Source organism: Triticum urartu, chromosome 1A (assembly GCF_056163025.1).
Source record: "Triticum urartu cultivar PI428250 chromosome 1A, HENAU_Tu73, whole genome shotgun sequence".
Classification (NCBI taxonomy): domain Eukaryota; kingdom Viridiplantae; phylum Streptophyta; class Magnoliopsida; order Poales; family Poaceae; genus Triticum; species Triticum urartu.
In genome coordinates, this window is record NC_141873.1 from 15,380,780 (window position 1) to 15,452,338 (window position 71,559).

General features: G+C 45.1%; 5 protein-coding genes, 1 long non-coding RNA gene and 1 pseudogene across 8 annotated transcripts in view; 5 read left to right on the plus strand and 2 right to left on the minus strand.

The window, feature by feature from the left end:
- Positions 1 to 12,354: 12,354 nt before the first annotated feature.
- LOC125542597 (G-type lectin S-receptor-like serine/threonine-protein kinase SD2-5 pseudogene) lies at positions 12,355 to 16,746 on the minus strand (annotated as a pseudogene).
- A 3,083-nt stretch (positions 16,747 to 19,829) lies between these two features.
- On the minus strand, positions 19,830 to 25,179 carry LOC125542675 (G-type lectin S-receptor-like serine/threonine-protein kinase SD2-5). Its single transcript, XM_087544192.1, has one exon. The coding sequence runs from the start codon at positions 21,723 to 21,725 to the stop codon at positions 19,830 to 19,832; it is 1,896 nt and encodes a 631-aa protein (XP_087400318.1). The 5' UTR covers positions 21,726 to 25,179.
- A 924-nt stretch (positions 25,180 to 26,103) lies between these two features.
- Positions 26,104 to 26,949, plus strand: LOC125542685 (putative glutathione S-transferase GSTU6). Its single transcript, XM_048705824.2, has 2 exons — positions 26,104 to 26,442; positions 26,527 to 26,949. The coding sequence occupies exons 1-2, from the start codon at positions 26,119 to 26,121 to the stop codon at positions 26,899 to 26,901; spliced, it is 699 nt and encodes a 232-aa protein (XP_048561781.2). The 5' UTR covers positions 26,104 to 26,118; the 3' UTR covers positions 26,902 to 26,949.
- A 5,753-nt stretch (positions 26,950 to 32,702) lies between these two features.
- On the plus strand, positions 32,703 to 35,083 carry LOC125542690 (acetylserotonin O-methyltransferase 1-like). Of its 2 annotated transcripts, XR_015616821.1 has the most exons (4): positions 32,703 to 33,518; positions 33,596 to 33,949; positions 34,743 to 34,903; positions 34,983 to 35,083. XR_015616821.1 is itself a non-coding variant. In XM_087544195.1 (2 exons), exons 1-2 carry the CDS (start codon positions 32,709 to 32,711, stop codon positions 33,899 to 33,901), a joined length of 1,116 nt encoding a protein of 371 aa, XP_087400321.1. In that variant the 5' UTR covers positions 32,703 to 32,708; the 3' UTR covers positions 33,902 to 34,079. The 2 variants fall into 2 exon arrangements, 1 of the variants encoding a protein (XP_087400321.1); XM_087544195.1 differs by lacking the exons at positions 34,743 to 34,903; positions 34,983 to 35,083 and having other exon boundaries at positions 33,596 to 34,079.
- A 1,960-nt stretch (positions 35,084 to 37,043) lies between these two features.
- LOC125532532 (uncharacterized) lies at positions 37,044 to 44,230 on the plus strand. Of its 2 annotated transcripts, XR_015616831.1 has the most exons (4): positions 37,044 to 37,355; positions 37,500 to 38,430; positions 42,615 to 42,865; positions 43,456 to 44,230. It is a non-coding gene; the product is annotated as an uncharacterized LOC125532532 (long non-coding RNA). The 2 variants fall into 2 exon arrangements; XR_015616830.1 differs by having other exon boundaries at positions 37,051 to 38,430.
- Positions 44,231 to 60,846: 16,616 nt separating this feature from the next.
- Positions 60,847 to 61,870, plus strand: LOC125536564 (putative glutathione S-transferase GSTU6). Its single transcript, XM_048699839.2, has 2 exons — positions 60,847 to 61,239; positions 61,324 to 61,870. The coding sequence occupies exons 1-2, from the start codon at positions 60,916 to 60,918 to the stop codon at positions 61,696 to 61,698; spliced, it is 699 nt and encodes a 232-aa protein (XP_048555796.2). The 5' UTR covers positions 60,847 to 60,915; the 3' UTR covers positions 61,699 to 61,870.
- Positions 61,871 to 71,538: 9,668 nt separating this feature from the next.
- The window catches only part of LOC147988419 (UPF0481 protein At3g47200-like), a 1,794-nt gene continuing 1,773 nt past the window's right edge, over positions 71,539 to 71,559 (plus strand). Inside the window, exon 1 of the mRNA XM_087539686.1 lies at positions 71,539 to 71,559. This exon is cut by the window's right edge and continues 1,773 nt beyond it. The gene's annotated coding sequence lies outside the window, so the exon portion shown is untranslated.

A 71,559-nucleotide genomic window follows, 5' to 3' on the forward strand; every position in this document is an offset into this window, starting at 1 on the left:
GGTTGATGTATACTTTGGCTTTGTCAACTTAGTCCACAAACGATTTTAGCAGCAGTGACCGTTGGATGTTAATCGAACGACCGTGCTACTTCTTCAATATCTGATCTTCTTGCTCCAGCCGCCCAAACCAGCTCCGGTGGGACTGCCTGCTCCCGCCTCCTGTGGCCGGCTGTGCTGCCGCACAGGCCGCACCGCCCCACCCTACTTCATTGCTGGCCAGGCCATTCCTCTACTCACCCACACCTCCTGTTATTTTCCGACAACGGCAGCCAGACCAGTAAACCCTCGTACTCCCCACAGCATGGGCAACCATTGCCGAGTCTTCCCCGACTCCGTGTCGTTCCCTTCCTAGGCCTCGCCGTCGTCCCCCGCCATGGTGCTCTCAGCGCGGCCTGGTCAACTTGGTCAACGAACGACATCCATCGGCCGTGTACTGTACATGCAAAATAATGATTCCTCCACCTGACAGCTGGGACCCACCGGAAGGGCCTCTGTATTTCGCGAAAAAACATCCCCCCCGCTGACATGTCGGACCCACCAGCTATATCTTCGCACGCAAGGAAGTGCCTCCTTATTACTCACAAAAAAATGAATACCCCCCTGCTAGCTGGGACCCACCATAGTGGGAGGATGACTTGTGGGCCAACAAAGTTGACGGGGACGGAGGGCTTTGTCAACTTAGTCAATATGAACGATTCTAGCTCCAGTGACTGTACGATGTCCATCCAACGGCCGTAGTGCTTCTTCAACCTCTGGTCTTCTTGTTCCAGCCGCCCAAAGCAGCGCCGGTCGTGCCGCATGCTCCTGCCTCCCGTGGCCGGCTATGCTGCCGCGGAGGCCTCACCGCCCCCTACTATTCCCACCGCTGGCCAGGCCCTGCGGCGACGGCAGGCTCACACCACAGCCGAACCAGTGAACCCTCGTACTCCTCTCCGTGTGGGCTTCCACTGCCGCGTCTTCCCCAGCTCTGCGTCGTCCCCTTCCTAGGCCTCGCCGTCGTCCACCGCCGTGGTGCTCTCCGCGCGGCGTGGTCAACGTGGTTAAGGAACGACTTCCATCGGAAGAGTACTGTACGTGGAGAGGCTGATAGCTGGGTCCACGGCCACAGCCCAGTTTTTTTGTGATTTGCCAAGTAAGTCGCTTTGTCAGGCCTGTTGGGCTGCAAATCTTTCAAGACGAGGAGAGCTTTCATTCGGCTGGCCGAGAAAATGGCCCAATAGTAATGAGAAATGGGCTGTACATTTTTAAAACACATCAAACCGGCAATTAGTTTCAAATATCTTTTTTTTTCATTTCAAGATTTTAAATTACATTAATTTTTATGCGTGGAGAATTTGTTGGATTTTATATTGATATACATTTATTTTAAAATCAGTTTGAATGTGAGTCAATTTCAGGATTAAAAATAGTTTGGACCGCACCGAAATATGCAAAATTTCGTATAATTTTTTAATCGTGGCCACAATTTGGGCTGTAATGCTAACAAAAAGAATATGGGCTCCAGAAAAAACTTTAAGAATTAGCAAATGGGCTGAAAATTATTAGAAATAATGGCAGATGGGCTGTATGCTGTTTTCCACAGATTTGAGGCTTTCCTAAAAAAAGATTGACGCACAAGCAGTGACTGTTGGATGTCCATCCAATGGCCGTCGTGCTTCTTCAATCTCTGCTCCTCCTGCTCCAGCCGCTCAAACAAGCGCCGGTGGGACTGCCTGCTCCCTCCTCCCCGTGGCCGGCTGTGCATCCGCGCAGGCCTCACCGCCCCACCGTACTCCCATCGCTGGCCTAGCCATCCCTCTACTCACCCACACCTGCTGTTATTCTCTGGTGACGGCAGACGAACTAGTAAACTCTCGTACAGTCGTACTCCCCTCCGCGTGGGAAACAATTGCCGAGTCTTCCCTTCCTCCGTGTCGTTCCCTTCCTAGGCCTCGCCGTCGTCCACCGCCCTGGTGCTCTCGGCGCGGCCTGGTCAACGTGGTCAACGACTGACATGCATCTAAAGTGGACTGTACGTGGAGAGGCCGACAGCTGGGTCCACGGCCGCACGCAAGGAAATGCCTCCTTATTATGCGCAAAATAATGATTCCTCCACCTGATATCAGGGACCCACCGAAAGGGCCTCTGTATTTCGTGAAAAAAACGTTACCGCCGCTGACAGCTCGGACCCACCAACTATATCTTTGCACGAAAGGAAGTGCCTCCTTATTACGCACAAAAAAATGAATACTCCCCCTGTTAGCTAGGACCCAGTATAGTGGCAGGCTGACTTATGGGCCTACTAAGTTGACGGGGACGGAGGGCTTTGTCAACTTACTCAATATGCATGATTCTAACTCCAGTGACCGTACGATGTCCATCAAACGGCCGTAATGCTTCTTCAACCTCTGGTCTTCTTGCTCCAGCCGCACAAACCGGCGCCGGTCGTGCCTCATGCTCCTGCCTCCCGTGGCCGGCTGCGATGCGGCGGAGGCCTCATCGCCCCCTACTACTCCACCGCTGGCCAGACCATCCCTCTACTCACCCACACCCCCTGTTACTCTGCGGCGACGGCAGCCTCACACCGCAGTGAACCAGTGCCCTCGTACTCCTCTACGCGTGGGCATCGACTGCCGCGTCTTCCCCGGCTCCGCGTCGTCCCCTTCCTAGGCCTCGCCGTCGTCCGCCGCCCTGGTGCTCTCGGTGCGGCGTGGTCAACGTGGTCAAGGAACGGCTTCCATCAGACGTGGACTGTACGTGGAGAGCCTGACAGCTGGGTCCACGGCCACAGCAAGGAAGTGCCTCCTTATTATGTGCAAAATAATTATTCCTCCACCTGACAGCGGGCACCCACCGGACGGGCCACCGTATTTCGCCCCCCTGACTGCTGGGACCCACCAGCTACATCTTCGCACGCAAGGAAGTGCCTGACAGTCAGGACCCACCTGGTCGAAGCGTACATAGCATTGTCATTCTGGTCGCGAACGTGTACGTACATATATACTGGTCGATGTAGAGGCGCGCACGTAGCATGTACACGTACGTACATCGGCCAGGGTGCAAGAAAGAAAATACGGCCACGTATGTGTACATACGGGCGGGGTCTCGAACGCCTACTCGCGCATACGTACGGCCAGGGCTCGTGTACATGGCTGGGTCGGAACGAAGAAACAGCGTCGTCGTCGTGTTCATGGGGAGGCAACGGAATGCGTCGTGTTCATGGGGAGGCAACGGAATGCATCGTGTTCATGGGGAGGCAACGGAATGCGTCGTGTTCATGGGGAGGCAACGGAATGCATCGTGTTCATCGGGAGGCAACGGAACGCGTGGGAGCCAACCGGCTGGGTCAGAACGGAATGCGTGGTCGTGTTCATCGGGAGGGCTTGGATGGAACAGGCGATGGAAACGAGGCATGGCGTACCGCACAACGGAGGAAACGGCCTTGTGTTCGACCGACCACGTTCGAAACGGGATCCTGTTCATCGGGAGGGGTGTGGCGTACCGCAAAACGGAGGAAACGGTCCTCCTACGGTCGAAACGGGGGTCTTGTTGATCGGGAGGGGTGTGACGTACCGCAAAACGGACGAAACGGACTTGTGTTGGAGCGCTACGGTCGAAACGGGGTCCTGTTCATCGGGAGGGGTGTGGCGTACCGCAAAACGGGACTCCACGGGATACTGTTCATCTCCACCGTCGACCTCCTCTAGCCTCCACGGGCTCCTGTTCATCCAGCCTCCACCGCGCGCTACTCCACCGGCTACTGTTCAACCACCCCTCCACCGTCTACTGTTCATCCAGCCCTCCACACCACAGGGTCCTTTTCAACCACCCCTTCACGGGCACCCCTCCACCGTCTACTGTTCATCCAGCCCTCCACACCACGGGGTCCTGTTCAACCACCCCTCCACCATCTACTGTTCATCCAGCCCTCCACACCACGGGGTCCTGTTCATCCACCCCTCCACGGGCACCCCTCCACCATCTACTGTTCATCTAGCCCTCCACCACACCACGGCGTCCTGTTCATCCAGAGGCAACGCCACCGCTCACTGTACATCCAACCCCCCCCCCCCCGCAACGCTCACTGTTCATCAAATCGATCGGCTTCAGTCAGCAGCAGTAGCAAAGGAATCGCTCGATCGGGTTCAGTTAACAGCCATCGATCGATCGCTCGGGTTCAGTAACGCGTAGCCTGCAATGCAATCGCTCGGGTTCAGTTAGAGCCCAACGCCTCGCTTGGGTTCAGTTAGAGCCAACGCCTCGCACACACGCGCGTACGTGTACGAGAGAAGCATGCATCGCTCGGCCCCCGACCTCCCACCGTAACCGGGAACTCCCCGAAATTTTCCTCACCCTCGCTTCTACCATGGTTTTTTCCGTCATGGACGGCCCAAAGAATGTCATGCAGCTGCGTCTCCGGCCCGCCCAGGACGAAAAGCCCATTTTCTATCATGATTTTTTGTCATAGAAGTAGGAGCCCACCACATCTATGATGATACCGGGTTTTGTCACAATTATCGTCATAGAAGTGTCATATGTATGACATAATTTTTTTTCGTTCGGCCCAAAATGTCACGGATGTGTCTTTTTTTGTAGTGTAGTTCTACGTTTGCCACTAATATATCCATCTGTCATGTTTGAATAATAATTGCCATGTTGCAAATATTTGTAGAAACTATGGACACCCCCCGAGACGAAGCACAAGAAGCGATGTTGGGGGACATAATCGCACAAGGAAGTGATGCCGTCTGCTCGTTGTTTCTCAACGACACCGATGGTCTAGAAGGACATGGTGAAGAAGCAGGATATGATTATGATGGCTCCTTTGACCCAATGCCGGTGCAAGAAGGAGACCGTCATGACGGCTCCGGTGACCCAATGACGGTGCAAGAAGGAGACCGTGATGATGGCTCCGGTGACCGAACCGAGTCCGGCCAGGTATATATATTAGTTAGGCCTGTGCTGACTAGCTAATTGATGCATTCATTGTTTTGGTATGTACACATATGAATTAACTCTCGTCTTTCTTCTTTTTCTAGCCCTCCGGATCGAGCACAACTTCGGTAAAGAGACGAGGCCGAAGAAAAAGTTGAGCTCGGATGAAAGGTTTGAGATCACAGCAATCGCGCGCGACGGCCAACCGATTGAACCCTTCCGGACAAAAGATGCATTTTCTGCTCAGTGCGGGGTTCTTGTTAGGGACAAGATCCCAATCAGCATCCACCAATAGTATAAGCCTAAGAACGAAGACCCTGAGGTGTCTTATGTCAATGATATGCAGAAAAATGATCTTTGGACTGAGCTGAAGTCAAATTTCACCCTACCGCCAGAGGAGGATCCGGAGAAGCCAGTTAAAGAGCAATTAATCAAGTCTCTTACTCTTAAGAAGATGGCAGACCTATTCAGGAGGTGGAAGAATGAGCTGAAAAGGTTTGTCGACAAAGAAGAGACACCAGAATTCATCGGCAAATATGAGAAGATCAGAGATCACTGGCCCGCATTTGTGGCCCACAAGACATCGGAAAATAGTAAGAAGATGTCGGCGACAAACAAGCAAAATGCTGCGAAGAAGAAGCTTCACCATCGCACGGGGTCAGGTGGCTACCTTAAAGCCCGGCCTAAGTGGGCCAAGGCTAAGAATGATCTGCTTGATAAAGGGATCGAAGCAGAGACAATGAACTGGCCAGACTGTTGCCGTACTTGGTTCTTTGGGGCTGGCGGAACCTTGGACCCTGTATCAGGGAAGTGCCTTTGGACGGACGAGCAAATAAAAATACCAGTCAAGAGGCTTCAGCACTATATCGATGCAGCACAGCAAGGGACGTTCGTTCCAGACAGAGAGAACGACGAGCTCACAATGGCCCTCGGGAATCTTGAGCACCCTGGGCGGACACGAGGCACGCCAGGCTCCGTTCCGTGGAAGGCTGGGTTTTCGGATGCAGGCGGTTACAAATGCCAGGAGAGGAGGAAGAAAGTGCAGCAGACCCAACTGCAGGCGCTGCACGCAAGGGTACAAGCGATAGAGGAACGAGAAGCAAATCGCAGCAAACGAACTGCCGAAGCTTCCACCGAAGCTACCCCGCCATCTCAGCGGAGAAGCAGCGTGGATTCCACCGAGCTGCTTCAGCAGGAGCATGTCTTGACGGCTCCTGCCAGCTACCCCGTGGATGCTATCACGGAGTCTCAAAATTGCCACCTTATGACGCAATGGCAGAACTTCAAAGTCAAGGCGGCTGTCGGCTCTGTTCGACCTCCTGAACCCGGCGCAACTTTTTACTGTCATCCGATTCCAGAAGGATATGCTAGGGTGACGGTGGACGAAATAACGGAGGGATTTGAGGACCTCCAGCTTGACCACCCTAACGGTGAAGGGGAGACTCGGTTGGGTTCTGCTCTGAAGACTCCTTGCCTATGGCGGAAGGAGCTCATCAACCTTCCGAACTGGACGCCTCCGCCTCCTCCTCCTCCAGCGAGTCAGGGCACTCCGCCTCCTCCACCGCCTCCTCGTCCGGCGAGTGACGATCAGGGCACTCGGCCTCCTTCTCCGGCGCGTGGCGGCACTCCGCCTCCTTCTCCGCCTGCGCCGGCGCGCCCGAGCAGCCACCAGCCTCCTCCTTCTCCGCCTCTCCAGCAAGGGCGGAAGAGACCCGCCGCCGCCCCGGCTGCTCCGGCGCGTCGTAGTCCTTCTCCTCCGCCTCGTAAGCAAGCATGAAAGAAGACAGCCGCAGCCGCTCCATCTGCTTCGGCGTCTAGTAGTACAGCCAGAGGCGGGAGGCAATATAGATACGGTCCACCTCTCAAGCCTCTAGAGAAGTTACCGTATGAGATGACCGTGGAAGAAAACAAGAAGATCGTGCAAAAAGAAGTGAAGGACTTCTTTGAAGGGGCAAAAGTAGAGAGACATCCACCTCCGGAGGAGAAGGTAGATCCGGTGAAAGCGAAGCGCACTCTGGCTGCCCTGACAAAAGCACCAAAGTCTCCGCCGAAAGGCAACTATGAGTGCATTATTGGAAAGACATTTGTCGAAGCGGAGTGGTCGGGAAGTACTGTCAGTGATCAAAGGATAAAAGAACGACGAGCTGGGAAACAAATTGCCCAGCTCGGCGAACAAGCGAACCAATCGTGCCCCCCCCCCTCAAGGTGTCTAGCGACATCGTCGCTAATGATCCGAGGATGGTGCCTGGTTATAGCAATCTTGGAGATTACCAGCCCGACGATGTACATTATGATTTCTTGGAGGTGTAGGCGGTACACAGATACGAGTACGGGAAGCCTCTCGTCAATGATGAAAGATCTCTAACAACGATGATGCGAAGATTGCATGATTGATACATGAAAACCTGCAGAGAGTCTGGGGGGAGGAGTACTTTGACGCTGAGAGTTAGAGAGGAGCATGACCTCGTTGGAATTGAACTGTTGAATGTTCCATTTGAGGAGTTCTTCCAGTTTTTCAATCAAAGGGCCCTCGATAAAGCAACGGTCACCCGCTACTGTCTGTAAGTACTACTACTTCTGTCATTAAGTCTCTCTATATAGGTCAGCTCTTTCATTGCATGTATTTATAATTATCCTCACTATATTATGCAGATTGAAGATCGCTGAATTGAAGAAAAGACAAGTCGGTGATATTGGGTTCATTAACACAAATCTCATAGATGCAACTGAGGCTAAATTTCATGTCGAAGATACCGAGGCCAACTTGCTACGATCGTTGGTAATAAATGAAAACAAAGATATAATACTCTTTCATTACAACTTCAAGTGAGTGTTACTGTCTTGTGCATATTCGGTTTCCCTTATATATTAGTCCAGGTTATGTAATGTAATTGATGAGTTATGCATGCGAGCGCAGTTTCCACTATATTCTCCTAGAGATTAAACATGAGCAGGGACTAGTAACCGTCTTAGACTCGAGATGAAAAGATCCCCAGGAGTATGCGGACATGACTCAAATCCTCGAGAAGTAAGTTAAATCGATCATTATCCACCATATCAGCAACTTTGTTCATTTCCTGATATCAAGTAATTGTTTTCTTTGTCTGGCAGGGTTTGGAGAAAATTCACCAAAAAAGCTGGGACTGCCGAAGAAGCTGCAATTTAGACACCCGAAAATAATTACTATAGTAGCATGTTCCGCGCGTCTCCTAGTGATTCAAGCGCTAGTTTCATCAATAGCATTTGCATTCTTGCTTATCAGTTTGATTGACCTCTATTTCTTGTAAAGTGGTTGTGGCAGGATCAAGGGAATGATTTTTGTGAACGGGGGTACTCTAACGAACAATATGAAGTGCGTAAGCAATAATATTCACAATTTTATTTTATTACCATCATTTGTGTTGAGTTTCATTTATTAATATATATATATATATATATGTATTGACCCCCTTCTTCAAATTAGATCTTTCGGATGCGGGATGAACTCCTACCACCAGATCGTATCCGAGCAATTTAAGAGGAATTGGCGGCATTCTTCCTTGATCACGTGATCGCTGAAGACGGAGAATACCATGTGGAGCTTGACTTCGTATATAATTACGAGATTATATTGTAAGAGATAATTATTGTATATATGTAGCCGGTAGTGTCGGATAGATATACGAGAACTTGTTGTTCGACCAATCTCTCAGAGAAGGAGAGGTGCTCGATATCACTTTTATCTGTATGCATATATGTTCATGACGATCTTCTATTTCCTTCGTTTGCTTACTAGCTAGCTAGCGTGTCTAGTCCTCTCTATACGTATATAGTACGTAGCGTCGACCAAGCACGGACATAAGAGAGGATACTTCTCTCTATTAATTAGCTAGCTAACACAATATATGAAACACCTAAATTAACCCCCCCAAAACCCCCAACCCTCCTTTAAAAAAACAAAAACCCAGCCCCTGAAATGCTGACGAGTGGATGCCTATTGGTCCCGGTTGGTGCCACCAACCGGGACCAAAGGCCCTCCTGCCTGGACTCGGCGCACCGGCCATGTGGAGGTCCATCTGTCCCAGTTCTGGACTGAACCTGGACTAAAGGGCTAGGGCATTAGTAACGACCCTTTAGTCTCGGTTCAGAAACCGGGACAAAAGACCCTTACCAACCGGGACGAATGTGGTTTTTTCTACTAGTGGCGCCGAAGGCCGGCAGCGGAGGCGAGTCTACTGGCGGCAGAAGCTAGATCGCCTTTTCTTTCTTCAGGAGAAAGAAATGCGAAAGCGCTGGTACTAGCATTTGTCCTATGTGGCACTCCTAAAATAGCGCCATTGTACATGTTCTTACATTGTGTTCATATAATCTAGGGGAGGTTCTTACGTGTTGTGATTTAGGAGATATCCTATACATCTTCTCCTAAAACCTGTTTTTTTCTTGGAATCCAATAACTCCCGAACGTTTGGATTTTGAGCATTTCGTCCCGAACGTTTTTACATGGTAACTCTAGTTCATAGGGGATGGCAACTTTAGTTGATAGAGGATGGCAACTTTGTCCTTTTTTGTTTTTTTGTCAGAAAATTGCCATGTTTCCCTAACCTCACACAAACTAAACTTGCCATCTAAACCCGTTCGGGTTGCCATGCTTAACTCCCGAATGTTCAGATTTTGAGCATTTCGTCCCGAACGTTTTTACATGGCAACTTTAGTTCATAGTGGATGGCAACTTTAGTTCATAGTGGATGGCAACTTTAGTTGATAGGGGATGGCAACTTTGTCCTTTTTCATTTTTTTGTCAGAAAATTGCCATGTTTTCCTAATCTCACGCAAACTAAACTTGCCATCTAAACCCATTCGGGTTGCCATGCTTAACTCCCGAACGTTCGGGAGTTATCATTACCGTTTCGTTCATATCTCTTCGAACTAGCATAGAAAGTAAATAGGGAATTGCATTTGGGTCCCTTGAAAAAGGGAAAACACCCTCAAAACCGAAACCACGATTGCAATCAAATCCTCGGGCACAGTTGGGTGCCCCTTGAGCCATCATTGCCCAACAGATGAAGGCGCTCCAGTGCGCCTCTGGCCAGACGGTCGATCCGCGGGGTGAGGCGGTCGGTCGGTCATGGCATGGGTCACTGGCAGGACGTGTTGGAGTAGTTTTCTTTAGCCCAACTCCCCCTAAAAAATTTTTCTTACGTGAAAAAAGGGACTTATTGGAGGACGCAAATTTGGTGAACATGGTTCTACGTGCACTCCTTCTCAACAATAAATAAAAAAATAAAATAAAATAAATCTGAATTTTCTTTGTAATATACATAGTCAACCCGTATACTCGCGTATGAAATTTCACGAAGAAATCACATCCATGGTAATCTGGGAAAATGACAAAATCGAAGCTATATTAAAAAAACACGGTTTGATGAATAGCATGGTCTCAATTGTATCTCCTTCACTAAGAATATGAACTCAACAACCAGTACAATTTCTTTAAAAAAGGAAATGTAGATTATACTCAATAGTCATAGTAGTAAAACATTCAATGCAACATTCTACGTACAACAGCCGGTCCGACGGACGTGCGGTCAGCTAATAGTTCAACAAAGATTATGTATAAATAGGAGAAAACCTAGGCATCTTGTATCAAGGCTTGGCAAGCTTAATTGGTTTTGTAGGATTCTGAGTATGTGACTTCTGCAGCGGGCATGCGCCTAGGCCCAGTAAGTGTGGACGACGCGGCCCGAAACACAATTTATTAATAGAGTGTTGGATAATTATAAAAAACGCAGGGACATTTCTACAAATATTGATGACGGACTATAAAACGCAGGGACTTTTCTACAATATCGATGACGGACTAAGAATATCTATTTCTTTTATTAGTAGGTATAGATATAAATGTCGTGGGTGTTAATACATCACGAAACTTCGCACGTGACTAGAATGATCGACTAAATTTCATACCCTGAAATTTCAGAATTTTTTAATTTTCTCTAGTATTTTATTGAATTTATTATTCATGTGGGTGCGCGTGGAACCATGTCCATCTTTGTATTTTTGCTTTTTTTAAGATGCTCTTATTACAACACAATTGTGCAAGATAATAAATTTAACCATCCATCAATTTTCGTCCGTCGGATCGGCATCACACGCATGCGCGAGGCCGGCTGTGGCACTTTTACAGAAACACACCTGCCAGTGCCACTCCGCTCCATGTTTTGACACAAAACCCCTTCGTCTCTCCCGTGCAGCCCCAACCTCGCCCAGGCAGCCATGGCAGGCGTGGCGGTGGCCGCCGCCGGCGTCGTCCGCCGCCAACGCCTCGCGGTCGCGGGTCTCCTCTCCACCGCGGCAGCCCACCGCCCATCACCTCCTCCGGGCCATCTCCTTCGCCCCTTCCCCGTCTCCTCGGACGCCGCCCTGCTTCCGCAAGTGCGCTGCCGACGCCGTCCGTTCCTCCTCTGCCACCGCCCACCTCCTCCTTGTAGTCTTCCCCTCCCCTCCCCGTCACGTAAACAATAGTTCAGTACAAATTGCTTTGCTTGTCCGTCGTGGTTTGCTGCACACACGCTAGGTGATCGACGAAATGCCAGGGTATGTACATCGTCCTACTTATACGCCTATAAGTACCAGCCATTCAGTTGGTACAATCTCTATTATCACATTCATAGAGTGGAGATGAAATAAGGTTGCATTTGAACACTGCAATGTTAATTAACCCTATTGTTCTGAACGGCAGCTCTGACTGTGCCCAAAGCCTCAACAACTGTCTATCCATATGCTTTGAATGTGCCAGGAAGCCGCCGGACAGCTCGGGGATGCCGACCTCCAATCTGGAAACTATTTTGATGTAAATGATAAAGACTAATCAGTTTGGTGATGAAACTTGCGAGCAGAGCTGTGCTCCTTTATCAGAAAAAAAAAACATGTCTTATTTGTCACATCGGAAGCAAAATTCATTGCCTTTAATTTTTTCGTATCATAGTTGAACCCCCTGCCATCGATTGAAACTCTAATTTTTTCGTATACGTTATCGTATTTGAATATGTATCAGATGTACAGGCTGTCTGTCACAAACTCTGTTCACCGTAACAGTGTATCACTGACCAAGTTATGGTCGTGCTTTAAGATTATCATCTCATATTATGATGATATCTGATTTAAGTGGCCTTGACATTCCTAACCTGTCAACCTTTTTATCTGTTTAAACTTTGGATTGATAAGTATAATTCTGGTTTTAGAATTTCACAGTGTAATAAGTATATAATGAACTATTGCTCATAGTTGTAACTCGTCTGTAACAAACTCGTTATTTTAATCTCTTATTGACATTAGTGCAGCGTCATCCTGAAGCAGAAGACAGTGTCATTGATGCCTTAACCCTGATATGCAGTGGCGTCGATTAAACATCTTCAACTCTACCAGCTCCCACGTTGAGGCCACCTGTCACATCGCGCTTGAAGCAAAGGTGCACATCTTGACATTGTTTCAGTTATAGATGTCAGCAAATGCAAGAAATTATCATCTAAGTACAACTCTGTAGTCTGTACCATTAGCTGCTGACCAGTTTTATTAGGAAAAACTAGTTTACTTACTTTCATCTTCTCTCTGATTGATGTGCGTTAGTCTAAAAAAGTGCAGTGAAGTATGGGATGAATTGCCGCCGACAGTTTTTACTCATCTCTAATTGATTCATCTGTTTTTATTCAATCTCTAATTTACATGAGCGCAACATAGCAAATTAATGGATTTATCCCTAAGCCCGGCCAACGGTCCAGCGCCTCCCTCCTTGTGGCGGCCCGTACAGTGTTGGCCCCATCCCAACATGACCGAGACACCGTGTTTAATTGCCTACCCAGTGAAGGCAGATATTCAACCTTGTATTGTTAGATTTAACATACAAGATTGATATAGTGACATGTTGATTTTTCTGGCCCGATCAAGTAATTTACAGTTCAACGCATCAGCTTTATTAGCATCATTTAGCCCTATTGAAGATTGAAAACATTAGAAAATCACTGGTTTTTAGCCCTCATCTAAAGTTTGTCATCCTGGGCTACTGTCCCATCTTTCTCCAAAGACCCCTCCGTCTTGTGCCATCTCCATACGGTGCTTACCCCGTCAGGTTAAATTTCCTAGTTCAGCATGCACATCGTTCATAAATATAATTTTGGCTACCAGCAGAGGTGGACTGGTACTGTGAAGATGAAAAGGTACGTGGTACAGACTCACCGATCAAGCAATGGAACATATATATTGGCCTGTAATATTTCTTTCCAAGCTATTGAAAACATACTTACAATGTACAAATAAAATATAAGAGTTAAAAACAGTTACAAAAACCAAGATTGTAATTAAGTTGGATGTCTTCTTCTCATTAGCCACTTATTTCACCTTGGTCCAGATAAAATTGATGCTTGAGTTTGAACTGAATATGCGTTCGGATTATCTTCCAGGGGCAAGACTGTATTTGTATTGAGAAATCTGTGAAGAATAGTGGTTTCTATGCTCATCCCACCCTCTAATACCTTTATCACCGTTGACATGGAAGGCCTTTGACTGCCATCATTTAGCAGGCACCACATTGCAAGCTTCATCATTTGAATCACTTGCTCCTGGTGCGAGGCCATGTCGTCACTATGCTTGTCAATCAGATCACTCATTTGATTATCTCGAGCCTTTCCTCGTAACAAATTGATGAGGTGAGAACTCTCCTCAGGAAGAGAATTATCAATATTTTTTCTCCCACTTATTAGCTCCATGACAACTACTCCAAAGCTGTAGACATCAACCTTTTCAGTGATTTGTGAGGTTAACCATTCAGGTGCCATATACCCAGGCGTGCCTCTCATCATCGTCATTACCTTGCTTTGATCCCTGTCTATTAGCTTAGATAGTCCGAAATCAGCGACTTTCGCATTAAAGTTCTCATCTAAGAGAATATTTTGTGGTTTGATGTCCAAATGAGCTATCTTTCGCCTGCACTCCTCGTGAAGATAGCACAGGCCTTTGGCAATATCCAGAATGATTCCACACCTCGTGTGCCAATCGAGTGGGGCATTGTCGTGGCGGTAATAGATCCATCTATCAAGTGACCCTCCTGACATATATTCGTATACAAGAAGCCTTTGGAATTTCTCTGTACAAAAGCCAATCAGCCTGACAAGATTGATGTGTTCGATGCTTCCAATAGTTTCAACCTCTGCCAAAAACTCTTTCTTTCCTTGTCTAGCACCTTCTAAACGTTTGACTGCAACTCTTTCTTCGCCTAATTTCCCTGCAAAAACCGACCCAAATCCACCTTCTCCAAGCTTTTTACTGAACCCTTCAGTGCATTCTCTCAACTTGTCAAAAGGAAACCTTGTTGGCATCCCTGGTAATTGATCAAACTGGAGGTCTTCATCATTGTCTTCATACTTTTTCCTCCTTAGCAGACAAACAGTGATAACAATGGAAATGAATATGATAGTAGAAACAAGTGCAAGGGTGATGCCTAGAATAACCTTCCTTTTGTTTGCAACAGGATGAGAAGCAGCAGAAGAGGGGCTAGATTGCACCTTGAGGTAAGCAGACGAATTGAAAGAGGCCGTTTCAGGTTGTATTGATTGCAAGGAGAAGACCTTTGTCACCCAGAGACAATCGCCCTTGGAATCATTGAGGCCATATCTGAAGATGACGGCCCTGCAGGAGCAGTTCTTCAAGCAAGCCTGCTTACAACTGTCGCCATTCGTTGCATTCTCAATGGTGTGGCTTGCATCAAAGTAAGAAACGTCTGTAAGGGTCAAGAGCTTATGGTGTTGCATTTCTTGACAAGAGATTGGATTCAGTGGTGCACATCCAAGATTTGCTTTGCGCTCGTGCACCGGTTTGAAATAGTTTGTTGAACTTGAGTTACCTGAAATGGACAGGTGCACTGCCCAGCTGTGCATATGCCGTATTCTCCGCACACCGTTGGGAATGCACAATCATCAGCCAATCCTCCTGGTCCTACCTTGGTTACATCAGAGAGTAAGGTGCATGTCGTTTCTTCCTGAGACCATTCATACAGCCTAAGGTGCCCATCAGACTCTAACCTCACGTACTGAGTGGATTTAGCTGCTGGCAGTGAGATCTTAAACATATGTGGGCTGCTTGGCTGCTTAGACTGCACAATGAGGCTGAGGCTGCCATTGAGAAAGGTAACCTTTGTTGGACCATTTCCTGTGTGTCACTCTCGTTCACCCATACTGAAGTCGCGTAGTAGAGTTGTGATGGTGTGGATTCAACATAACCATACAATCCTCTGGGGAGAACTGTCATGTACAACTGATTCTCTGTCCAATTTGTGACGGAAGTGTTAGCTACAAGCCTCGTACCTTCCAGTAGTGACTGCCTAGGGAGCAACACGTCACTAGGATGATCAAAAGACTGCCATACAGTTCCATTACTGTGATCAAATAGCACCAGATTGCTGTCCTTGGTGATCACCATGCCGGCTATGGACCGGCCCGAGCTGCTGCTAGACCAGATCAGGCTAGCATCAGCATCTCGGAGCACCAAGTTCCCATCAACGGTAAGCTCAACGGTGGCACCATCCGTTACAGGGCGAGCCCGGTTGGCAGACCATACCACATGCGGGCTCGCGGTCTTACTCTCACCATACATACCATCGATGTGGAAAATATAGACAGCAAAGAGGAACGCGTTGCAGGGGGAGGCACAGAAGAAACCTGCACCAAAGGAGGGTCCGAAGAAGGTTTGTGGCGAGCTGAGGACGATGGATCGTACGGCCGAACCATCAGAGAAGAGGGTTTGAAGAACGCGTTGCCCGGGGAGGGAGTCTTTGCTGTTGGTCCACGATGTTGAGAGGTTCGCTGTGGGATACTCGGCGAACTGCGCCTCAGAGAGCAATTGTGCTGCAGCTGCTAGTATGATGAAGAGGAGATTGGCAGGACCCATGGTTGCTGATTGTCTATGACTACGAGAAGCTGGGAACAAGGAGGGAGACGAGATTGCAGAGGGAAAAGGTTGAACCTGAAAGACGATTGCGTCCCTTGCAGAGGAGAAAGGTCCACTGTTCGGCTCTGCCGGCCCAAGTCAGTCATTGTCGCGGAATGCCGGCCGAAGTATATATAATCTAGTACGGCAGACGTCCGAATCAAGGGAGAAAGAATTGTACTACCTTGGATCTCCCTAATTTTGTTTGAAAGGCCTGCAAGTGCTACTTAGATTAGCATCAGGGATTGCTAATTAAGGTTGTGCATCTTATTTGGATTCAGATTTGCTTCAGATGGCAAAGGTCTTGAAATTGTCATTCTAATTGTTTTCGCGACGTGACAATTTGAGTTAATAAAACACCCTTTATGGGCAAAAGGCCATTCTTCTCATCCTGTTATTAATTACAGATGGTAAGCATTAGCATTCTTTATCCTTATCAACACGAAGAGGCAAGGACTACCGATCAGCGGTTATTTAAATAAATGAATGAGTTGCCATTTGGCGACCATAGACGGTTTTGTTACCCTTGTACAGTAGTATGCAGGTGTCTCCGTGATGAGGATTTCCGACCACGATGTTCCAGTTGCTCAATACCATATTCCACTGGCAACACAGCGCCTCTCTTCCACATTAGGGCCGTGTGAAATGAGTATTCTGCTCATCAGTTAGTGGTAGTTCCTGTTGCCTGCATACTTCCTTCAGCATGGTCAACTTTGTTCTTGAGAGGATGGCCATGTACTGTTGGAAACTCAATCTGGAAACGATGTTGCTGTAAATTACAAAGACTATTCAGTTTCATGATGAAATTGGGGAGCCAAGCTATACTCCTGTTATTGATTTTTTGGGTCTCATTTGTCACATCGGAAGCAGAATTAATTGTCTTTCAAGTGTTTATTGATAAACTCGAAGAAGGTTTGTGGCGAGCTGAGGACGATGGATATGACGACCGAATCATCATAGAAGAGGGTTTGAAGAACGTGTGGCCGGGTGAAGGAGCTTTCGTTCTTGGTCCACAATGTTGAGAGGTTGGCTGTGGGATACTCGGTGAAGTTCAACTGCGCCTCGGAGAGCAATTGTGCTGAAGCTCCTACTATGATGAAGAGGAGACTGGTAGGACACATGGTTGTTGGAGGGATGAGCTTGCAGAGGAGGGAAATCGAAGCTGGTGGTAGTACTAATAAGACTACCTGAAAGATGGGCTTGCCGGCATGGTGTTTACCACAAGTTTCCAACCATATGATTACCAGCCGCTGCTTTGGTGATATTTGCAAATGACTTTCTGAACCGCGCTCTCAATATCAGAAACTCCAAAAGGCCACTGTTCAGCTCTGCCGGCCGAAATCATCGTCGTAATTAATCGGGTAGCTGCCGGCCCAAGTATAATATAGTTAATTAGTACACGTCTGACTCAAGGAAGCACTACCTTAGTCCTTAGATGTCCCTTTTTTAGGGAAGGCCTTCATGACTAGCTTTATTTGATATCAAAACATTGTTACATCATCCACCAACTTATCGGCTAGACAGCCAGGAAGTTTGTCAGTCCAACTAAGAGAGCTCTTATTACAATAAAACGCTAATTATCTAGCACATGCGCAGCTAACGGGTGTCCCTAATCATAATCCTTGGATGTCCCTAATCTTTTTCTAAATGCCTGCAAGTACAATTTAGAGTATCATCAGGGGATCACTAATTAAGGCTGTACATAAATTTGGATTCAAATTTGCTTCAGATGTCTAGGTCTTCAAATCGTCACTATAGTCATTTTGGCCATCCCATAAGCAATTGTTTCATTGATAGATATAATGTCAAGGACTTCCACTCACCAGTAATTTAATTAGTAAAGAACAAGTTGCCATTTGGCGCCCATACATGGCTGTGGTTCCTATGGCTACCAGCGGAACACTTCCCTCTTGATGTGGGTGTGGGTTGCGGTTATGCAGGTGGACGTATCTGCATAATGATAATTTCTAACAGCAACATTCCAGCCGCACGGTCATACTGTATTGAGTTATTTCGCAATACCATGTTCTACTTTTCACAAACTATTTACATTCTATGGACACTGTAGAAAACACGAAATATATATTGTTTTGTCAGTATTAGACCTAGTAATCCTACTACTGACACGATTTTCCTTCTCTGCCAATTTCTGAACACTTGGACGAAACTTCAGAAAGGTTCTCTGCAGAAGCTTCTGGGGCTGGGGGCTAGTGTGATGGAGAAAACGGCGAAGGAGATCTTCCGGCAGCAACACGGCTGGACCCTGTGATCAGAGGCTGGCCATGTAGTTTTGTGCGTCGGTCGAGAACTCGAGCCTTGCCTGTTGTGGCCTAAATTCTGTTTCTGTTTCTAATTTAGCTGAATGTGCAGTTTAGCTGAAAATAACAACTGTTCTTATGCATTTTCCCTAGATGGTTATGACAGTTTTTGCATACATATACCACCAATTGTTCATCTCGCCCCACAATTTCTCTGCGGACACAATCTTGGATCAGGTCCGTCGTATCTACTGCATCTTGATGGTCTTCATTTGATTTTATTATTGTCCTGTGTATCGCGCATGGTTCTCATACACCAACATCGTACCTTCTTTTGCCATCATCTGACCTTAAGAAACTTTTTATCCTGTGTATCGTGCATTTGATCTTAAGAAACTTGATGTAGCGAGGAGCAGAGGAACTTGTATCAGCAACTCCGGGAGATGTTAGGCAACTTATGCAAAGCCAATAAACTCTCTGCTTCCTCATGAAAAACACATAATACAATACAGTAAGCTGGTCGTGTATGTATTTATTTATTTGAGTGCTCGCTCGGTTCGCCGTCATGAATGTAGCTCTAGATTCACCATGTACAACATCGTCGTCGTCGTAGCTCTCCCATGTACTCTTGTGATTTGTGATATGAGTGATGGTGTCCATGTTGAGACCATTGTACAGAATGAATGTATGGACTCTGGTTGATAGAGCTAACTAACTTAATTAGGTGCTTGATTCCCCTGTTGATTGATTGATTTATTTATCCTCTGCACTAATCCTCTTTTTTTTGGCATGTAGATGGAAAATTTATACTTGTATTTGTGTAAATTGTAGCTTTGTATTGTTTTGGATGGCATCAAATACTTTGAGAATGCACATGATATCATATTTGAATGCACTATATATTTATACCCTAATTTTTTAATACATTATCATATTTGAATATGTATCAGGTGTACAGGCTGTCTGTCACAAACACTGTTCACTATAACAGTGTATCACTGACCAAGTTATGGTTATGTTCTAAGATTATCATCTCATATTATGATATTATATGTAACACTTTTTGGTCTGTAGGTGGTTAGTTGCTTGATATGGCTAACCTATTAACCTTTTATTTGTTTAAATATAAACTTTGGCTTGATAAGTATGTATAATTCTGCTTTTATAATTTAATTTTACAGTGTAATGGAGTATGGACCGAATTGTTGCTGACCGTTTTTACTCGCCTCTAATGAATTCATTTTCGTTATCTCTTATTGACATGAGTGCAGTGTCATCCTGAACCAAAAGACCGTCATTGAAGCCTTGGCCTTGATATGCAGTCTCATCGATTGATCAAGAAGATACCACTTAAACATCTTCAACTCTACCAGCTCCCACGCGAGGCCACCTGTCCTAGTTGTCCAACATTGCGCTTTAACCAAATGTGCACATCTTGACATTGTTTCAGTTATATAGTTAGATGTCAGCAAATACAAGCAATTATCATCAGAAGAGGTGGACTGGTACTCTGCAGATGAAAAGGTATGCGGTATAGACTCACCGAACAAACAATGAAACATATGTATTGGCCTATAATTTTTATTTTCAAGCTATTCAAAACATACTTACAATGTACAAATAAAATATAAGAGTTAAAAACAGTTACAAAAACCAAGATTGTAATTAAGTTGGATGTCTTCTTCTCATTAGCCACTTATTTCACCTTGGTCCAGATAAAATTGATGCTTGAGGTTGAACTGAATATGTGGTCGGATTATCTTCCAGGGGCAGGACTGTATTTGTATTGAGAAATCTGTGAAGAATACTGGTTTCTATGCTCATCCCACCCTCTAATACTTTTATCACCGTTGACATGGAAGGCCTTTGACTGCCATCATTTAGCAGGCACCACATTGCAAGCTTCATCATTTGAATCACTTGCTCCTGGTGCGAGGCCATGTCGTCACTATGCTTGTCAATCAGATCACTCATTTGATTATCTCGAGCCTTTCCTCGTAACAGACTAATGAGGTTAGAACTCTCCTCATGCAGAGAATTATCAATATTTTTTCTCCCACTCACTAGCTCCATGACAACAACTCCAAAGCTGTAGACATCAACTTTTTCAGTGATTTGCAAGGTTAACCATTCAGGTGCTAGATACCCAGGTGTGCCTCTGATCTCTGTCATTACCTTGCTTTGATCCCTGTCTATTAGCTTATATAGTCCAAAATCAGCTACTTTAGCATTGAAGTTCTCATCTAGGAGAATATTTTGTGGTTTGATGTCCAAATGAACTATCTTTCTCCTGCACCCCTCATGAAGATAGCACAGGCCTTTGGCAATATCCAGAACGATTCTACACCGCGTGCGCCAATCGAGTGGCGCGTTGTTGTGGCAGTAATGGATCCACCTATCAAGTGACCCTCTCGGCATATATTCGTATACTAGAAGCCTATGAGATTTCTCTGCACAAAAGCCAATCAGCCTGACAAGATTGATGTGTTCGATGCTTCTAATAGTCTCCACATCTGCCAAGAATTCTTTCATTCCTTGTCTAGCACCTTCCAAACATTTCACGGCAACTCTCTCTTCACCTAATTTCCCTTCATAAACAGATCCAAATCCACCTTCTCCAAGCTTTTTATTGAACCCTTCAGTGCATTCTGTCAACTTCTGAAAAGGAAACCTGGTTGGCATTCTAGCAAATTGATCAAAATTGAATTCTTCATCTTTCTTGGCATGCGCTCTCCTCCTCTCTAGATAAAGTGTGACAGCTATAGCAAGTAATACGGTAATAATAATAGTGCCTAAAATGACCTTTTTGCTGTTGTTTGCCGAAGGAGCAGAAGCAGCAGCTGAGTTGGAAGGGCCAAGCTGCACCTTGATGAAAACATAGTTGTTGTAATCAAGGAGTTCATGTTTTATTGATTGCAAGGAGAAGACCTTGGTCACCCACCAGCAATAACCTTTGTTTTCAGTCTGGTGCAAGTACTGTCTGAAGCCGACGGCCCTGCAGGAGCAGTTTTTCAAGCAGGCTTGTTTACAGTCGTCTGGGGTGGTTACATTCCCAACGAGGTGGCTTATATCGAAGTAAGAAACTTCGTTGAGGGTTAAGAGCTGATGGCGTTGCATTTCTTGACAAGAGATTGGGGTCAGGGGTGTGCAACCAAGACTTTCCTCATCAATCGGCTTGAAGTAGCTTGAGCTATTATTATCCCGAAGGGGACAGGTGCACTTCCTGTCGGTGCCGGTGCATAGTTCGTACTCCCCGCACACAGTTGGGAAAGCACAGTCACCATTGTCTGGCTGCATTACATCATACACTGCATGCCACACATCATCTTCAATATTCCATTCATACATTCTCAGGTGGCCATCAGACATTAGTCTCATGTGCTGGCCGCTGTACTTAGGTGTTGGCAATGAGATGCTATTAGAATCTGGATTTTCTGGCTGGAGAAAGATGCTGAGGCTGCCATTCATGAATGTAACCTTTGTTGTATAATTTCCTGTCTTTTCTTCGCTTGGCGTCATCGAATAGTACTGTTGTGGTGGTGCGGATGCAATGTAAGCATAGAAACCATCGGGGTGTACAGTGGCATACAGTGGCATACAGCTGAGTCTCAGTCCAATCTGTATTAGAGGCACTTGCTGTGAGCCTCATGCCTTCCACAAGTGACTGTCCAGGGACCAATGCATCTGTAGGATGATCAAATGATTGCCATACTGTTGCATTGATGGGATCAAATAGCACCAGATTGCCGATGTTGGTGATCACCATGCGAGCTACCGTCTGCCCCGAGGTACCGGTTGACCAGACCAGGCTACCATCAGCATCACGAAGGACCAATTCTCCATCTGAAGTTAGCTCAACGGTGGCATTCTCCCTAAGAGGATGAGCCCGATTGGCAGACCAGACCACCTGTGGATTCCCTTCAACGATATTGTCACCAGTGTTGGTTTGGACAATGAACACGCCATAGTAGAACATGTCGCAAGGTGGGGCACAGAAGAACCCTGTGGCAAAGGACTGGCCATACGGACAGAGGAGAATCGGGCGCAAGACATAACCTACAACATAGTGAACGCTGTGTGGGAGGGAGGCGTCATTGTTGATCCACTGTTTTGAGAGGTTGGCTGTCGGATAGTCCAAGCCCTGTGCCACGGAGAGAAAGTGCGCCGCAGTTGCAAATAGGAGGAAGAATAGACTGGCAGGATGACCCATGGTGCTTGAAGTTTAGCGGATGTAGAGAACTGCTTGCATGAGAAGCCAGTAAGAAACTGAAAAGATGCAGAGATGAGCTTGCAGAGGGGAAAGAGGAAGATATGGTACCGAGTCAATGGAGCTTGATGATCTCGGTGGCGCGGTGGTTCTTGGACTCTTTAGTGCTCAATTGATCGATTATCTTCTCCCTCTCATAGTGTCTAGTATTCAGGACCATACAATAGACACTACATAGTATCATCTGGGCGGTCTCACTAGTTCCAAAAGGTCACTATCTAGCTCTGCTGGCCCAAGGCAGTCTCATCGTAGTGGATCGCCCACTACTCTTCTTTATGCAAAACATAACTAGGTGTGGATATTAACATAAATATTTTCATAAGAATCTTTGATAGTACCAAGGAAGATGCTTCATACAATGTCCCTGATTTGTAGTAAAAACGGCAAGTACGATGTTCTTCAGATCAAGTTATGGTTATCAACTTTTCATGCAAGAGAACAACATTGTCTTTTCATGTAATGAATAATATTTGCTCCCGACACAAAAAATTATAATATCAATGGCCTCCTGTTAGAAATTGATGGACGAGTTGCCATTTGGGCGTACTGCCTGTTGCTGATCTTGTTGGGCTGCTCTGGCTGCCCAAAATTTGCTGTCGTAGATGGTGCTGCTGGAAGTGCCGTTCTTTCTGCACTTACCATAGACTCGCCTCAGAGCTGCAATGCAGGCGCATCAAAATTTGTTTCTACCAGGCACCTTAGTATGCAAGTTCAAGTTCCATTGGGTCCATATATAAATCTTCTCGAGAATTGTGGAGGGGGTCAGAAATTGCATTTTGACATGGATGTTTTTTTAGATGGTTGGCATGGATCTTTTACTTGTTGAGGAAGGTGTGTGAAAAGAAAGAGAAGCCAGTTTTTATGTTAGATATGCAAATTTTAAGTTCAGTTTTCATCCACTGGCTTACTACAATTGAGACAGGACTTTTAGGTCCCGGGGGTTGGGACACCCGGCTATCTCGCCGTTCATCCACACTGTCCTGACTTGGCGATCTGTGCCCTGCGCTGTAATGGAGAATGGGGTTAAAGGCTATGTGAACAGTAAAAGCCGAAGTAAGTAAACTATTTGAAAATGGCAATGGGCTGCGTAGGTCACTGTTCAACCTATACACAAAATCTCCCTCACCTGTCACACAGCTCAGTCACTGCTCTCCTTTCCCACAGGGATTTGCAGAGTCTTGCCGTCCCATCCCATCATTCTTTATCAAGTAAAGAGCTACATCAACTTCCCCGATCAAAATAACCAAGTAAATAATTGTGCCCCACTAAGATGCCGGACCAGAAAATTATAAAATAAAGACGGTCCATGCATGAATCGATTCATAACATGCACAGCAGTATAACCATTGATTCATAGCATTCCACCTAGCTCGATCAGTCCAAACCAGGAACAATTTCGCCATCGAGTAAAATAAGGATGGCCCATGCATGGCCTGACGCCGCTGTCGGGAACAGTAGCCAGCTATGGCTGCTCCTGCTGATATGACAACTCGTTTCAGCACTATGGCTGCTCCTGCTGCCCCAAGATGGCTGCTACCTATAGCCTACTAGTCCCTAGTAGCAACACAATTAGGAAGGTCAAATGGACTGGTAAGCATGCAGATGCTGCAGATGCTCTGCAGTTTGACAGAAGACCATACGAATCTCAACGAGGTCGGATGGATAGGATAACAGGGTGCCCCGACCCCTGGGAGCTACCACATCTTTTCGTACTACAATTATCTAGAAGAACTGAGCTGTCGAACTGATAATTAGGCAACCTTGGTTCAATGGTATCTACTGTTTTACTTTTCGTGCTGAATTCAGTGTGGTATTCATGGATGATGGATCACATTGTTGTAAATTGTAATGCAAAAGTACACAGTTTGTTAAAAGTAGAATATTGTGTTCCAAATAACTTGACATTGTTTATCTACTAATGCTTACCATGTCAATGACTTCCAATCGACAGTAATTTAATGAATGAGTTGCCATTTGGCGCCCATAGATGGTTGTGGTTCCTATGGATGCTGGTGGAACACTTCCCTCTTGATGTCGGTGGGGGTTGATATTATGCAGCTGCAGGTGTCTGGGTGATGAGAATTTCTAACAGCAACATTCCAGCCGCACTGTATTGAGTTAATTGGGCAAAACTTCAGAAAGGCGCTCTGCAAAAGCTTCTGCTACAGGGGGCTAACGAGATGGTGAAAGCGTTGAAGGAGATCTTTGGGCGGAAACACAGTTGGAACCCTGTGACCAGGAGGCTGGCCATGTAGTTTTGTGTGTCCGTAGAGAACTCGACCCTCGCCTGTTGTGGCCTAAATACTGCTGTTGTTTCTGATTTAGCTGAATGTGCAAAACTGCAAATCCTCCCCCCTCCACTGTGCAGTTTATAATACTGGTAGAGAACTTCTTTATAATTCGATATATTCCCAGATGGTTATGGCAGTTTCTGCATACATATACCACCAATCGTCCGTCTCGCCTCTCAGTTTCTATGCGGGTGCAACCCTGGATCAGGTCCGTACCTACTGCACCTTGTTGGTTTCCAATTGATCTTATTATTGTGCTGTGTATTGCAGGTTGTTCTCATTCAGCCACATTCTACCTTCTTATGAAAAGCACACAATACAATACAGTAGGCTGGCTGTGTATGTATTTATTTATTTGAGTGCTCCTTTGGTTCGCCATCATGAATATTGCTCTAGATTCACCGTGTACAGCATCGTCGTTGCCGTGGCTCTTCCCTGTACCTGTGTGAGCTGTGATGGAGTGATGGTGTCCTTGTCGAAAACATTGTACGGAATGAATGTATGGACTGTGCTTGATAGGGCTAACTAATTAATTAGGTGCTTGACTCACCTGCTGTTGGTTGATTTATTTATCCTCTGCACTAATTCCCCTGCATAAATTGTCGCTTTGTGTTTTTTGGATTGCATCAAATATTTTGAGAATGCACAAGATATCAGTAATCGTCACTTTGCATCTGTCGGTTCGTTTGTCCCATGTTATATGATAGACCTTAGCTACATCTGTAGTTATGCGTCCCATCCACATTAACAGTATATATCCATACATGGCATGACAAATTGTTTGTTGCTTGTCTTTGTGCATGTCCTAGATTCACAATTTTTTTGCAAGTATCTGGGAAGGATGCACTAATTGGAGCATAAGTATTAGGTATTTGACTTGTTCAGACTAGTATTAGGTACTTGACCATTGTCATGGATGCATGCTTGAAGTTAGTGCGACTAATTAGTATTATATGTTTCATGTCCTTATCCGATATCAATCTTAAAGTTAGTTAACGATGACTGACCGGCTAGGGATGTCCAGGACTCTGCTAATCTGTTTACTTCCCAGCCTTCTTATCCAGGACAATGACTAATGTCTCGAGAAACTTGGCATGAAAGTTAACTAATCCGCAAACAAAAGACCTTGACTAATGTTTTCTAAGCACTGAAGTCTTCGTCGTGCTGTTTCAAAACATGGAGATAAAATAAGTGATCATGGTACATGTGTTAAAAATAGACCAAGCAGCAAGTATATTCAATGTCCGGATACTAAGTAATTGTGCAAAATAAGTGTCCTTGACGTTAGCACATGCCTCATGGATGATGCATTGTTATTGCCTCCCATACCCTATATATATATCACTCCACTCTCAGCTAAGCAAGCAAGCAAAACACAGTAGTTAACACTCAAGCTCAAGTCATATCCATAGGTATATTACGCAAGGGAGAAATGGCCGGTGAAGATGAGCTAAAGCTGCTGGGTACGTGGGCGAGCCCTTGGGTTTTCAGGGTGAAACTCGCTCTCCACCTCAAGGGCTTGAGCTATGAGAACATCGAGCAGGACCTCGACAACAAGAGCGACCTGCTCCTCGCCTCCAACCCGGTGCACAAGAAGGTGCCGATACTCATCCACAACGGCAAGCCAATCTGTGAGTCTGTCGTCATCCTAGAGTACATCGACGATGCCTATGGTACCGTAGGACCCTTCTTCCTGCCCGTTGACCCATACGAGCGTGCCATTGCTCGGTTCTGGGTTGACTACATTGACGAGAAGGTTTACTCTTATAGTGTTTTGTGTTGTTGATTTCACAATTATGTATGTGGTGAGCTGATTAATGTTGTTATTTCGTGCATGCAGCTAGTCATCCCATGGAAAGTGGCATTCACGGCCGATGGAGAGGAGGAGAAGACCGAGGGGATAAAGCAGATGTTGGCGGCGGTGCACACGCTGGAGGGGGCTCTCAAGGAATGCTCCAAGGGGAAGCCCTTCTTTGGCGGTGATAGCGTTCGATACGTGGACATTGCACTGGGCGGTCTCTTGGCATTTTTGCAGGAAACTGAAGAGCTATGCGGTACCAAACCCTTTGACATCGCCAACACCCCACTTCTGTTGGCATGGGTGGAGCGCTTCACCGCACTAGATGCCGCCAAGGTGGCCCTGCCGGACGTGAGCAAGTTGGTTGAGTTTGCCAAGATGAGGTGGGCTCAGATGGCTTTGTCTATCAAGAAGTGAACTAAGCTGTCACCTGAATGGTTCAGACCGGAGAATATTTATTAAGTTATATTTTCTATAATACATGTACTAGTATAGCAGCGTATTATCTCTCGTTGGTGTCTCTGTCAAACATTTCATGGAATATTGTACTGAATAAGGAAGATTGAATGATCTTTTGTTATAATTTCTTCTTTCTTGTTAATATCCTCCGACTATCAGGGTGAAAACCTTTGTCCACTTGGGCAAACACCACGGTGGCGGTGTTTAGCGTTGTGTCCCTCTTGGTTGGGTCGTCGATGAGTGTGGAGCTCCCCACGGAGTGATGGCGTGTCTCCTGTTCTTCTTCTCGGTGACAAGCTTGAGGCATTTAGTTGTGTATGGTTTTGCGTTTTTAGCATTCTTCACTAGTTCTGTCCTGTCTTTATGTTTGATCAGCTTATCGTTTGTCCATGTGGCTTATTAATACAAAATGGGGCCAAAGTGTGTTACAAAACGGGGCCAAAGTGTGTTACAAGGATGGAATTGCCCTCTCGCTACATGATCTGAGGTATTTTTGTAAAATGACCGAATTGGTCTGTAATTTTTCATTCTTTAGGGACCCTTATTTTAAATGTATTCTTGTGCTTATCTAATGGATGTTTGGGTCCTTGAGGATCCCTCCTCAGTTCAACTTTTTTACTAGAGGACTATATTTAAATGACCTTCTAAAATCTTTTTTACAAAACCTTTTAATTCTTTTTTAAGGATAGAAAGGGTTTAGGGGATTTGCTAGAGTTTTCTCTCTCCTTTCCACAATGTTAGGGTTTTATTGAAGGAAAAAAATATATATTTCATCCCTCAACTTTCCAATACTTTAGAAATGATTTCTCAACTACAAAACCAAATAAGGCTAGTCCCCCGACACTGAAAGCCAGATACTTTTTGTCCCTTCAACTGTTTCAGACTGTTTTGTGCTGACATGGCATGGTTTTAACCATTGACCTCAGCTTCATATCTACCCCCCCCCCCCCCCCCCCCCCACACACACACACACACGCACACACAACACACGGGCTGGCGCCAGTCACCACTGTGTTCTTGTCCGCATCAAGGCTAACCATCTCATCGTCTATCAGCGAGTACCAACCATATCCACTCGTTGTATCACCCACATGTGCGTGGCCCTCGTGCTATTCAACATCCTCATCGACGCTCGGTTTGAGCAGCTGCCGGTCCAGTATAGGTGCTCATGGGCAACGCTCCTCTTAACGCGTCAAGCATCTTGCCTTCAAGCCTTCAAGGTCACGCACACATACGACATGACGAGCCGGAGCCACTAGCGTGGCCATGGTCTGCAAGTGGCGCAAACCTTTTGGAGCATGCGCGCATCAAGACTCGTCATGGCGTGAGCGCACTCTTGCTGGACTATGCAGACCAGCCGTCGAGAAACTCAAGACCAAGAAGAGCATGCTCGGCGACGACCATGGCATTCAATGCCCCATGCTCGTCATGCTAGGGAACCCCTACTCGTGCACTTGTGTCTGTGGCGCAGTTTTTGCCAGCACGTAATAGGGGGCCACACCTCGTCTGCGGCTCGCTAGGCGGCCCCGGCCTCAGATTTTTGCTGCTGCTTGACGCGCGCCAACTGCCTGATGAAATGTCTAGCTGAGTTAAAATGAGAAGGGAGAAGAAGATTGCCATGTGGACAACGAGTAGTGAAACCATGCCAGGTCAGCAATTTTTTTCTTTTGTTGGCCAAGGGACGAAAACCGGTGGTCAAAACCATGCCACATCAGCGCAAAACCATCCGAAGCAACCCAGGGGATGAGAAGTATCAGATTTCAACAATAATGATTTTAGAGTTGAAGGATCATTTGTACACTATCATTCGAGTTGAGGACTGATTCATGAAATCTTGTATGTTAAAGGCATGCTTATATTAAATTGGACGAGTCTACCGAGAGGCCGGCTGCTCGCTAGCCTACGCGAGCGGCCGGCCTAAACTGGAATTTTTTTGTCCCCTAATCCATAAAAGGTAATAGTATGTCCCCCTAATTGATATATAAAAAATTAATCCATAAGTACCATGCAAACAGAAAGTATTACAAAAGCATCCAAGTTAATAGGTGTGAACGCATTTAATTCAAGTTTTAAATTTTTTTAAAATTCAAAATTGTTAAACCGCGTGTCGAAATTAAGATCCGTTTTCACTATTGGAACCCTCGCGACGTGCTCTTCGAAACTAGATCCCGCATGGGTATGTTTCGACGATTTTTTTGTGCAACTTAGTCTCCGTTTGATGCAACTGTTTAATCAATGTGCAACTAGCTGACAGACGATGTGCAACTTTTTCCTTTAATTGTGGACATGCTTGGCACCATCCCATACTACTCTCCAACAGTGAAATGTGCAATTTCGCCTGCTGAACCTATGCCCTGGCCAACTGTTAGGTAGTCGCCGCACGTGTGCAGCCTCGCGGCCGGGCGTGAGTATTACAAAAGCACATGTGCAACTATGCCGACAAGAGTGTGCAATTTCGAGGCCAGGCGTGAACACCTCCCACGGCAATTTGTGTGCGACTATGCAGACGAGATTGTGCGACTCTGTAGCCATGCATGTGCGACTATGCCGACGAGAGTGTGCAACTCCGCGGCCAGACGTGAGCACCTCCCACGGCAATTTGTGTGCGACTACCCGGACGAGATTGTGCGACTCAGTGGCCATGCATGTGCGATTATGCCGACTAGAGTGCAACTTCGTGGCCAGACGTGACCACCTCCCACGGTAATTCATGTGCGACTATCCGGACGAGATTGTGCGACTGTGTGCCCATGCATGTGCGACTATGCCGACGAGAGTGTGCAATTCTGCGGCCAGACGTGAACACCTCCCACGGAAATTCATGTGCGACTATGCAGACAAGATTGTGCGACTCTGTGGCCATGCATGTGCGACTATGCCGACGAGAGTGTGCAACTCCACGGCCAGACGTGTGCACCTCTCACGGCAATTCGTGTGCGACTATTCGAACGAGATTGTGCGACTGTGTGCCCATGCATGTGCGACTATGCCGACGAGAGTGTGCAATTCTGCGGCCAGACGTGAACACCTCCCACGGAAATTCATGTGCGACTATGCAGACAAGATTGTGCGACTCTGTGGCCATGCATGTGCGACTATGCCGACGAGAGTGTGCAACTCCACGGCCAGACGTGTGCACCTCTCACGGCAATTCGTGTGCGACTATTCGAACGAGATTGTGCGACTCTGTGCCCATGCATGTGCGACTATGCCGACGAGAGTGTGCAATTCCGCGGCCAGACGTGAACACCTCCCACGACAATTCATGTGCGACTATGCAGACGAGATTGTGCGACTCTGTGGCCATGCATGTGCAACTATGCCGACGAGAGTGTGCAATTCCACGGCTAGAAGTGTGCACCTCTCACGGCAATTTGTGTGCGACTATCTGGACGAGATTGTGCGACTCTGTGACCATGCATGTGCGACTATGCCGACGAGAGTGTGCAACTCCACGGCCAGACGTGTGCACCTCTCACGGCAATTCGTGTGCGACTATTCGGACGATATTGTGCGACTCTGTGCCCATGCATGTGCGACTATGCCGACGAGAGTGTGCAATTCTGCGGCCAGACGTGAACACCTCCCACGACAATTCATGTGCGACTATGTAGACGAGATTGTGCGACTCTGTGGCCATGCATGTGCGACTATGCCGACGAGAGTGTGCAACTCCATGGCCAGACGTGTGCACCTCTCACGGCAATTTGTGTGCGACTATCTGGACGAGATTGTGCGACTCTGTGGCCATGCATGCGCGACTATGCCGACTAAAGTGTGCAACTCCGCGGCCAAGCATGAACACCTCCCACGGCAATTCGTGTGTGACTATGCAGATGAGATTGTGCGACTCTATGGCCATACATGTGCGACCATGCCGACGAGAGTATGCAACTCCGCGCCCAAGCGTGACCACCTTCCACAACAATTAGTGTGCGACTATGCAGACGAGATTGTGCGACTCTGTGGTCATGCATGTGCGACTATGCCAACGAGAGTGTTCAACTCCACGGCCAGGCATGAACACCTCTCACGACAATTCATGTGCAACTATCCGGACGAGATTGTGCGACTCTATGGCCATGTATGTGTGACTATGCAGACAAGAGTGTGTAACTCCACGGCCACAAATGCGAGACTATGCTGATGAGAGTGTGCAACTCCAGGGCCATGCATGTGCGACTAAACCGACGAGAGTATGCAACTCAGCGGCCCGCATGTGCGACTAAACGACGAGAGTGTGCAACTCCATGGCCCCGCATGTGCGACTAAACCGATGAGAGTGTGCACCTCCCACAACCTTGCGCACGCGACTATGCAGGCGAGAGTGTGCAACCCCACGGCCGCGCATGTGCGACTATACCGACGAGAGTGTGCAACTCCGCGGTCGTGTGTGCACCTCCCGCAGTCGTGCGCGTGCGACTATGCGGATGAGTGTGTGCCACCCCGTCGCTACGCATGTGCGACTATGTCGACGAGAGTGTGCAACTCCGCTGTCGTGTGTGCACCTCCCGCAGTCGTGTTCGACTATGCGGGCGAGAGTGTGCCACCCCGTGGCCACGCATGTACGACTATGCCGACGAGAGTATGCAACTCCGTGATCGTGCGTGCACCACTCGCAACCGTGCGCGTGCGACTATGCGGGCGTGAGTGTGTAACCCCACGGTCATGCATGTGCTACTATATCGATAAGAGTGTGCAACTCCACGGCATGCATGTGCAACAATATAGTTTCTTCAGAAAATAGAACAAAAAAAGTCTGAATTTTTTGAAAACTTGATGTATTCCAACAGATGGGCTAGCATGTTCAGTACTTAGATAAACTACAGAGCACAAATCAGCTGAATCCACTGGTACCTGTAGAGTATCAAATCGGCTGCAGAGCGATACGTGCCAAATCGACTACAAACCTGAAATGATCATATCCAACTCAGAACTATTATGTGTGCAACTATAATTATTGTTAACGCCAACAAAAAATTAGTAGCATATTATAGTTGCCCAAACACAATACTTCCGCTTCTTCTTTTGCTAAATTCAGTAGCATATTCAACAAGGTTTAGCATGTGGGAGAAAAGGTTTAGCAGGTGGGAGGGAATTGGTTCAATCAGGACGGATGGGAATAAACTCGGACGGCATCAAAGGAAGGAGACGACGGCCGCATCTCGTCGAGGATGATGGCCATCCCGTCGACGCAGAGGCCGTATCCCGTCGACGACGGAGGGGAACGACGGCGATGTGACTGGATCCAGTAGGGGAAGGAGCAACAGGATGGTAGGCGGGATGTCGTGGTGGGGGCTGGTGGCGGCGCGGCCAAGCCTCCCCTCAGCCGGTGGAGGTTTCTGGTGGTCGGCGTTGAGGGGAGACGCCAGTGAGCCCCCTCCGATCCAAATCTGTGAGGAAGGGAGAATAGACAGAAAGAAAGAGATAGACGGGTTGGGAGAGAACGAGAGAGAGGTAGGTTGGCTGCCGACCAGATGGCACCTGAAGTAGGGACGGACGCGCGTGATAAAGGTCGTGTGGTTCTCAGCCGGCCGCTCTATCGCCTCAAATCGTACGCGGCCACTTTTTAGATTTTAGAATGTTAAATTGGGAGAGCAATCATCATCTTGCTTTTCAACGCTGTGCAGTGTCACATCATATCACATCCAATGACTTTCCGTCCCTCATGTTGCGTCACGGTTTCCCGTCGGAGAGAAACAGCTCAACCACCTTTCACCTCTATATGAGAACGGAACCCAACAAAGCCTAGCATTCAACACACCATGTCGTCCCACGTCCAGGAAGATGAGCTCGCCATGAGCAGCGATGAGTTGCTCCAAGCTCAGCTCGAGCTCTACCACCACTCCTTCGTCTATGTCAAGTCCATGGCGCTCGGTGCCGCCACCGATCTGCGCATCGCCGACGCCGTCCACCTTAGGGGAGGTGCTGCCACCTTGTCTGATCTTGCCGCTGATACAGGGATCCACCCAACGAAGCTCTCCCACCTCCGGCGGCTCATGCGCGTGCTCACCACCTCGGGCATCTTCTCCGCCGACGTCAAGGCTAGCGGCGACACCGTGTACAAGCTCACCCGGGTCTCTCGCCTCCTTGTTGGTGCTGGCGGCGAGAGCTCGCGCCGCCGTGACCTGTCTCCGATGGTGGGCGTTTTTGTCAACCCGATCGCCATCACTGCTCTCTTTAGCATACGCGAGTGGTTCACCGACGAAAAGAGTGATGCCTCATCGTCTCTCTTCGAGATGGCGCATGGTTGTACACGGTGGGAGATGATAGCAAAGGACGCCGGCGAGGGTCGCGTGTTCAACGCCGGCATGGCCGCAGACAGCTGCCTCAGTATGAAGATCCTCCTAAGAGAGTGCAGCGGCGTCTTCGGATCCATGGGCAGCTCACTGGTCGACGTGGGGGGCTCCCATGGCGCCGCTGCCGCGGCCATCGCGAAGGCATTCCCGCACGTCAAGTGCACTGTGCTGGACCTCCCTCGCATCGTCGCCGGGGCTCCTACCGATGATAATTTAACCTTCGCCCCTGGCAACATGTTTGAGTACATCCCGCCGGCGGACACCGTTCTACTCAAGGTAAACATACAATCAACACAGTCCATTTCACTATAACAATACACTGTGGGTTTACATAAATATATATTTTTGTATAGTGGATTTTACATGATTGGCCAGACGAAGATTGCATCAAGATACTGCACCAGTGCAAGAAAGCCATCCCGACAAGGGACGCCGGAGGGAAGGTGATAATCATGGATATGGTGGTCGGATCTCAAGGGCCGCAACAGGAAACCGTGTCCAAGGAGGCGGAGGTCTTGTTCGATGTCTTCATAATGCACATCGACGGGATCCAGCGAGAGGAGCATGAGTGGAGGAAGATTTTCTTGGAAGCTGGGTTCAGTGACTACAAGATTACACCCGTGACAGGAATTCGCTCAATTATTGAAGTCTACCCTTAAATATAAATCTTCATACTTCATGTTATGGATTTGGATGCATTGTTGTATGTAAGTGGTACCTTTATAATCTTATCACTATCACTTAAGTAAAATGAGTGCTAGCTTGACCAACTCTCCTCTTCTGTCTCGCAAAAAAGAAATAAAGTGCATGTTTCACAGTCAAACAATACATTGCAAAATCGCCATCCTTTTAAACGATAGACGCATATGCCACTGACAAATTTACATGTCGATATTCATGCTTAACTTTCTTACTTCCCAAAATGAAAATGATTTTAAATTCTAATTTCACATGTTATAACATTTCTATCATACCCTTTTCTTTTGAGAAAAATAAAATCCTTTTTAAGTGTAATTGATTTTCGCCGGGTACCTAACTTCTCATAAAAAAGTCACTGCACAACATAGTTGTCAAATAAAAAGCACATACTTCTGGTTCAAAACGGATAGAGTACTTTTCTGCAAGGAAAAAAAAATGGATACAACACTTGTGATATCACCCTTAGAAAAAATATATTAGTATACAAGAATTGCTTTATTGAGAAATCTACTGGCTGAATTCCAGCTGCAAGCATGACATAGTGCATATTGTAATCTTTTCCATGTTATAAGTAGGAACCAAGTATGAATAAAAGAGAGAACATACTAGATGGCTAGTTTAGAAGGATTTTTAGAGTAACTACACAATTATTAGATGTGTATTTCATCAATTTACAAAGAAGTTAGCACTTGCTAGGAAAATTGAATGTACAATCCCGCCAGCGGTTTCAAATCCTCATGGATATAAATTTATCTTTTTATTACGATCATTATTATTAACAAAAAAATCTATTGCCTGCAGTCAAAGAAATCTGATGAACACTGTAGATCACAAAAATAGAGGAAGATATGTATCACGACAAGATGATTGGTGAGGTCGGCACCTCCTAGCCTGAGATCAGGAAATCCAGTTCGAAGACGGTCTCCCTCTCCACCCCCTCGAAGGTCCAGATCACCAAGGCGGTGAGTAACGCCTAGATGCATTCTCTTTTGTCATTGGCGTGGTGATTGGGAAGTGCTGAAATGTTTCTTTTGATTGCAGCTTTTCACCCAGAAGAGGTTATGCTAGTCCAGTCCGAAGACGTTCTCCATTCGCTCCTAGAAGGATGTAAGTCATTTCAGAGTGCCACTGTGCTAATATTAGTGACGGGCATGCCATCAATGTTGCACGAAAGATAGTAGTTTAAGCTGCAACACACATGTAATTTTCTTCTGTCTCTGCAATACAATATTTGGCTCTCTTCTGCCTTCTACATTTTGACTTCATGCTGCCTTTTTCACTGTTTGACGACAAATCATCATCATCATCATCAAGGTTAAGTCTTTCTTGGGCATCATCAAGGTTAACCAATACAATCAGCGTGTTGCCAACCATCACAAATGTCACATTGGATCCATAACCCCTTGTGTGTAGAACTTTCACTTGCAACCTCATCATTGCACTCCATCCTAATCCTTGGTCTGCCTACTTATCCGATCTATTTCTAATCTGTTTCAAGAGACAGAACAGTCAACAGTCTGAGGAAAATGCGCTACGACGGGCACAAATGCAAAGCCAATATCTCGACACTTTTTCCTAAACTCATTTCATCTGTGATTATTTAGCCATAAAAAGGAAAAAATCAGTAACGAACATGCTTAGTGCCCAAAACATTAGTGTACTACAATTATTTCCGTGACGTTTTTTGACACTAGTTCTAAATAAGAAGACGGAAGCCTGCTAAGTCTGGTCATAGTGGGGAGTAACTTAGACTAGTGTCATATGCATGACACTAGTCTAAGTTACTAACTTCATAGTGCAAAGTAACATAGTACTAGTGTCATATGTGACCTCATTTAATAGCTTGTAGACTCATGTTGTTTTGGAAAGCGCTATGTTACAGTAACATATTATGTTACTACTTCTCATTAACTACTTGCCACATAAGCAAAAAATTCTCGAGGTGCGCTATGTTACTACCTAAGTTACTCCCACTATGACTAGCCTAACTATTCTTTGATAGTTACTCCATCTTAACTTCTGTGAACCATTGGGACGATATATTGAGTCCTGTGTAGCATATCTGATTGGTTATATAAGAAGCTCCTAATTTCATGCAGCTCTAGTTTCCAGTTATCTTTTTGAGTAATAACACATTTTTAGAGAATCTCCAACAAGTCCCTAAAAAAACTCCCATTAAATGTAATTTTACGTTGTCTCCATATAATCTAGGGGAGGTTCTTACGTGTTGTGATTTAGCAGATTTCCTATATATACATCCCCCTAAAACCTATTTTTTTTCTATATCTCTTCAAACTAGGATACAAAGTAAACAGAGACTTGCCTTTGGGTCCCTCAAAATAGGAAAACACACCCTCAAAACCAAAACTACAATTGCAATCAAGTCCTTGGGCTCGGTTGGATGCACTCGAGTCCGTTGTGGAGGCCGGCGGGCCAGGCGGTCGGTCGTGGCATGGGTCACTGGCGGGACCTGTTGGAGTAGTTTTTTTTAGCCCAACTCCCCCTAAATAAGTCTTTTTATGTGGAAAAAGGGACTTATTGAAGAGAATGTTGTTTTGGTGACCGAACTCACTGGAACTCTAAAACTTTGAAAAATTCAAAATTCAAACCTTTTGTTTCAAAAGAATGTGAAAAATCTATTCAAGTAAACAAGGATGTTATGTGTAATTTCTTAGGATGAAATACATTGAAATGCAGTCTATACAAAAACAACAAATTCATGGCCTGGAAGGATGAATAGTATCATGTGTTAAAAAGCCCCATATCTATTTTTTTTGTGCACAACCCTTATTTCAACGCATTTTCCCCGAAAATTTATGCACATGTGTGTTATGCATTCATGTATATCTGTAATTGTTTTTAGGTTTTTTGGAATTGTAAAAATATGAATTTTTAGTGAAATTTGAAATTTGAATTTGGAGGCCGAGCTCCAGAGGCAATTTTAGCCTATCGGAGATGCTGTTATTACAACATTTGTGTAAATAATAAATTTAAGCATCCATCAATTTTCCGTCCGATCTGGATCGAACGCATGCGCGAGGCCCGCTGTGGCACTTTTACAAAAAGACGCCTGCCAGTGCCACTCTGCTCCATGTTATTACACAAAGCCCCTTGGTCCCTCCCGTGCAGCCCCCACCTAGTCCAGGCAGCCATGGAAGGCCGGTCAGGCGCGGCGGTGGCCGCCGCCGGCGTAATCCGCCCACTACGTCTCGCGGTCGCGGGTCTCCTCTCTCCTCCGGGGCATCTCCCTCTCCCCTTCCCCGTCTCCTCCGCAAGTACGCTGTCCGTTCCTTCGACGCATCTCATGCCTACTCCTCTGTCCCACAGCTCACCCGTAACAATAGTTCAGTACAAATTCGTCTGTTTCTCCGTCGCTGATCTGCACGCACGCTAGGTGATCGACGAAATGCCAGAGTATGTATATCGTCCTACTTATACGCCTGTAGCACCAGCCATTCAGTTGGTATGATGTGTATTACGGCATTCATAGAGTGAAGGTGGAATAAGGTTGCATTTCAACACTGCAATGTTAACTAACCCTATTGTTCTGAACAACAGCTGGGGTTGCAGGGGTAGGGTTGTCAGATTTGACTGAGCCCAAACCCTCAACAGTTGCCCATATGCTTTGACTGTGCAAGGAAGCCGCCGGGCAGCTTGGGGATGCCGACCTCCAATCTAGAAACTATTTTGATGTAACTGACAAAGACTAATCAATTTGGTGATGAAGTCCGCGAGCAGAGCTGTGCTCCTTCTATCGGAAAAAGACATGTCTTATTTGTCACATCGGAAGCAGAATTAATTGCCTTTTGAGTGTTTGTTGATAGCATGGGTTGGACATTGATCAAAAAAGTTTTATATATACAGTATCATAGTTGAAACAGTTATTTATATACAGTATCATACTAGTTGAACATGAAACCGTTTTTATTACAGTATCATAGTTGAAACAGTTATTTATATACAGTATCATAGTTGAATATGAAACCGTTTTTATACAGTATCATAGTTGAACCAAGTGCCATTGATTGAAACTCTAATTTTTTATATACATTATCATATTTGAATATATATCGGATGTACAGGCTGTCTTCACAAAACTCTGTTCACCGTAACAGTGTATCACTGACCAAGTTATGGTCATGCTTGAAGATTATCATCTCATACTATGATGATATATGATATAGATGTCCTTGACATTCCTAACCTCTCAACCTTTTTATCTGTTTAAAAGTTGGATTGATACAAGTATAATTCTGGTTTTAGAATTTCAGTGTAATGAAGTATCTAATGAATTATTGCCCATAGTTGTAACTCGTCTGTAACAAACTTGTTATTTTAATCTCTTATTGGCATGAATGCAGCGTCATCCTGAAGCAGAAGACAGTGTCATTGAACCCTTAACCTTGATATGCAGTGGCATCGATTAAACATCTTCAACTCTACCAGCTACAACGGCAAGGCCACCTGTCACATTGCGCTTGAAGCAAAGGTGCACATCTTGACATTGTTTCAGTTATATAGTTAGATGTCAGCAAATGCAAGAAATTATCATCTAAGTACAACTCTGTAGTCTGTAGCATTAGACGCTGACCAGATTTGCCTTGCGCGCGTGCACCGGCTTGAAGTAGTTTATTGAACTTGAGTTGTCCTGAAATGGACATGTGCACTGGCCAGCTGTGCATATGCCGTACTCTCCACACACCGTTGGGAATTCACAATCATCAGACAATTCTCTCATCATGGTTACATCGGACCGCAAAATGCAATTCAGTAGGTCCTCAGACCATTCATAGAGCCTAAGTTGCCCATCAGACTCTAGCCTCATGTACTCAGTGGATTTAGCTGCTGGCAATGAGATATTATGCATCCTCGGGTTGCTTGGTTGCCTTGTCTGCACAAGGAGGCTGAGGCTGCTATTGAGAAAGGTAACCTTTGTTGGACCATTTCCTGTGTCATTCTCGCTCACCCATGCCGGGAAAGCGTAGTAGAGTTGTGATGGTGTGGATCCAACATAACCGTACAATCCTGTGTAACCATTTGTTCCTCTGGGGAGAACTGTCATGTACACCTGATTCTCTGTCCAATTTGTGGCGGCAGTGTTTGCTACAAGCCTCATACCTTCCAGTAGTGACTGCCCAGGGAGCAACACATCACTAGGATGATCAAAAGACTGCCATACAGTTCCATTTCTGTGATCAAATAGCACCAGATTGCAATCCTCGGTGATCACCATGCCTGCTATGGACCGCTCCGAGCTGCCGCTGGACCATACGAGGCTACCATCAGCATCTCGGAGCACTAAGTTCCCATCGATGGTAAGCTCAATGGTGGCACCCTCCCTGATAGGACGAGCCCGGTTAGCAGACCATACCATGTGCGGCTTCGTGTCTGCGGATGTGAAAAATGTAGATGGCAAAGAGGAACACGTTGTAGGGGGAGGCGCAGAAGAAACCTGCATCAAAGTAAGGTCCCAAGATGGGTTGTGGCGAGCTGAGGAAGATGGATCGGACGGCCGAATCATCATAGAAGAGGGTTTGAAGAACGTGTGGCCCGGTGAAGGAGCCTTCGTTGTTGGTCCACGATGTTGAGAGCTTGGCTGTGGGATACTCGGTGAAGTTCAACTGTGCCTCGGAGAGCAGTTGTGCTGAAGCTGCTACTATGATGAAGAGGAGATTGGCAGGACCCATGGTTGCTGTTGGAGGTTGTAAGAAGATGAATCAATTCTTGGTCTATGACTATGAGAAGCCGGGAACGAGGGTCCCTTGCAGAGTAGACAAGTCCATTGTTCGGCTCTGTCGGCCCAAGTCAGTGATTGACGCGGTTAACTGCCGGTTGAAGCATATAGAATGTTAGTAGACGTCTGGCTCAACTATATAGAATGTCCCTAATTTTGTCGTAAAGGCATGCAAGTGCTACTTAGAGCAGCATCAGGGATGACTAATTAAGGTTGTACATCTTATTTGGACTCAAATTTGCTCCAGATGGCAAGGTCTTGAAATGGCCGTTCTAGTCGTTTTTGTGAAGTGAAAATTTGAGTTAATAAAACACCCTTTAGGCCTTGTTCATTTAATCCTCCTCCCAAGGGGATTGGAGTGGATTGGAGAGGATTTTGACTTATAGGGGATCTAATCCCCCTCAAACCCGCTAGCCTCAAACCCTGCCATTTCCCTTCAAAAACCACCTCAACCGAACAAGGCCGTATGGGGAAAAGGCCATTCTTCACATCCTGTAATCAGTTGCAGACAGTAAGCATTAGCATTCTTTATCTTATCAACACGAAGTGGCAAGGACTACCGATCAGCAGTTATTTAAATAAATGAACGAGTTGCCATTTGGCGACCATGGACAGTTCTGTTACCATTGGAGTATGCAGGTATCTCCGCGATGAGGATTTCCGACCACGACGTTCCAGTTACTCAATACCATATTATTCCACTTGCAACACAACGCCTCTCTTCCACATTAGGCTGTGTGATATGAGTATTCTGCTCATCAGTTAGTGGTAGTTCCTGGTGCCTGCATGCTTCCTTTAGCATGGCCAACTTTGTTCTTGAGAGCATGGCAATGTGCTGTTGGAAACTCAATCTGGGAACGATGTTGCTGTAAATTACAAAGACTATTCAGTTTCATGATGAAATTGGGGAGCCAAGCTATACTCCTGTTATTGATTTTTTGGTCTTATTTGTCACATCGGAAGCAGAATTAATTGCCTTTTAAGTGTTTGTTGATAGCTCCAGAGAAGGTTTGTGGCGGCTGAGGACGATGGATCGGACGACTGAATCATCATAGAAGAGGGTTTGTAGATCGTGTGCCCCGTGTGACCGAAAGTTTGACGCCTTCTTTGAGATCATGCTCGAGCAGGCGCAGCACCCCGACGACGAGAATGGTTGTGGCCTTGTCGACGCCCTTGTTGGCCTTATGAAGGATCACCAGGGCTCTGAATTCAGGTTTAGTAGAGATGTTATAAAGGGGATACTAACGGTACGTATGAAATAAGGCGGTAAGCTAAAACCGCTTACAAGGAGCACTTTACTTAAATACTCTCTCCGTATTAGAATATACTAGAAGGGTTGGGCGTGCCTGGCAGCGTCATTGGTTTGCATACCAGCAGAGCATCTAATCTTGGTAACGTAGGTTTTATTAATTGTCTTTCTATTCTGGTGAAGTAAGTGCCACTGAGTTTTCACTTTTTTGGTGCGCACTCCATGTACAGATGTACTTTACTTCCCGCACTGCATACATTGACAAAGAGAATTTCATGTACTCCCTCCGTTCACTTTTATAAATCGTTTCAGACAAGTGAAATTGAGCTGTTTTGCACAATATCTGAAACATCTACAAAGCCTTATGAAAGTGAACAGAGGGAGTACTTTGCTTGTGTACTGCATGTTCCTTTGTTCTTCACTGTCTGCCCAAAGTTGTTTCAAAATAGTTACTGGAACAGTTTTGTTGAAAGATGTTTTTGAATCTGTTTGTATGTGTGTAGTATGTTTAGGTGTCACACATCAGATTTTTCAAACTTGTCTGAATACTTGTTCTAATACAAACTCAACAAGCAAAACATAGTACAACGACATTGTTTTACAAAGCAACATTCAATATGAAACAACAGACATACGCAAAACCTAGCAAATAGGAAACAAGGAACAACACAATTAAAGTAAAATGAAACTAAACCTAGCCCTGTTCATTTCTAGTTGCTGTATGGGATTAGATCCTTGTTCTTGCTCTTCTTCGCTTCTTTTTCTCGTTTTGCTCTGTCTAGCCCCATTATGACATTGTAGATGATTCTCCATGACTTGTAGGTGGTGAATGCATTTATTGTTGCATATTTGATAAGCTTGTCTGGCAGCGGGCAAAACCCCCGCAAAGTATGGTCTTTGTTGCGATTGATTTTGTTCTTCATGACATAGTAGTGAATGTCGATCAGCCTGCCTGCAACATTAGTATATCACTACATGCCTAGCTGGATAGACTCTTCCACATTGCTCATGTAGGAAAACACCTAACTTTTTTGTTTCACTCCAATATCTCATCACAGTTTCTTGTTTTATGTGTGGTTGATAATAGATCAAGGAATAGTTCTGAGTCATGTAGTAAATACTGGAATTCATAGCTAGTATTCCAGGACAACATGCTTCCATCTAAATTGAAGATACAATTAGCTCACTCGTTACTGCTACTATTCCAGGACTATATGATTCCATCTAAATTGAAGCTATGGCTGGCGAACTTGTTACTAATGCTATGTTTTAGTTGGGGCGAGGAAGATGTCCACATTGTGATGGACTATATATATACACAGTACCAACCAAATGCCTAATATGATCATCCTGAAGCTATGTATGTAGTCATCAGTATATCACCGCATGCCTAGCTGCATGTAATTTGTTTATGTTGTATATTATCTTCTCTTTCTCTTCACATGAAGAATGCATGCATAGACACAATATGTGTGACTCAATAGAAATAAGCATCTACGTGTTTGGGCTACTCAAAGATGTTTTTTTGGATATCTCATCGGATAAGTAATCATGATTAAGCATAACACACCTACTACATCATTTATTCTCTCTTGGTTAACTAGGAAAATCACAATGTGGTCTGCAGATCTGGATGTTATTTTTTATTATTTCTAGTGTTTGTTGTACTGACATTATTGTTGATGAATAGATCAAAAGTTTTCTCGCAAAAAAACCCAGCAAAGTGGCATTGGTGCAACGTGAGGTTGGTAATGACCGTGGACAGAAAAAGGCGGCCTCCAGATCAGCGTCTTGTGAGAGATACCTATGGCCGAGATGGAGGAGGAGCTCGTGCATGAGGCTTTGTGCAGGCCAGATCGAGCGTTTTTGGCGGCTCCATGAGGATGCAGCAGATGAACGCTCGAGGAGGAGGTGTTAGTAGGCTGCGACATTCAGTGATAGGTTCGTTTTTTATGTGTTATACTTTTCTTTTCTTCATCTCCTTTTTGTGTGCGTTATTAATGGAGGATGATTGTTTCCTCACGTCAGTCCTTTGTCCTAACACAGAGATCGGGGTAATTAGGATTCAGTTGAAATACTCTTTCCCATAGGAACATCCAATGCTCCCTCTATTATCGGACAGATACGTTGCCATAATATAATATATATACTAGAAAAATGCCCGTGTGTTGTAACTGGAATATAAATATTCTAGTACGTTAGCTTGTGATTTATCTGTCGATAATAATGCGATTGTGTAAATAAATGGTCATCAAATTCTGCCCGTGAATTATCTTATATTTTGATTAATAGTTTGGTAAGTAAATTAAAGTGGAATTGGTTTAGAAGGTAAGTAAATTAAGGTGCTTGATTATCATATACATGGAAGGTTGGACGAAGAGATGGTGAGAAGAAAAGCAAAATGGGAACCTTAGGTTCTTTTTAAGTAGTAGAGATAAGACGTTTTTGTGGTTCAAATTAAGCTCTCAAAATTTCTTATATTTTGATACAAAGGTAGTAATTTGTAATGCTTAAATTAAATCTTGTTGTAGAACACATATATCGGAGCTGTCGACACAGGCGCGGTGACCATTATCTAGGCAATGGCAGAGCTGGTCAGGAAGCCACATGTGCTGAACAAGGTGCAATACGAGATCAGGACTATAGTGGGCAACAAAGAGAGGGTGCAACAAGACGACATGCCCAAGCTCAAGTACATCAAGACGGTGGTCATGGAGACGTTGCGCCTGCACCCGGTGTTGCCCCTTCTTGTGCTGAGGGAGACCATGAGGCACATCACAGTGTGTGGGTACGATGTGCCGGCGAAGAGGAGGATCTTTGTGAACGCATGGGCCATCGGGAGGGACCCGGCCAACTGGGGGGTTAACCCTGAGGAGTTCATCCCGGAGAGGTTCGAGGGCAAGGACGACATGTACTTTAACCAAGCGCAGTTCGATTTCCTGCCCTTCCTCGCCGGACGCAGGATGCATTACTAGGGAAAAGCTTATAGACATGCGCTTACTAGTAGCGCGGGTTTATACCCCTCGCTGCTGCTACTTACTAGTAGCGTGGTTTTTTTACCCCTCGCTGCTATCAAGTTGATAGTAGTAGCGCGGGTTTTTAACCATCGCTACTACTAAGCAGTCTCTACCGTGTCCCCCGAGACATGCCATAGTAGTAGCGAGGGGTATGAACCTGCGCTACTACTAAGTTGATAGTAGTAGCTGAAAGTGCAATCTTGCTCTTAAAGATTATTTTTGATATTGATGACAAATTTACTTATAGGGGACTAATTAACCGTGTTTGCTAAGTATATACACAGGTCGTTAGTTTTCTGGTTTTTCTAATGTGCATCATGATCACATCATGTGAGATATTACTCAAGCAAATTATCAATGAGGAAAGGAGCAAACAAAGATGAAGCATTGTGCTCTTTTATATTTCTTGAGTAATAGGAATCCCGCACTATTAAGAGGGAATCCGAGGTATAGGTTTAAGGCTTGCTCATACTTTGTCTCACAAGAACTCTTTCACAAAGGACCAAAAATCCCTAGCAAAACCCCTTAGCCAAAACCTACTACTCATGTTTCTCAACACAAACTCCTTGCCGGATCATCCGGATGGATCCCCAGATCATCCGGGCTAAGCCCGGATCGTCCGGACCTTGCTCCGGATCATCCGGGTAATGTGCTCCCTCCATCACAGAACCATGATGACTGAAGCTGGATCGTCCGGATCCTGTCCGGATCATCCGGATCCTGTCCCGGATCATCCGGGTAATCTTGCCCCTATTTTCGCAGAACCTTGGTGGATGTAGCCAGATCATCCGGCCAGTCATCCGGATCATTCGGACTCCTCGCAGCTCTTCTACAACCACTTACATCCGGGCCTTCAGCCAGATCATCCGGGCCTTCAGCCAGATCATCCGGATGGTCTTCCGGATCATCCGGGCAGGTCAATCTCTGTCTAAACGGCTCGAATTTTCTTGTGGTATAAATAGTCCCTTGCCTCTTCGAGATAAGGTTGAACACTTCACTCAAACACACCTCAAGAACACCAGTTCTCCCTCTCCCTTGCTCACACACTAAATCTTAGATCTCGGTTTGATTCTTGTGAGTTTTGAAGAGTTGTTCCAATCAAAAGAAAGATCTTCCCCCCTCTCCTTCTTGTGACCGAAGCAAATCGTGAGTTGAGCAAGTCTTGAGCTTTTCCCCTTGGATCTTGTTACTCTTGGAGGTTGGAGACTCCTAGGCGGTAGGAGTCTTTCGGAGAGGAATCGACCCTTGTGATTACCCCCGGAAAAGTTTGTGAGGGTTTGGAGACCGCCCCAAGGTCTACCACTAGTGGTTGAGAAACGCCTCCGTGGTGTTGTCTCAAAGGGAGAATAGGGTGAGCCTTCATGACGTTGGTGTGCCTTCGTGGTAACATCCACCTCTCTAACGGTGGCGTAGCTTCCCTCCAAGGAAGTGAACATCGGCATACATCCTCGTCTCCCAGAGTTGCGGTTATTCCTAACCCTAACTCTCTACTTGTGGTTACTTGTCTCTTAGCACTTACTTATATCATATTGTGCTTGCTTACTTACATACTTGTGTTACTTGCATAGCACTTAGTACTACACTTGCAATTGTTAGGCCCACTTTCATATTCCGCATTATTGCCTAAAATTGCTAAGTCATAATTAAATTTTTGTAATTGTACCTATTCACCCACCTCTAGGTCCATATTGATCCTTTCAATTGGTATCAGAGCCTCGTGCTCTATTCTTGTGGCTTAACCGCCCTAGAGCGAGATGAACCCCGATGGGACTCCCCTTGTTATAGAAATGAAGGATAAAGGCGAGGCTTCTTCTGAAGTCAAGACCTTTACTTCTAAGGATCTGGAACGAGCCCTTGCTAAGCAAAAGGAGGAGCATGATGCTTCTCTTGAGGCCTTGGTCCAAATGAGGATAGCCACGTTGTCCACGGTGCTTGCACCACTTTTGGGTGGTGCGGCTTCGAGGCCAACTGTGCCTACTCCGTCACTTGGTCAACAACCTCCTAGCAATGAACACTCCAGTGTTCATTGGCTTTATGCAAGACCCCAAGTTGAGAAACCGAAATATAACCCTCAAGGCAAACCTCCTTTACTTGACGCCACTTCCGATTTTGCCTTGTGGAGAGTTGCTATGCAGGATCATCTTCGATATGGAAATGATGAGATGCTGGAGATCTTGGAGTATGGTTACCATGTGGTTGACCCAAAGAATCCTACACCAAGAGAAATTTATGACAAGAATCTCAATGACACTTCAACCATGTGTATAAGGAGAGGTATGGTTGAAAAACAAAGGAGACCTTTCATACACATCACAAGTGCCAAGGAACTATGGGAAAGTATTATAAGATCCAATACCGGTACCTCCACCCTCCGAAGTGCTCAATATGAAATTGCCAAGGGGAAATTGCAAAATTTTTGTATGGAAAATGTGAAACTCCAAATCAACTCCTTGAGCGTCTCATGATTCTCACCGTTGACATTGAGTCGTGTGAGTGTGACAAGACACAAGATGGATTCAACATGACTAAGCGGTTCCTTGTGGACAAGTTGCTCCATGCTCTTGCTCCATATCACCATCAAATGGTGTGGGACATAAGACAACACCATGCCTTCAAGGAAATGACTACAGATGACATCATATCCACTTTCCAACTATTTGAAGAGTCGAAGGCAAATGCTACAAAACATCTTTCCATGCATGGTACTCCAACATCAAAGATCAATCTTGCATTGAAGGCCAAGCATGTATGTGAAGATGAGCAAAGTGAAGAAGAAGAAGAAGATGATAATGATGAAGATGGTGATGAGGTTGAATCCGATGAGGGCCCTTCATATGAAGACATGGCTCTCTTTGTCAAGAAGTTCAGCGTGGGAAAATTCAAGGGAAGATTCCAAAAGAAGAAAGTAAGAAAATGCTACAACTGTGAAGAAACCAACCACTTCTCAAACGAGTGCCCTTATAAGAAGAGAGAGGATAAACCAAGATTTCCTAAGACCTTTCCCAAGAAGAAGTTGCCAAATCCTTTGAACTCCAAGCTCAAGAAGAGAGATGGGAAAGCAATGGTTGCTCAAGAAGAATCCGATCCAGATGATGTTAGTGGTGTTGCCGGAGTTTCTCAAGATTCTCAAAACACATTGAGGCTAGTCAACAAGAGTGGTGATGTTGTCACCTACAACTACATGAAGGACTACAAGGGCAACGCTCACAAGTGCCTCATGGCGAAGGCCATGGTGGAAGATGGAGAGGACCAACACTCTCCTGACAAGGTCAAGGTAACCCCACGATCAAACCCTCCTCCTTTCACTCCTCCTACTCCTAGTGATGAGTATCTTGATGCGGAGAATAGTTATGAGGATGATGATATAAATGATCCTATGCTTGCTAGACTAAATAAGTTCATGTGCTCCCTTAATTAAAGGAAAGAAGCTCACTATGTTTCGTATGCTTATGGAGATGGTGAGTAAGCACACCATTTCCGTTAAGGAACTCGAAACCCTCGTCACCGAGGAAAAGGAAAAATATGAAATCCTTGAGCGGAAAGTCCAATATGAGGAAGCACGAAATGATGAACTATGCTTAAAAATTGGTGCAAACATTGATGTTCATACTAAAGATCTTGCCTCCTTGAAAAAGGTTATTGACTCTTGTGACGAGTTGATGAATAATAAAAGTAAGCTTGAGAAGTCTAATGCTTCTCTCTCTAAGGATTGTGAGCTCCTAGCCGTGTCCCTCAAGACTAAGGAAGAAGAGCTCACCCTTCTTACAAAGCGTTTTGACACACTCAAGCTTACTTATCTTGAAACTCTAGCCAAGGCTTACTCTTCTCCTATTATCAATGTTGATGCTTGTTCTACTAACTCTAGTAGTGATCTAGCATCTATTCTTGAGGAGAATCGTTTTCTCAAGGCTCAAATCGAAAAAGGGCTCATGACATGTGCCCAAGGGCAAAAGAACCTTAATGAGGTGTTGAGCCAACACAATGAAGTGTTTGCCAAAGAGGGACTCGGGTTTGACCCAAGCACAAGCAAGAAGAAGATGTCCTCTCAAAAGTGCACCACCCCGCTAAAAGAAACTTTTGTACGGGAAGGACACAAGGAGAAAGGTAAGGTTGTTAGTGGGAAGGCCACAAGGGGCATGCCCACTCTCAACAAGCCAAAAGAGTTCATGCCTCCATCCTATGTACTTCATAAGACTAAGGATGGAGAAGTTTATGCAAAGTTTGTTGGTCCTCGAAATGCATTTTGGTTTTATGCTATTTAAGTCCCTAAGACCCTTGTGACTAACTTGAGAGGTCCCATTGCAAAATGGGTGCCTCTAACCAAGTAAAAATTCTGTGTAGGTTGCCTTCTTCGGTGGAGTAAAATGGGTGATTGATAGTGGATGTACAAATCATATGACCGGAGATAGCAAATTTCTCTATGATTTCATGGAAGCTATTCAACAATTTATGAGCATTATGTTTAGTGGAGGATCAAAAGGACAGGTACTCGGGTTGGGTAAGGTGGCTATCACAAATGAGATGTCTCTTGCCAATGTCATGCTTGTCCAATCCCTTAAATATTATTTGCTTTCTGTTCGCCAATTGGCTTTTGTTGGTTATGATACACTATTTGGACTAACAGATGTGAAAGTCTTTAAGAGAGATACTCTCGAAGTGGCCTTTGTTGGAGAGTTGGACGGGAACCTTTACACGGTTGATTTCTCGAAAGAGAGCACACTCCATGCAACTTGTCTAATGGCCAAGGCCGACAAGGGGTGGCTATGACATCGCCGGCTAGCCCATGTCGGATGAGAAATCTTCAAGATCTCTTAAAGGGTAATCACATCCTTGGACTAACAAATGTCTCTTTTGAGAAAGATCGTGTGTGTAGTGCATGCATAGCCGGGAAGCAACATCAATCAAAGCACCCACCCAAGAATATTGTGTCTACTTCATGACCCTTGGAGCTCCTTCATGTGGATCTCTTTGGGCCCCCGTCATGGGATAGTCTTGGTGGGAAAAAGTATGGGCTTGTCATTGTTGATGATTACTTAAGATATACATGGGTCTTCTTCCTCAAGTCCAAGGACGAGACAAAGATCACTTTCATTGATTTTGCCAAGCAAGCTCAACGCAAGTTTGACAAAGAAATCTTAGCAATAAGAAGTGATAATGGCTCTGAGTTCAAGAACTACACTTTGGAAGAATTTCTTAGTGATGATGGGATTGAGCATCAATATTCAGCTCCATACACTCCCCAACAAAATGGTGTAGCAGAAAGGAAGAACCGAACACTTGTGGAGATGGCAAGGTCCATGTTGGATGAATACAAGTCGCCACATAGTTTTTGGGCCGAGGCTGTCAACACCGCATGCCATGCATCAAACCGGCTCTTCCTCCACAAAATATTGGAAAATACTCCATATGAACTCCTAACTGGGACAAGCCAAATGTCAAGTACTTTCGTGTATTTGGGTGTAAATGCTTCATCCTCAACAAAAGAGAATGGTTAGGAAAATTTCAATCCAAAACCATTGAGAGCATATTTGTTGGCTATGGATCAAACTCTCACACCTATAGAGTCTACAACAAATCCAATGGATGTGTTCTAGAAACTTGTGACGTGGTGTTTGATGAATTTAATGGCTCCCATGGGGAGCAAGTTGATCTAAGTGATGTAGGTGAAGAAGATTCTTCTCAAGATATCTTGACCATGGGTGTTGGTGCACTTCTCCCAATGGAACAAGAACCTCATGATGAAGAAGAAGATGGAAGCTTCACACATCATCAAACTACATCAACGCCCATACCACCACAAGCTCCTATTACTCAACCAATGCCCATAGTTCAACTACAAGTTGATGATCAAGTTCCTCTTCATGATAATCATCAAGAAAAAGATCATCCTCAAGGGCAAGAACAAGAGAGTACAATCATTGACAATGAACCTCAACAAATGCAAGAGGAAGAAGAAGATTTTCCACCACACATCAATGATCCATATGTTGAGGACGTGGATGATGGACATGAAGTTGAACCTAGCGAAACCTTAACCTCCATCATGCCTCGAGTGGCCGGTCGTGTTGATGCTGATAAAATCCTCACCAGCATATCGGAAGGTAGAGTCACTCGTAAACAACTGACAAACTTTTGTGCTCACTTCTCGTTTGTGTCTAGTGTTGAGCCTCTCAAGGTACACGAAGCATTGATGGGCAACGATTGGCTCATTGCTATGCAATAAGAGTATAATAGCTTTGAGCGCAACCAAGTGTGGTCATTAGTCAAGAGGCCAACTACGGAACACAACGTCATTGGAACAAAGTGTATTTTCAAGAACAAGCAAGATGAGAACGGTGTAATCATCCGCAACAAGGCAAGGTTAGTGGCACAAGGGTATTCACAAGTTGAAGTTTTGGACTTTGGTGAGACCTTTGCCCGCGTTGCCCGTCTTGAATCCATTCAAATCTTACTTGCTTATGCTGCTTTCAATGGGTTTACATTACATCAAATGGATGTGAAGAGTTCTTTCCTTAACGGTCCTCTACAAGAAGAAGTATATGTATCACAACCACCTGGGTTTGTTGATCCCGATCACAAAGACTATGTGTATAAACTTCATAATGATTTGTATGGCCTCAAACAAGCACCTCGTGCTTGGTATGATCATCTTAAGAAGGTTTTACTCGATGATGGTTTTGTGAGAGGGGTGATCGATCCCACTCTTTTTACTAAGAGGGACAAGGGTGATTTGATCTTATGCCAAATCTATGTAGATGATATTATTTTTGGTTCTCCTAACATTCATTTGTGCAAGAAGTTTGCGGCTTCAATGACCAAGAATTTTGAAATGTCACTCAATGCGGATTTGAAGTTCTTCCTTGGATTTCAAATTCAACAATTTCAAGAAGGAATTTTCTTGTCTCAAGCAAAATACCTCAAGGATATCCTAGAGAAGTTTGGCATGTCCGATGCTAGTCCTTGTAAGACACCCATGCCAACCAAAATTGCACTCACTGAAGACACAAATGGTACCCCTTTCGACCCATCTATTTACTGCTCTATAGTTGGTTCATTGCTTTATCTTTGTGCATCTAGGCCAGACATCATGTTTAGTGTATGCATGTGTGCTAGATTTCAAGCTTTCCCTAGGGAAATTCATCTTAAGGCGGTTAAGCATATTCGTAGATACCTTGTTCACACCCCAAAGTTGGGTCTATGGTACCCCCAAGGATGCTAAGTTTGATCTCATTGGGTACACGGATGCGGATTGGGCTGGAGACAAAGTGGATCGTAAGTCCACCTCCGGCGCATGTCAGCTTCTTGGTTGCTCCTTGGTAAGTTGGTCCTTGAAGAAACAAAATTGTGTTGCTCTCTCCACCGCAAAAGTTGAATACATTGCAACTGCCAGTTGTGCAACTCAATTACTATGGATGAGGCAAAATTTGAAGGATTACGGTATCACCTATAGACATGTGCCTCTTCTATGTGATAATGAAAGTGCCATCAATATTGCTGAGAACCCCAAAGATCATACCCGCACCAAGCACATTGACATTAGGTACCACTTCTTGAGAGATCATGTGGAGAAGGGTGATATTGACATTGCTCATGTTGGCACAGATATGCAACTTGCAGATATTTTCACCAAACCATTGGATGAAGCAAGGTTTTGTCAACTTAGGCGTGAACTTGGTATCTTGGAGCTTTACAACATTATGTGAAATCTAGTACTCATTCATGCATAAACATCCTGTCTTGTCTTGATGTAGGCATATATTTAGGGGGTGAACTTCAATCCATGAATCTTCTCTTCCCTATGTAATGCGTAAATAAAACCAACACTCTCAAAGTGACTATGACATGTATTTTGTGTCCATAGTACTTTAACATGATGGAGTAGTAATCTTGAGTCCAACGTTCAAATCTTTGGAACCCCAAGTTATGTATACTCAAACATGGTGGCTTAGGCTAAAACTCTTCTCAGATGTTCATGTGAGTTTGTGTTCTGCGTTGAATACTGTGTTGATTAGGCTACAACTGATTCTTACACTTATATATCTGTACTCACACACACACACACACACACACACACATATATATACACACACCCACACACACACATCACATCATCACCATTTCAAGATATCAGCACTCTAGCTGGCTGGATCACCCGGATATCCATCTGGACATCCGGGTAATCCCCCTCGCTGTACCCGTATGCCCGGACATTCGGGCTCCTTTCCGGTCATCCGGATCTATCCGAATCATCCGGGGCTACGCCCAGACATCCGGGTGGGTCCTCGCCCTAAGCAGTAAAACTTCAGGCCGTGGGGGAGCAGAGGGGTATTCCTCTGTTCTCTGCCCCCATCGACCCCCATCCACTCGCCCCCGCCGCTGGCGGCTCGTGGGCTGCCCCGCCGGACCGACCGGCCATTTGGACGGATGTCGCCGCCTCGCCTTGCCATTGCCTTGATCCACCCCCTCGTCGTGCCGTTTTCCCCCGGATCTCGCCGCCTCGCCCTGCCATCGCCATTTTCCCTAAATTCGCTATGGTGGTAGAACGTGGACGCGGCGGCCTGCGCTTCAAGTCAACAACCATGGGTCCCTCTCGTGGTACCCCACTTGCTCCTCTCTTTTCCTTCTACGTTTTACCTATCGAGGTTCGGTCATATATTCAGTCGGCTCCGTTTCTCTTATGCATGTGCGCAGTCGGGCGTCATCATGCATCGACGGACTCCGAGGAAGACGCTCGTCCACTCAAGAAGGCGTCGAGTCATGCACGTCCGTCCTATGCCGGGCTGGACGACCCTGACTACGAGGCCGAACTCCATGATGAGGAGCTCGTGCCTGTTCGTTCAACGACTAAGTCCAAGAAGAAACAAGCAGCCGGTGCCTCAAGCTCCAAGTCTGCGGCACCTTCTAGCCTTGTCTTGTCCATGGCCAATCCCACCAACCGTGGCCGTCGTGTTGTCAACTATTAGTCCATGGACCCCTCTGAGTATGCTGCTTTACGGAGTGATGTCAATCAATTTGCCGCCTCGGCCAATGCAACCGATCCTCATTTTCGCACCTTGGTTCAACAAGATATCTATCAATTAGTCATTGCTCATCTAGGTTTTTCTCCTCAGCATTATGTGAACTTGGATTACATTGAGAAGAATCCAACCAAGTTTGAAGGTGTGTTGGAGAAGATTGATGACATGGGGCTGTGTCATGCTATGTCTCTTCACTGTGATTGGAATGAGGCTGCCATTCGGCAATTATATACCACTTGTTTCTTCCATCCGGATCGCTCTATCACTTGGATGACTCACCACTCTCAGTTCACCGTCTCCTTCGAGGCTTTTGCTGCTGCCTTAGGCATGCCCGGATCTGAGGCCTCTCTTTTTCAAATCCATGAGGTGAACCCCAAGTTTGAGGCCATGCCCATCAGTGCATGTGCTTGCCTCGCCATGCCTACCTCTTAGTTATCCACAATGCAGCAAAGCAAGGAGCTTAATGATATCTCCATCTTCCGTCTCAAATACCGGTGGCTTTTCAAGTGTATCCTCAACTCCATTGCTCCCAAGAAAGGGGATCGTGGGATGGTTCGGGCCTATAGCATTGACTTGATGTACTACTCGAGGAAGGCTCCCAACCGTCCCATTGACATGGCAGATTTCCTATGGCATGAGATTCGCATGGCTAGTGGTCTGAAGGTTCGTACACTTCCTCATGCCCCCTTCATTTAGAGAGTCATCGACTCGGTTTATCCGTGTTCCATTGTCAAGACTTCCACGCACTCCTTATGGAGTCCGCGTGATGAGTCTTCCAGGGGAAGGCCCCTGCTCCTCCGCATGCCGAGAGCTCTTCTTGCCACACTAAACCTTTCGTGAAGCCTTTTGACCGCCTGGCTCGCTTTATTGGGAAGTCCCATAAAGCTATATCTGATACCTGCCGCTACACCGCCACTCACATTGCTACCGAGGAGGTTCGCCGTATCTCGGAGGAAAATACACTTAGGGCTCGTCTCCGTGCACGCCCTGGCAGTCCTGTTGAGCCTGATGAGCCCATTCCTGATCGGCTTCCTCTTCCGGAGGTCGACTTTTCTTCTGCCACTGATTTTCCAGAGTTCTTCCTTGCACCTGCTGATCTGAGTGATGGTGATGATGATGATGAGGATGCTGAGTGATCCTCCTACTTTCTCGGACTTCTTTCCTTTTTCGGTACTTGTTGCCAAGGGGGATATGTAATTCTTAGGAGTATAAGTGTGAGCCTGCTATGTTTATTGAGCTCTAGTTATTGGAGTCTGTATTATTATTATTGTAATGATCCTTGGTCATGTGTTATGCTACCTTATATGAGTCTATGCTACTATGTAAGACCTTGGTCATGTGTTATGCTACCTTATATGAGTCTTTGCTACTATTTAAGAGCTTAAGTATGCTATCTTCTGTGGCTATCTTCATTCGTTGTTATCATTGCCTATGTTAATGGTAATGGTGTATTACTACACTACTGTTACAACATCTTATTCGAATGAGGGTATCCTCACCATATGTGCATGATTTTGTATGTTATCATTTCATTCCTATGCATACTTTAAGGGGGAGCTCTCTTTGAAACACATCCCTGCATATATTAAGGGGGAGCTCCTCCTAAAAACACATAGCGGACTACTCTCCTAAAATTATTCGCAGCACATTTCACTTTTTAAGTGCTATATGTAGTTTGTCATCAACTACCAAAAAGGGGGAGATTGAAAGTGCAATCTTGCTCTTAAAGATTATTTTTGATATTGATGACAAATTTACATATAGGGGACTAACCGTGTTTGCTAAGTATATACACATGTCGTTAGTTCTCTCGTCTTTCTAATGTGCATCATGATCACATCATGTGAGATATTACTCAAGCAAATTATCAATGAGGAAAGGAGCAAACAAAGAGGAAGCATTGTGCTCTTTTATATTTCTTGAGTAATAGGAATCCCGCACTATTAAGAGGGGATCTGAGGTATAGGTTCAAGGCTTGCTCATACTTTGTCTCACAAAAACTCTTTCACAAAGCACCAAAAATCCCTAGCAAAACCCCTTAGACAAAACCTACTACTCCTGTTTCTGTGCACAAACTCCTTGCCGGATCATCCGGACGGATCCCCAGATCATCCGGGCTAAGCCCGGATTGTCCGGACCTTGCTCCGGATCATCCGGGTAATGTGCGCCCTCCATCACAGAACCATGATGATTGAAGCCGGATCATCCGGATAATGTGCGCCCTCCATCACAGAACCATGATGATTGAAGCCGGATCATCCGGATCCTGTCTCGGACCATCCGGGCTGTGCCCGGATCGTCCGGATCCTGTCGCGGATCATCCGTGTAATCTTGCCCCTATTTTCACAGAACCTTGGTGGATGTAGCCGGATCATCCGGCCAGTCATCCGGATCATCCGGGCTCCTCGTAGCTCTTCTACTGCCACTTACATCCGGGCCTTCAGCCAGATCATCCGGATGGTCTTCCGGGTCATCCGGGCAGGTCAATCTCTGTCTAAACGGCTCGAATTTTCTTGTGGTATAAATAGTCCCTTACCTCTTCGAGATAAGGTTGAACACTTCACTCAAACACACCTCAAGAACACCAGTTCTCCCTCTCCCTTGCTCACACACTAAATCTTAGATCCCGGTTTTATTCTTGTGAGTTTCGAAGAGTTGTTCCAATCAAAAGAAAGATCTTCCCCCTCTCCTTCTTGTGACCGAAGCAAATCGTGAGTTGAGCAAGTCTTGAACTTTTCCCCTTGGATCTTGTTACTCTTGGAGGTTGGAGACTCCTAGGCGGTAGGAGTCTTTCGGAGAGGAATCGACCCTTGTGATTACCCTTGGAAAAGTTTGTGAGGGTTTGGAGACCACCCCAAGGTCTACCACTAGTCGTTGAGAAACGCCTCCGTGGTGTTGTCTCAAAGGGAGAATAGGGTGAGCCTTCGTGGCGTTGGTGTGCCTTCATGGTAACATCCACCTCTCTAACGGTGACGTAGCTTCCCTCCAAGGAAGTGAACATCGACATACATCCTCGTCTCCCGGAGTTGCGGTTATTCCTAACCTAACTCTCTACCTGTGGTTACTTGTCTCTTAGCACTTACTTATATCATATTGTGCTTGCTTCCTTACATACTTGTGTTACTTGCATAGCACTTAGTACTACACTTGCAATTGTTAGGCCCACTTTCATATTCCACATTATTGCCTAAAATTGCTAAGTCATAATTAAAATTTTGTAATTGTACCTATTCACCCCCCCTCTAGGTCCATCTCGATCCTTTCAGTAGCGCGGGTTTATACCCCTCGCTACTACTAAGTACAAGGTATGTGAAGTCTCCATATCCTTGGTCGAATCCCTCCTCTCTTCCTCACTCTCCCGCCTCTCTCCATAGGCTCTCCAATTCCGCTTCTCCCTCCCACCCGCGATTCCCTTCCTCTCATCCACCACCACCGCCGGCCTCGCACCTCATGCCTACCCCAAATCCGGCGACCTCCACACCCACCGCAGCCCCCGCCCCCTCCTTCCTGCTCCTTCTCTAATGTTGGAAGGAGAGGGAGGTCTAGCAGAGCGCCATCCATGGCGGCGGCCAGATCCGCCATGGACACAACCACAGGTGAGTTGTTCTTCCTACTCCTCTCAATCTCTCTCTCACCCCCCACTCTCTCTCTCTCTCTCTCTCTCTCTCTCTTCATCTTCCAGATCGAGCAGAGCGCCATCCATGGCGTCATCTAGGGTTTCGGCTCCAACTCAGGCGGCCACCGGTGAGTTGCTGCACCTACTCCTACCTATCTCTCTCTTCCTCTTCTAATCCTTGTCTCTTTTTTTGTAGGGGCAGCAAAGGGGAGGTGTATCACCATGGACGACTTCATCCCCTCTAGGATCATCATCGACCATGTATGAAGAGGATGATGACGCCTAGCTAGCAGCAGCAGCCATGGCTGGAATTTATTTTTTAATTCCTAATTAGTTAGCAGTATCGAGGGTCCAGACCCACGCTATTACTAGTTAGTAGTGGCACGGGTGGTATCCACGCCACTACTAACGGATGTAGTAGTAGCGTGGGTGGCACCTGCGCTACTACTACCAGTTAGCTGTAGCGCCGTATCAGTAGCGCGGGCACCCGTGCTACTGATATACCTAAAACCTGCGCTACTGATATACCTAAAACCCGCGCTACTGCTAGGCTTTTCCCTAGTAGTGATGTGTCCCGGGATAGACGTGGGGGTGGCTACCACGGAGTTCACCCTGGCAAACTTGCTCTATTGCTTTGACTGGGAGCTCCCGGAGGGGCTGAGGATTGAGGATATGAACATGGAAGAGGCGGGAGGACTCGGCATCCATAAGAAGACACCTCTCTTGCTTGTGCCGACCAAATACAAGTGGTAGGGCTTGCTGATCAATCTGGATCGATGTGCCAATGGATATGCGTAATCGTTAGGGTGTTCCCATTTTCCCGAAAAAAATCAGCTTGTTGTTGATGCCATTTATGCCCATGGTCACTTCCAGCTAGGCAAACCACAACGCCAATCATGTCCGGTTTCTTGTCTAACTAGGCTTTTGGGTTTCTCATGCACCTGACCTGCGATGGCATGCATGTATCACATTATGCATACCATCTAGACATGCTAGCGTGGGAAAGGACTTTACTACCAGTCGGTATGAATAAGAACTCTTTACTTTTGAGTGGTCGTAATACTCTTCACTTTTGTACGGACCTTCTAATCCCATGGCGTGGCTACTCCTATTATCCCTTCACATGACACAAATTCTCTCTCCCTCCTCAAGCTTTCACTGTTAGCTAAACGCTAAACTACACAGTAGCTAGCTCTCCCAGGATCAGACGATGAAGATCCGAGGAGTATTTTCTGCTCACGTGATAGCAGAGAAGAAGAATAGAGCTGTGTAGGAACTCACACATTGTGAGACGTGGTTGTACGAGAGGAAGAGATTGAGGGATCGCACGGAGTGCATTGGTTCTCATTATATAGCATATGGTGAATACATATACAGGGTATGTACGACATATGGTAATTACAGTCGTATATAAACCGGAGTCTAACACCCTCTCTCAATTTTATTCGGTGTCAAGAAGGTTGAGATTGCGCCGACAGACTTCAAACAAAGGAAGTGGCAACAGCTTTGTAAAAACATCCGCAAGTTGACCTTTAGACGAGATAAACTTGATTTATAGTAGCTTTTGTGCAACTCATTCCCTCACAAAATGGAAGTCAATTTCAGTATGCTTTGTCCTTGCATAGAAGACAGGGTTGGATGAAAGATATGTGGCTCCAACGTTATAACTGGAGATATGTGTTGAGGAATACCCAACTCTCGCTGCAGGGACTGTACCAAAATGAGTTCGACAGTAGCATTAGCTAAAGCTTTGTACTCAGCTTTTGTACTACTCCTAGAAACAATGGCTTGCTTGTGAGCATACCAGGCGATCTAGTTTGAACCAAAGAACGCAACATATCCCCCCATAGATCGCCTGTCATCTGGAATCCCCGCCCAGTCCGCATCATAGAAGGCAGACAATACTCCAGAGGAGGTATGCAAACCAAAGGAAGTAGTAAGATGAACATAACGCATATTGCGTTTGACTGTAGACCAATGTGTGTCACGGGGCTCATGAAGATACTGGGAGACACGGTTAACTGCAAAAGAAAGATCCGGTCGAGTAATGATAAGATACTGTAGTCCATCAACAATACTGCGATACTCTGTAGCGTCATCCGAAGAGAGAAGCACACCAATATCAACAGAGAGCTTCTCTGTCACGGCCTTGGGTGTGGTGATAGGTTTACACTTCAACAAACCCGCACGTCGAAGGAGGTCCAAAGAATATTTCTTCTGAGTGAGAGAGAGACCAGCAGCAGTATGACCAGACAGTCCAACTAAGCGAGCTCTTATTACTATATAATAAAACACTAATTAGCTGGCACATATGCAGCCATATTGGCATACGGGTGTCCCTAATCATAGCCCTTAATTATATGTCCCTAATATTATTCTAAACACCTGCAAGTACTATTTAGAATAGCATCAGGGGATCGCTAATGAAGGTTGTACATAAAAATTGGATCAAAATTTGGTTCACATATCAATGTCTTGAAATTGTCACTATAGTCATTTTGATCATCCCGTAGGTCATAATACTCTCTCCTCCCGGAATTACTTGTCGCAAAAATGGATGTATCTAGACATATTTTAGTTTTCGCTACATCCATTTTTATCCATTTCTACAACAAGTAATTCAGGACGAAGGGAGTAGACAATGTCATGGACTTCCACTCGCCAGTAATTTAATTAATGAACAATTTGCCATTTGGCGCCCATACATGGCTGTGGTTCCTATGGCTGCCGGCGGAACACTTCCCTCTTGATGTGGGCGTGGGTTGCGGTTATGCAGGTGGAGGTATCTGCGTAATGATAATTTCTAACAGCAACATTCCAGCCGCATGGTCATACAGTATTGAGTTATTTCACAATACCATGTTCTACTTTTCACAAACTATTTACGTCCTGTGGACGTTGTGGAAAACACGAAATAAATCTTGTTTCAAAGGTATTAGACCTAGTGATCCTACTACTGACGCGATTTTCATTCTCTGCCAATTTCTGAACACTTGGGCATAAATTCAGAAAGGTGCTCTGTGACAGGGGGATAGCGTGATGGTAAAAAGCGAAGGAGATCTTCAGGCAGCAACACGGCTGGACCCTGTTATCAGGAGGCTGGCCATGTATAGTTCGTATACGTCGGTAGAGAACTCGAGCTTCGTCTGTTGTGGCCTAAATTCTGCTGCTGTTTCTTTTTTTTTTCAAAAAGGAGGTTATCCCCCGGCCTCTGCATCAGAACGATGCATGTGGCCATCTTGCTGCTGTTTCTAAATTAGCTGAATGTGCAAATTTGAATGAACTTCTTCATGATCCGATATATTCCTAGGCTGTGCAGTTTAGCTGAAAATAACAACTGTTCTTGCGCATTTTCCCCAGATGGTTATGACAGTTTTTGCATACATATACCACCAATCGTTCATGTCGCCCCACATGTTCTCTGTTGACGCAATCTTGGATCAGGTACGTATCTGTAGCACCTTGTTGATTTTTATTTGATCTTTATCATTATCCTGTTCATCGTGGTTCTCATGCATCCACGGCGTACTATTTGTTTTGCAAAACATACAGATCTTTAGAAACCTGACGCACGAGGAGCAGAGGAACTTGTATGAGCAACTTGGGAAGATGTTATGCAACTTATGCAAACTGTCTGTTTGCATGATAGGGCCAACTAATTTAATTAGGTGCTTGATTCCCCTGCTACTGAGTGATTTATTTATCATCTGCACTAATTCTCTCCTCGTGTTTATTATCGGAGATGGAGAAGTTATACTTATATTTGTGTAAATCCCCTGCTACTGGGAAGGATGCACTAATTGGAGCATAAGTATTAGGCATTCGACCTGTTCAGACTAGTCTGTGCCTGCCATTGTTATGGATACATGCTTAAAGTTAGTGCGACTAGCTAGTAGTATTATATAGCTCATGTCCTTATCTGATATCAATCTTAAAGTAATTAACGATGACTGACCGGCTGGGGAGTGGGGATGTCCAAGACATTGACTAATGTCTTGAGAAACTTGACATGAAAGTTAACTAATCGGCAAGAAAACGACCTTGACTAATGTTGCTAAGCACTGAAATCGTTGCTGTGGTGTTTCAAAACATGGAGATAAAATAAGTGATCATGGTACATGTGTTAAAAATAGAGTAAACAACAAGTCTATTCAATGTCCGGACACTAAGTGATTGTTCAAAATAAGTGTCCTTGACGTTAGCACATGCCTCATGGATGATGCATTGTTATTGCCTCCCATACCCTATATATATCACTCCACGCTCAGCCAAGCAAGCAAGCAAACACAGTAGTTAACACTGAAGTTCAAGTCATATCCATAGGTATCACGCAAGGGAGAAATGACCGGTGAAGACGAGCTGAAGCTGCTGGGTACATGGGCGAGCCCCTGGGTTTCCAGGGTGAAATTCGCGCTCCACCTCAAGGGCTTGAGCTACGAGTACGTGGAGCAGGACCTCGACAACAAGAGCGACCTGCTCCTCGCCTCCAACCCGGTGCACAAGAAGGTGCCGGTACTCATCCACAACGGCAAGCCAATCTGTGAGTCCGTCGTCATCCTAGAGTACATCGACGATGCCTATGGTACCGTAGGCCCCTCCATCCTGCCCGTTGACCCATACGAGCGTGCCATTGCTCGGTTCTGGGTAGACTACATTGACCAGAAGGTTTACTCTTATAGTGTTTTGTGTTGTTGATTCCACAATTATGTATGTGGTGAGCTGATTAATGTTGCTATTTGGTGCATGCAGCTAGTTATCCCGTGGAAAGTGGCGTTCACGGCCGACGGAGAGGAGGAGAAGACCGAGGGGATAAAGCAGATGTTGGCGGCGGTGCACACGCTGGAGGGGGCTCTCAAGGAATGCTCCAAGGGGAAGCCCTTCTTTGGCGGTGATAGCATTGGATACATGGACATTGCACTGGGCGGTCTCTTGGGATTTTTGCAGGGAACTGAAGAGTTATGTGGTAGCAAACCCTTTGACATCGCCAGCACCCCACTTCTGCTGGCGTGGGTGGAGCGTTTCACCGCACTGGACGCCGCCAAGGTGGCCCTGCCAGATGTCAGCAAGTTGGTTGAGTTTGCCAAGATGAAGCGGGCTCAGATGGCTTTGTCTATCAAGAAGTGAACTAATCTGTCACCTGAATGGTTTAGATCGGAGAATATTTATTAAGTTATGTTTTCTAAAATACATGTGCTAGTATAGTTGTGTATTATCTCCCGTTGGTGTCCCTGTCAAACATGTCATGCATGGAATATTGTACTGAATAAGGAAGATTGAATGATCTTTTGTTATAATATCTTCTTTCTTGTTGAGACTATATTTTGCTTTCATGGAGAGGGAGTGTGGTCCGAGAGCACATCAATCTTTGTTCGATGGAGATGACTCTTAGTGCCCCAACTCTGGCAAGTCACAGAGGTATGGTACGTAGCTTAGAACTTGTCGCAAGAAACGCGCCTCTGATATATAACTCCTCTGTGGCAAAGTACAGGACCAGGACAGAAGGAGCTGATGGATGACTATTCCGAGTGGGCTGTCATCTCAAGTGCATGACATCTTCGCTCTGTTAGAAGTATAAACGTGTTAGTTAGGAATTAGGAGAGATAGACATAGATTTGGTTAAAACTAACAATGACTTGCCTTGTACACCAATCCTCTCCCCATGTTGTACTCCTACATCTACCCCATATTAGGGTCAGATCAATATGCAACAACAATTCCAGCCATCCTACAATTTTTATACGCTCTAGTGGGCTGTTTTAGATGGGTTTTTTTTCTTGTTAAACCATAGTTATTTGTGAATACCATTATATCAAAATTAAGCATTAGATTAGTACCTAAACAATCGCGACTTTTTCCCAAGGTAGGCAAATTTTGTGGCTGATGCATTAGCTAGGCGAGGTCACAATTTACCCGTGACGGTGTGGAAAACCATATTTCACTTTCGCATATTTTCTTTGGTAGTTAGCTAACGTAATGGCTTATTTCCAGTGGTTTATAAGCCCGAGAAAGGTGACTTATTATTTCTTTCGGACTTTAGCTACATATAGTTATGCCACTCATCGGCATTAATATACTCCTACGAGGCATGGCAAATTGTTTGATGCCATGTCTTTATACATGTTCTAAGTTCCTTTTCATCAGCACCCAAATGCAAATAGTTTCAGGAGGGATGCACCGCTTGGAGTGTAAGTATTAGGTTCAGACTAGTATGTGATTACAGAGTGTGTAGTGTATCTGCCTGCCATTAACATGCATGCATGCTTGAAGTTAGTGTGACTAACTAGTATTATATGGTTCATGTCTATCTGACGTCAATCTTAAAGTTAGTTAACGATGATTGACCGGCTGGCTATGGCCAGGACGCTGCTAATGATCTTTTTCTTCTTCAAGACATGACTTTTTTTTCGAACATGAATTTTTTTCTTCAAGGCATGACTTGTATATGCCTTGAGAAGTTTGGCATGAGAATTAACCAATCCGCAAGCAACGACCCGTTAATGTTGGTAAACATTGTACAACAAGTCCATTAAATGTCTAGATATGAAATTGAAATTCCTCAATTATGATGAGAAAAAAAGCCCTGCCAAATACCATTAAGTTTAATTTGGTTTCTAAACCTGTCCCATCTGAAATTAAATTCCTCAACTATGAAGCCAAACACCTTTAAGAACAATTATTTGCTAAGCTGGTTGCTTCGAATTCTCAGCATACTAAAATTGTTAAGGAGGCTGATGTGCAAGTTCTCAACCTGTTCTCTATAATTATCACTGGAATTTTTTTCTACTATGTAATTGTCACAATTTTTTTCTACTTCGCTTGGCCCCCCTATACCTAAATCCTGGCTCCACCCCCGAGCTCAACTAACTCTTTATCTATCCTCGCAAAAAACAAAAAAGGTGCATGTTTCCCAGTCAAACAGTACGTTGCAAAATCGCCATCCTTTTAAACGATAGAAGCGTATGCCACTGACGAATTTACATGTTGATATTCATGCATAACTTTCTTTCTTACCTCCCAAATGAAAATGAATTTTAACTTCATTTTTTCACATGTTTATCATGTTTCTATCGTACCATTTTCTTTTGAGAAAAAAATAAAAACCTTCAAACGTGTTTTTTGTGAAATTTTAAGTGTAATTGATTTCACCGGATACTTAATTTCTCATAAAAAATCACTCCACAACAATATAGTTGTGAAATAAAAAGCACATGCTTCTGGTTCAAAATGCATAGAGTACTTTTCTTGCGAGGTGAAAAATGGAAACAGTTGTGGTATCACCCTAGAAAAAATATATTGCCATACAAGAATTGATTAGTTGAGAAATCTACAGGCTGGCTTCCAGCTACGAGCATGACATATTGCATATTCTAATCTTTTACATGTTATAAGTAGGAACCAAGTATATGAATAAAAGAGGAAAATACTAGATGGCTAGTTTAGAAGGATTTTCAGAGTAACCACACAATTATTAGATGTGTGTTTCATCAATTTACAAAGAAGTTAGCACATGGTAGGAAAAGTGGACGTACAATCCCGCCAGAGTGTTCAAATCCTCACGTACACGAATTTATCTTATGATATAATCATTATTCTTAAAAAAACACATATTGTCTGCAGCTAAAGAAATCTGATGATTATTGTAGATCACAAAATTAGCGGAAGATATGTATCGCGACAGGATGATTGGTGAGGTGGACACAAACACTTAGCATTCTACTCCTATCATTGTGGTTGCACAAGACGAAATGTGAAGATTTTTCTATCCAGCTGTTGCTTTCATGATCAAATCACTAACCACATTATTGCAAATCATGTGCGCTTGCCATCTATTTTCTGTTTTTCAAAAGTTGACTTGCAAGGCTTGTTTGGCCTTCGTATCGCCTTCCTTTGTCTTTTACGCCAATACTTTTGATCTATCAAGCCTTCTCTTATACATCACGTTTTGCTGTTAAGATTGATCCAAGAAAATGACCCTGCAAAACCAACATGAAAACAACCATTATGACTGGCATAATTTTGTATTCCAAAAGTAAAAAAAAATCATGGATATATCTCACATCAACCTATGTTCTGATGGACCTTCTGTCATATCCCATAGAACTGACGTCCCCACACATCACCTTGTTTCACGTCCGGCAGGCACCTGTCACTGCAAGATCAACCTTATCGGCCACTGCCATCGCCACCACCGGAGACATAGCCATGGACAAACAAAGATACTAATTGAAAAAACCTAGACTATTGCACAGACGCGGGACAAGATCTCAGGGTTCCCCTTCCCACTGCCGCCGTTAGAGCAGCCCCCAGAGGTGAGGGAACCCCGGTGATCTCGGGCCGCCTTCTCTTTTCTCCTTCTTTTAGGAAGGTTAATTGTCCATGGACACATCAAATATGAACTGCATCACATGTCACATGTAAAAACATGAATTGCATCACATTTCCCGTTTGGCATCACATTGCAAACATGTTTTTCCTGTAGTAATGTCACATAATATTAATATCCATAAAAATGTAAATATCATGGACTTTCTCCTTTCACCTAATGAGAGAGTTTTGTAGAGCAGATTTCCATAGCTGGCCATCAGATAGATTTTGGATCACCTATCCAGGCTGAGCCATTTGTGGGCCGTGATGGACTACATAGATTAATTCGGAGACACACATCCAGCTGGGGAATTTAGGGAAGGTCTTTTGCGGCTTATGAGTGGTTGTCCAAATAAGCCACCCTTTACCCAGCTTAGTCTGGCAGCCCAACCTAAAATTTTATTTTAGAGGCCTACTAGTTAAGGGTTAATTAGTATGCTTTTAGAATAAATATTTAGGTTGGTCTGCTAGAATAAGCTTGATAGGGGCAGCTTATTTTGGAAACCACTCATAAGCCTCAAAAGAACGGGTCCTTAATCAATCATCTGTGTCAAGTGGAAATCGTACGTGGAGTGAATGAAGAGACCGGCATGGGCAATGTGGCTGGCTGGTTGGTCTATAAATGGAGCTACAAGGCTATGTGCTTATTTGTTCCATTGGTAATTCATCTCTGCCATTCTGCTATGTTTGTGTTAAGGTAGACGATGAGCATGGTGAAGGAAATATGCCCTAGAGGCAATAATAAAGTTATTATTTATTTCCTTATATCATGATAAATGTTTATTATTCATGCTAGAATTGTATTAACCGAAAACATAATACATGTGCGAATACATAGACAAACTAAGTGTCACTAGTATGCCTCTACTTGACTAGCTCGTTAATCAAAGATGGTTGTGTTTCCTAACCATAGACAAAGAGTTGTTATTTGATTAAACGGGATCACATCATTAGTTGAATGATCTGATTGACATGACCCATTCCATTAGCTTAGCACCCGATCGTTTAGTATGTTGCTATTGCTTTCTTCATGACTTATACATGTTCCTATGACTATGAGATTATGCAACTCCCGTTTACCGGAGGAACACTTTGTGTGCTACCAAACGTCACAACGTAACTGGGTGATTATAAAGGAGCTCTACAGGTGTCTCCAAAGGTACATGTTGGGTTGGCGTATTTCGAGATTAGGATTTGTCACTCCGTTTGACGGAGAGGTATCTCTGGGCCCTCTCGGTAATGCACATCACTTAAGCCTTGCAAGCATTGCAACTAATGAGTTAGTTGCGGGATGATGTATTACGGAACGAGTAAAGAGACTTGCCGGTAACGAGATTGAACTAGGTATTGGATACCGGCGATCGAATCTCAGGCAAGTAACATACCGATGACAAAGGGAACAACGTATGTTGTTATGCGGTCTGACCGATAAAGATCTTCGTAGAATATGTAGGAGCCAATATGGGCATCTAGGTCCCGCTATTGGTTATTGACCGAAGACGTGTCTCGGTCATGTCTACATTGTTCTCGAACCGTAGGGGACGCACGCTTAAGGTTTCGATGACAGTTATATTATGAGTTTATGAGTTTTGATGTACCGAAGGAGTTAGGAGTCCCGGATGAGATCGGGGACATGACGAGGAGTCTCGAAATGGTCGAGACAAAAAGATTGATATATTGGACGGCTATATTCGGACACCGAAAGTGTTCCGGGGTAGTTTCGGATAAAACCAGAGAACCGGGGGGTTACCGGAACCCCCCCCCCCCGGGGGGGGGGGGGGGGTTAATGGGCCTCATGGGACTAAAGTGGAGAAGAGGAAAGGCAGCCAGGGCTGGCCGCGCACCCCCTCTCCCCCTAGTCCGAATTGGACAAGGAGGGAGGGGCGGCGCCCCCCTTTTCCTTCCTCTCCTCTCTCCCTTCCTTCCCCCTCTCCTACTTGGACAAGGAAAGGGAGGGGAGTCCTACTCCCGGTAGGAGTATGACCCCTCCTGCGCGCCTCCTACTAGGGCCGGCCGCACCCCCCCCCCCCCTTGGCTCCTTTATATACGGTGGCAGGGGGGCACCCTAGAACACACAAGTTGATCTTCGTGATCGTTCCTTAGCCGTGTGCGGTGCCCCCCTCCACGATATTACACCTCGATCATATTGTAGCGGTGCTTAGGCGAAGCCCTGCGACGGTTAAACATCAAGATCGTCACCACACCGTCGTGCTAACGAAACTCCTCCCCGAAGCTTTGCTGGATCGGAGCCCGGGGTGCGTCATCGAGCTGTACGTGTGTCAAGAACTCGGAGGTGCCGGAGTAACGGTGCTTGGATCGGTTGGACCGGGAAGACGTACGACTACTTCCTCTACGTTGCGTCAACGCTTCCGCTTCGGTCTACGAGGGTACGTAGACAACACTCTCCCCTCTCGTTGCTATGCATCACCATGATCTTGCGTGTGCGTAGAATTTTTTTTGAAATTACTACGTTCCCCAACACATGGAACCATCATCATGGGTGGTACCTTGCGACTCGGTTTGGTTGGAGAAAGAAGCAATTGATTATTACAAACTATCAAGTTTTTATATGAGGCGTTTGCCCACAGAAAGGTTCCTGTTGCTAAATAAAAAAGATTAGAAGCTCAAAATTCCTCTTTGTGTGAACATATTCATTTGGTTTCTAAATAGAGGTGTGATCTTGACCAAAAATAACCTTTCACGCTGTAGTTGGCAAGGGAGCAAGACGTGCGTCTTCTGCCAACATGACGAGTATATTAAACACCTTTTTCGTGTAAGTTTTCTTGTTCAATGTGGGTTGTAGTTGAAGTAGCTTCAAATATTTACCCCCACATTGTGCACGTAATATAATCGGTAATTGGTTGCGGGATATTGATAAATACTTTTCTTCACATATCTTGGGGGGGGGGGGGGGGGTGGCAACATTATGTTGGGCTTTGTGGCTTTCTAGAGATGATGGGATTTTTAACAAAAAAAATTGTGCTTCATTTCTGTGCAAGTTACACACATTCACTCATGTATGTGATGGCTCTGTACTTGGTTTATCTTGGAGAGGCCGGACGGCGACGACGACTTCTGTATGATGGCGTCTATCTGTCTGGATCATACAACTAGGGAGGTTTTCTCCCATCTTAGATGGCGGTGTAATCTCCGGATAGAATACGCCCAACCTTAGGCTGAACCATTTCAGTTTTCTATAAAAAATATTTTGTTTTTGGTTGTGTCAGATGTGTTGACTGTGTGCAACGTGTTATGCAGAGCCCAGGTTTTCTCTCAATGCGATTGTATCACCTTGATATTTTTTCTGAGAGCTAGAGTCCAGACTCAGGCAGGGTTACAAATCAGAATGTACTAGATGTGTTAACCTATCCGGAACATTTGCCATGATCAGCTGGTCTCCACTTTCTGTAGCTTCAGCCGCAAGTTCACGAGCAAGCTGGTTGCACACACGGGTAGCAAAGCGGACTTTGTATTCCGAGAAGATGGCGAGCGCAGCTTTCATGTCCCGGAGAATGCCATAGCACGGGAAGTGGATTGTCACATCTGCACTGGTCACTGGCCGTCCACTGCATGCGCCGTTCGACGGGAGTACGAGGCTTTAGACTGGCCAGTATTTGCACGGGAAGTTCACAACTCTTGTACGGGAATTCCCTTTCAGGTGGAATCCTCCAATCATCTCTCAACGCATGTCTTAGGGCTCTGCTTTTGGAACATGCGATCACCGCATGGAATTCGTCTTCCTCCCCGTTACCGTAATTCACCTTGATATATTGATTGAGTGAAATCCCCTTTATCTAAAAAGACATAGTTCACTAGATTGGAACAACCGAAGATTATCCCTGTAATCATATCAGTATACCAATATTTTTGATGATGTATTTTTTTTCTTGGTAAGGCAACATCTATCAGTGATATGTATGCACTTCTACATTTGTTGCTTCTCAAAAGGACAATTTGGAAATGTCACCTGCAATTTTGGATTTGTCCAGTGTATTTGAAGGATCGGACTAGCTATGTAGGAAGTTGCGACTGTTCAACATGCCACCAGTCGGCAGGATGCCTCGAAAAGGAACACGGCCAGCATCTACTTGTCGATAGCATGAAACATGATTATCGGCCACAAGTGATAAAAGCACAGCTCACTCTAGCAACTAGTATAAGCTAACCATACAATAGCCCTTCATACCATATATATCGCATCGATCAAACAACAATACTACATGTAACCTCAGCTAATCTAGAGCATCAAATTCTGCTGGTTTCCAGAAACGTCACACCAACCGGACGCAATATTTACTAGTTTCTTATGAATAACTCTAACATCTACTCCCTCTGTTAACAATTATAAGCTGTTTGTTTTTCTCTGAATCAAACATATATAAACACATTTTAGTATATTTATTCACTCATTTCAATCCATATGCAGTCCAGTCCATGTTGAAATAGCCAGAACATCTTATAATTGTGAACGGAGGGAGTAGTAAACTTCATCTTTTGAAAATTCAACGTAATTGGGATAGCTGGTCGTCACATGCCTGATCAATTAGCTAACCTTTTTATATAGCATCAAATGAGGTTGGTGTCTTATATTGTCTTGACCAAAGATGCCGCCGTACTGTGATTCCTTAAGCTTACTAGCTAGAGTTGAACATGTGAAGACCAACCCTGAAGAAGCTTCATCTGGACGACCGGCCCGCCTGTTTGGCGTCGTGTTTCGGCCAGGAGCCAGCTAAGGTATACTCGACCGGGTGTGATTAGTTATTATTTCAGTTGTCGTTACTTGCTTGGTTGGTTTAATTGTTTGACGGTAGCTCCAGCTAGCATGGCTACACCGGCAGGAGGCGACATGAAATGAATCGGGAAGCCATAAATAGCTTCATATATTTGTTCCTCGTATATTAGGGCAATGTGCTGCAGCCACGGTGGACATCACTTAATTTGTGTGTTTTACAACTTTTTATAAGTATAATTCCTTCACTACTCTAATTACTTTCTGTTTATCTCATTTCTTTCTTGGTATTTGCAGGTTCACGTATCAAAGTCATTGCAGGTATTTCTCAAACCAAGTCTTTTTAAATTCCAAATATGAAGGGAAAATAAAAGCCTTGTGTTGTACAACTTCTTATAGTTGGCGACTATGACTCTTGACATCCTCTTATCATAACAAATACCCCTCCGGTCAAAATAACAAGTTGTTCTAAAAATATATATATAAACACATTTTAGTTTATTTGTTCACTCATTTAACTACTTATGCAGTACATATTTAAATATTCAAAACATCTTATAATTCAGAAGTGGAGAGAGTACCAAAGTAACAAATTTAAAATCTCTACATAATATGTTGATGACATATCATTTGTTTATTCAGCTACATCATGGGTGGCCGCATTTTTCGTTCTTTTGGTGACGGTGGCCACTTCACTTTATCTTTCACCAAGACAAGATATGATGAGGCCCCGCGAAAAAAAGACAGGATATAATGACGTGATAAATTTGAAGGTCGAAATGTTTCTCAAGACATACTTCCTCTTTAGTACCTGGGAAAAAAGACACGATATAATATGGCACATTGAAACCCATGATTAATTGTTCATGATTCTAGAGTAGTCAAATGCTTCCTCTTTAGGACTTGGTAAACGAGACATGTGTATTCTCCAAACATGCATGCACGAAGTATGAAAACTAATAATTTTATCCACATGAAAAATAACGTGAATGTTGTTATTAGGCAGCAAGACAAATGCTTGGAATACTGTCCCTGTAATCGTATCAGTAGTAGTATACTACCTATTTTTTCAGTGATGTATTTTTTCCTTGGTAAGGCAACTTATATCTATGTTGGTTCTCAAAAGGACAATTTGGAAATGTCCAGTGTAAATATCTGGCTATGTAGGAAGGATACGACTGCCCAACTGAATCCACCAGTCAGCAGGATGCCTTGATAACGAAAATGGCCGGCATCTAATTGTCGACGGCTTGAAACATGATTATTGGCCACTAGTGATGAAAAGCACAGCTCGTTCTAGCAAGCATATAACCATACAATATATCATAATATATCATATGACAGCCATTCGCATCGATCAAACAACCATATTATATGGAACCCCGCTGATCTAGAGCATCTAATTAGACAGCTTTCCCAAAACGTCACACCAACCGGACGCAATATTTAGTGGTTTCTTCCTGGTACATCCAAATTTTATCTCTTGAAAAGGCAACACAATTTGGGTATAGCTGGCTGTCACATGCATGCCAGATCAATCAGCTAACTATATTATATAGCATTAAATGAGGATGGTCTCTGATGTTCTCTTGACGAAAGATGCTTAAGCTTACTAGAGTTGAACATGTGAAGACCGACCGTGGCAACGTAGGACAGAGGTACATTCACCAATAAATAATACCATCAAACAACACCATTTGCATACAAAATTACCAATTTGCACATCGATATATTCTGGACCCAGGCTGAGCCATGCATGTGTGTACTGCATGGATAGATTCCGAGACACACATGCATCCAGCCGGGAAATTGCCCGGCTTGGGAGACGTGGCTGGCTGGTTGGTCTATAAGGGGAGCGACAAGGCCGTGTGCTTCTTCGTTCCATGAGTAGT

Excerpts from the sequence above, each read along its gene's own strand:
- LOC125536564 (XM_048699839.2), top strand. The coding sequence starts at position 60,916 with ATGACCGGTGAAGACGAGCTGAAGCTGCTGGGTACATGGGCGAGCCCC. Across the intron at positions 61,240-61,323 it reads TAGACTACATTGACCAGAAG|CTAGTTATCCCGTGGAAAGT; the intron begins GTTTACTCTTAT and ends TGGTGCATGCAG.
- LOC125542675 (XM_087544192.1), bottom strand. The coding sequence starts at position 21,725 with ATGCCACTGTATGCCACTGTACACCCCGATGGTTTCTATGCTTACATT.
- LOC125542685 (XM_048705824.2), top strand. The coding sequence starts at position 26,119 with ATGGCCGGTGAAGATGAGCTAAAGCTGCTGGGTACGTGGGCGAGCCCT. Across the intron at positions 26,443-26,526 it reads TTGACTACATTGACGAGAAG|CTAGTCATCCCATGGAAAGT; the intron begins GTTTACTCTTAT and ends TCGTGCATGCAG.
- LOC125542690 (XM_087544195.1), top strand. The coding sequence starts at position 32,709 with ATGTCGTCCCACGTCCAGGAAGATGAGCTCGCCATGAGCAGCGATGAG. Across the intron at positions 33,519-33,595 it reads CGGACACCGTTCTACTCAAG|TGGATTTTACATGATTGGCC; the intron begins GTAAACATACAA and ends ATTTTTGTATAG.